The 71,404-nt window shown below is 38.8% G+C and overlaps 5 protein-coding genes across 8 annotated transcripts; 2 read left to right on the forward strand and 3 right to left on the reverse strand.

Annotated features, from left to right (window-relative positions):
* Positions 1 to 223: 223 nt before the first annotated feature.
* Positions 224 to 6,298, forward strand: LOC104437445 (ADP-ribosylation factor 1). The gene is made up of 8 exons (XM_010050385.3): positions 224 to 744; positions 861 to 899; positions 996 to 1,058; positions 2,897 to 2,915; positions 3,582 to 3,693; positions 4,789 to 4,836; positions 5,060 to 5,190; positions 5,937 to 6,298. The coding sequence occupies exons 1-8, from the start codon at positions 642 to 644 to the stop codon at positions 5,968 to 5,970; spliced, it is 549 nt and encodes a 182-aa protein (XP_010048687.1). The 5' UTR covers positions 224 to 641; the 3' UTR covers positions 5,971 to 6,298.
* Positions 6,299 to 10,153: 3,855 nt separating this feature from the next.
* LOC104437446 (zinc finger protein CONSTANS-LIKE 5-like) lies at positions 10,154 to 11,784 on the forward strand (the record flags this gene model as incomplete). The annotated part of the gene is made up of 2 exons (XM_039309611.1): positions 10,154 to 11,095; positions 11,177 to 11,784. Coding segments are annotated over 2 exons (1,305 nt in total), but the record flags the coding sequence as incomplete, so codon positions are not given.
* Positions 11,785 to 13,342: 1,558 nt separating this feature from the next.
* Positions 13,343 to 16,726, reverse strand: LOC104437447 (probable receptor-like serine/threonine-protein kinase At5g57670). The gene is made up of 10 exons (XM_010050386.3): positions 16,514 to 16,726; positions 16,222 to 16,337; positions 16,012 to 16,130; positions 15,815 to 15,933; positions 15,339 to 15,728; positions 14,923 to 15,168; positions 14,479 to 14,636; positions 14,178 to 14,393; positions 13,888 to 14,037; positions 13,343 to 13,805 (listed from the first exon to the last, which is right to left on the reverse strand). The coding sequence occupies exons 1-10, from the start codon at positions 16,644 to 16,646 to the stop codon at positions 13,659 to 13,661; spliced, it is 1,794 nt and encodes a 597-aa protein (XP_010048688.2). The 5' UTR covers positions 16,647 to 16,726; the 3' UTR covers positions 13,343 to 13,658.
* A 1,670-nt stretch (positions 16,727 to 18,396) lies between these two features.
* Positions 18,397 to 20,893, reverse strand: LOC104437448. Of its 4 annotated transcripts, none has more exons than XM_010050387.3 (6): positions 20,834 to 20,893; positions 19,981 to 20,066; positions 19,761 to 19,862; positions 19,346 to 19,416; positions 19,185 to 19,247; positions 18,397 to 19,099 (listed from the first exon to the last, which is right to left on the reverse strand). In XM_010050387.3, the coding sequence occupies exons 2-6, from the start codon at positions 20,042 to 20,044 to the stop codon at positions 19,055 to 19,057; spliced, it is 345 nt and encodes a 114-aa protein (XP_010048689.2). In that variant the 5' UTR covers positions 20,045 to 20,066; positions 20,834 to 20,893; the 3' UTR covers positions 18,397 to 19,054. The 4 variants fall into 4 exon arrangements, with proteins under 4 accessions (XP_010048689.2, XP_010048690.2, XP_039164244.1 ...); XM_010050388.3 differs by having other exon boundaries at positions 19,981 to 20,104; positions 20,834 to 20,879; XM_039308310.1 differs by lacking the exon at positions 20,834 to 20,893 and adding an exon at positions 20,666 to 20,822.
* A 35,823-nt stretch (positions 20,894 to 56,716) lies between these two features.
* On the reverse strand, positions 56,717 to 59,354 carry LOC104439679 (PTI1-like tyrosine-protein kinase At3g15890). The gene is made up of 4 exons (XM_010052705.2): positions 59,308 to 59,354; positions 59,051 to 59,201; positions 58,133 to 58,395; positions 56,717 to 57,418 (listed from the first exon to the last, which is right to left on the reverse strand). The coding sequence occupies exons 1-4, from the start codon at positions 59,352 to 59,354 to the stop codon at positions 56,722 to 56,724; spliced, it is 1,158 nt and encodes a 385-aa protein (XP_010051007.2). The 3' UTR covers positions 56,717 to 56,721.
* Between the last annotated feature and the right edge of the window lie 12,050 nt (positions 59,355 to 71,404).

A 71,404-nucleotide genomic window follows, 5' to 3' on the forward strand; every position in this document is an offset into this window, starting at 1 on the left:
AATACAGGATCCGAGGAATCCAAAGATTTAAGGCCAACCTAGTACTCTTGAGAACCGGACCAGGACTGGGATTGGCCGAAGAAGGCCATTCCGGGATCGGTCCCAAGAATCTGTACCGATGCTCACCTCTACACATAGATTGACCCGAGGACAAAAAGAAAAAGAAAAAAGACAATACGGAAAGAACAAAAAAAATTACATGGAAAACACGACAACCGGAAAAGAAAAATTATCGAGCGACGTTAAAGAATTTCGCACGCCTCCCTCCGCCCACAGTGGCTCCTCGCTCCCCACCGTCCACGGCCGTCCCGTCGCGGAAGAAGGGGGAGAATCCACCCGGAAGAAGAAGAAGAAGAAGAAGAAGATACAGAGAGGGTCCATCCGCCCCTCTTGCAATCGCGGCCGACCTCGGACGCTTGAGCAGTCCCTCTCCTTGAATCTTCAGGCGACTACCCAATTCGCAGATCACGGCAATTGCGGTCGCAGAAAGTCGCGTGCGCTTGCCTGCCGAGATTCGACTTCACGGCGCTTGGTTTCTTTTGGCAGGGAGGAACGGGGGGGCGCTGCTCTTTTGTTCGCAGATCTGGTGTTCTGATCCCGTCTCGTTTTTTTGACTCGTGGGGGGCGGGCCGGAGCTAAGGATGGGGATCCTGTTCTCGCGGATGTTCTCGTCTCTGTTCGGCAACAAGGAAGCTCGGATCCTCGTGCTCGGGCTCGACAATGCCGGGAAGACCACGATCCTCTGTAGGTTCCTCCTGGTTCTCGCGGTTACCCTTTTCCTGTTTCGTGGTTTCGAGTGGTGGGTCGGTGTCGGAATTTGTTGATCGTTTCTGATGTGGTGATTTGGGTTGTTGCTTCAGATCGGTTGCAGATGGGTGAAGTTGTTTCCACTATTCCAAGTGGGTATCCCTTGTCTTTGCCGTATCTTTCTTTGTGTGGGTTTGTCGTATGTGTGGGCGCTAAGAGATGTGTTTGTGATCTTGTATCTGATGCAGCGATCGGATTCAATGTGGAAACAGTCCAGTATAACAATATCAAGTTTCAAGTCTGGGATCTCGGTACGATACTTTCTTTTATCATTTTAGATAATTTTTCCTATCTTTACTTTTCCAGGATCATATGCTTGTCATTGCTGATAGAATCAAATGATAGAGCAAAGATATTATGTTGAATTGAATTAGCTGAGAGACATTGTTTAGTGGTTGGATCCATCTTGGTTACGCTGCAACTTTATCAATCTTTTGAACTTGTCTGGGAATTGCTAGAAGAACTGTATTTTCATTTTCTTACTCCTCTTTGTGCATTTTATGGTTTCTTTCTGATCATATACTCTGAACCCTCGATGCCATATCAGTGTCTTGTCTGTGGATAAATAGTAAAGCTATCTTTATGACACAGAATGTTGAATTTGATAGTGAACTTACCAATTCGGATTGGGTAGTGTTATGTTAGTTAAGATGAGAGAAACATACTGGATGTAAATATACTTCTCCATTCAATACCATGAAATGATGAGCTTATTTTTACTCAATCATTCCTTCTGTGAAAGGACTAAGTTTGAAATGTATCTTGGAGGCCTATGTTGTGTTTAGGAACTAGATTTGCTTATATTTATCTGATGCATAGTCTTTCTTTCATAGTGTTGCACATAAAAGCAATAGCAAGTAAGTGACATAAGGGATTGTGAGATTGCTGAAATAATCATGTTCCATCAACCATTTCATCTTTATGGTTACTGTCCACATCATAAACATGGCTAGGTCATTCAAATAAAAGGGAGGGTTTGGTCAATAATGTTTTCCTAGTGCACAGTATAATTTGTGGACTACAAATCTTTGTCCAATTGAAGGGAGAGGGAAAGTAGGCAAGAGAACTGCTCTGTATCAATCTATATTTTCTTTCTATGGACTGGTAGTTAGCATCTGTTAGTACAAATCTGTTCACTTTGCAAAAGAGAAACATGTGTTTGGAAGAGTATGAGAAGTGAGAGTACTCAGAAACAGATTAGGAAATGTTTTACATAGTTATCGAAAATTTTGGATTGCAGTGCATGTGCATTTCCATTCACACTTACTTAGATGTTTTATGCTGTTAATGGTATCGAAACCTCTTTGTAGATCCCAAGGAAAACCAACATGCACAAGCATGTGATTCCTTGACAAGAACATTGGGAAAGAAAGTAAACTGTGTATCGAGTTGCCACAACTGTTGCTATTCCTCATCTCTTTCTGGAGTCTAGGCTATCTATTGACATTAACTTCTTATGGTTACTGGATAACAGGTTTTGATATTTGAATCGGGTTTAGAAATATGATTATTAGAACAAGGAATGGAAGTTTAAGAGTCTTATACTGTCTACAGACCAAAAATAAAACCAAAAAGGAAAGACTTGAAGCATATTTCTATTTAATTTTGAATTGCATAGACAGAAGTTTTATTTTTCATTGACCTTGTATGAGCACACAAAAAGATAATATGTTCCTTGTTTATTTGTCAGGATATGACATGATAACATGCTGTCAACTCTACTGGATATTGTGAGAGGTTGTGTGTTTGTGTCTAGTGTCCCTCTCACCTTATCAGTTTTTTTTTTATCTCCTTAGATCTTTCGCCTATGGTCTTCAGTGCTCTTCAAATGAATGATGTGGCTAGTGCTTTTCTTAAATTCTAGACTTCTCTGGTTCAGTTTCTATGCTTCCTCTCCTTATGCTTCCCTAGCCAAAAAGAGAAAGGACCATGAGAACCATCAATACATCATTGGGGGTGATTACTTTGTTAATGATGATTTTGTGCTTTTAGTATATATCATGCTTTATATTGAGAAACATTTGCTGAAAGGTTTCTATGAGTGAGTTAAACTTTATGCTGATGGTACTGTTTTTGTGTATTGATGCAGGTGGGCAAACAAGTATCAGGTAATTGCTGCATTTGTAGGGTTACTATTTCTTAAGCTGATTGAAATTTTGGGAGATTATGAATTTTATTCTTGTTATTCTGCTGTTTTGTTTGGAAGTTTCCCTTACTTTTCAATGTAGAAGGTCTGTGCTGATCCCTAATCTTACAGAAGCATGATTTATTAATGTTAGATAATAGATAGTGCCTTGTCTGGATGGCACTTTCATGTGCATGATCCATTATTTGTAAGATGATCTGGCTGGCAACAACAAAGTGTGGTTGAGTAGGTTTTGGACTAGAACTCCTGGTTGTGGAACTATAAAATATAATACATGAAGATGTACATTTTAATTAAACAGGGGAAGTGAAAGCTCTGCTTTTTTAATGAGTACTATAGTTACTGGATAAAAGAAAGGAAAGATTATCCATTTGTCATTTGCCGATTTAAGGTTTCACTGCATTGAACAAATAAAATTACTATGGCTTTTACAGACATTGAACTTGTTTAACTGTTAGATATTACAATGTCTGTGTTTTCACTCCTCAGATTGAAATAGGCCAAAACCATGTCATTATATTCTTAATGTCTCTAGCTTTTGTGATTTCGTCAATACTTGTTTAAGAATTGTGTGGTATATCATGTTATCAATTCTCTTTATAAACACCCAAAATTATGACCTGTCCAGGCCATATTGGAGATGCTATTTCCCTAACACTCAAGCCATCATCTATGTGGTTGATTCAAGTGACACTGATAGGCTTGTGATAGCAAAAGAAGAATTTCATGCTATCTTGGAGGTATCCCCTCTTCATTTTTCAGGATAAATGCATGGAAAGTACGTGCCTTGTTGAGTTAACTTCCTTTTGAGTTTGTTGGAATTTCCCAATTAGGTACATCAATTGTTAAATATGTTAGTCATGAGTTAATTCAATGTATGAAAATGTTTACATGGATGGACATCAACAATATATATTGTCACATCATGTTTGATTAAGTTCCCAAACTAGAGTTTTTGAAAGTTCATCTATTCATACACAATTACCATTAACTATGAGAAAAATTAGAGGTAAGAAAAATCTGAAGTCGCTTACAGTATGATGCAAAAAAGAAAAAGACAGCATATAGGTTTGCATCCATCTGCATGAAGAGGGGGGGTAAATAGAGAGAGCTCTCATTCTAACAAAAGTTGAGTGATGTAACTGATTGTTCTTCTTTACAGGGATTTTTGGTGCATAATAAGACGTGTTCAAAGTTGAAGTGCAATGACCTTATTTTCTGCTGTCTCCTTAGGGTTAGGAATGGCTATGGACCTTTCCAAGAATTCTTTATAATTTTCGCTTTACCATTTTGGAGGAAATTACAGCCAATTGCATAAATTTTGTAATTTAAACCTTAGTAATCAGTCAAACATGACACAAGGACCTTTGTGGTCAATGTTATCCATGTCAGCATTTCTAGTCTATCGTCACTATGGTTTGTTAGTTCATTGAACAGTATTTGGAAAAACTTGAGTCTCAGGTTCTAGGATGGAAATCTCAAAAGTACATGCACTTGTCTCTTGTTTTTCTATGACAGTCAGGAATCACAAGGATCATTTATGGAGCCTTTTTGTATTTTCAGCCTACGATAATTCAAAACATGGCAAATCTAGCTTATAGTTAGTCCTCTTATATTTTAACAGCTTAGCAGTGGCCCGAGGTCTTAGAAGTTTTTATTACCAAGTGTGCAAAGTTTGCCACTGAAAAGTTGTAGACGTCAGAACAGTGAATCTCAATTATCCAAGGCCATTTTATTTTCATCCATATTGTTGAAATTGATGACTCCTCAAGTACCAATCTTTAGGATCTTACCAACTTCTTGCATCTCTTCTAACAGTTCTTGTGTTTTGGCAGGAAGAAGAGTTAAAAGGGGCTGTTGTCCTGATTTTTGCTAACAAGCAGGTACTTACTTTGGCTATCTTCTAGCGAATTGTGATTGTGAATAATATTTGTACTGATATCATGTGATTTCAGCACTCATCAACATCTAAAGCTTTTTCTTATTCATGAACTGGAGTTTACATAATGAATCGCTCTGTTTCACATTGCTTGAAATTTCTTTTTGTACGTCTTCCTCTTTCTTTTGCCCCTGGGATTCTTTTGATATTCACTTTGGTCTTCCCAGGACCTTCCTGGAGCGCTTGATGATGCTGCAATAACTGAAGCATTGGAATTGCATAAGATTAAAAGTCGCCAATGGGCTATCTTTAAAACTTCTGCTATTAAAGGGGAGGGCCTTTTTGAGGGCCTCGACTGGTAAGCCACTGTAGCCAAATTGATATTTTGGTTTGCAAGCTTGGTTTGCTGAGTAATCTAAGCTTGATGTTTTCATATATGTTTTAAATACATGGGAAAGCTGGATGCTTTCCTAGAAGATTTATCAATGTGTTATGATGTACTGCCAACCAGTCGACCACAGTCCAACCAATTCCTAGCAGACCTCACATCTCCCATGTCTTGAGTTGAGATTTCCCATGTAGGACTCAAGGAAAAACTTTTCCACAGTTACAAGCGATCCCATTATAGCTACTCAGCAATCAGCACATATCCTGGTCACGTGAATATGTATCTAATTTTAGGGTGAATTGTATCAGCCATGGCCAACTTGTCCTTCGTCAGTTTTCTCGTGCAGCGTCAAGAGGAAACTTTCTTTATGACGTTTTCTTCATCAGTATCACGTTTTCTCTCTGGAATAGAACATACTTTGATTTGTGACTGCTGTGTGTATGTTTGTGTGAGGGGTCTGGATTTTCCAAAAGCTATCCCATGGTCAGCCTTCAGATTTGATTGTGCCAAACCCAATCTCCCTAAGTCTACAAGCCTCATGAGACACTTCATATCCTGTGGGGTTGGTCTTTGATAAATGTTTGATGTTTTTTTTGTGGCTATCATCTACCTTCTTAAGTATTTTAGTATTGAATGCTGCTTTGTCTTGCTTTTACTTAAGGAGCAATAGCAGTTCTCTGAGGGCTAATGCTGATATTTGCTTTGCTCGTGTGCAGGTTGAGTAATACGCTGAAATCAGGAGGAGGCTAAGCTCAATTATGGGTTTTTGGGAGATGAAAATTCAGCCAGTGTCGAGCATGAGATAGAAAGGGTCTAGTCTTTACTTGGTTAAACTTGGTGATTGAGTTTGACATTCATCCACTCGTATGATAATATCTGATGTACTGATTTTTAGGAATTTTTGGGTGACTTACTTTCAAGAATTGTGAACTTTTTATCAAGCACATGAACAAATGGTTCTTACTTTTCACTTGTTACTTCTTTCCTTTATAATGTGTGTAATCTCATCAATTTTTTTGGTCCGTTGCCTCTTTGTAAGACATTTTCTTCTGAATGCTTTGTTCTTCAGACTTTCGCATTTTTAAGCCCAGGGTCAAATGCACTAATGGTCACTCAATTTTCAACCTTTCTTTCATCAGCCCGCACAACTTTTTCCTAGTTGAAAGTTTGAGGTGGTGGTCTATGTGGTTTATTTTACTATTGTTTTAGTCTTAATTGATGTGGCATATTAAGCGTGCAGTGATAATGTTGAAATATAAAGAATGCTGAATAGAGCCTAAACTATCTAAAGCTGTGTGACCTACGAAATTCATAAAGTCGAGTGCTTACAAGTAAGTTTAATTATATTTGCACACATCTCCTGGTAATTTTGCAGTGCGCAATATATTAAAGTAGGTCCTGTTAGCTGCTACATTAGATTGTGGACATAATTTTGGTTGGCCCGGTGGTCTGGTTTTGTCGAGATTGACTTGATCGAAAGTCTAAGCGAATTAGAGTAACACATCCGTTTGAATTGAGAAACTAGTCTGCACATCATGTTTAAAGCTGAGTAACCTGAGTAAGTTTCTTTCTACCCCACATTGGTCAAGTTTGCTGTTGGGAAAGGAAGAGATTCTGGGTTTGATTCCAACGGTTTCCCTTCTCCTTACCTACTAAGAAGATGACATCCTCCAAAGGTTGAGGTGTCGAACATAACTTGTGCAGAACAAATCTCCAGGAGTACAATTGGTAGAAAGAGGATGTGGAGTTTAAAAACAGACAAAAAATGTGAGGAAGACAAGAAGAGAGACCAAGAAGATCAGCTCAAGTTTTGTTCTTCAACGTTCAGTCATGATCATAAAAAAGCAGCATTTACCCGTAATTTCTTGATCTACAAGACCTAAAGAAAGACTCAGCAAATTAGGCGAGAGTGCCAGTAAAATCCCTATCCTGCATTCTCATGGTCTCCATGCACTTCTGCCAAATTCCCAGGAGACTTCACTTCCAGTTCTAAGTTGTGAAAGAAAAACTTAACGAGGTGGAGTTTGAAGGGCGGAAACGGTGCGAGAAGGGGTGACGGTGGGCTAACGACGATGGTTGCGGAATAGGGTGTGGAGTTTTACATAGGACGTCGCCGTGAAATGGATAGTTCGAAGAAAACCGTTGTTTTAGGAACTCCACAAGGATGGCGTGATTGAATGCGGCATCAAAATCAGGTATTCAAATGCTATCAGTTACGTGCAAACTATTTTGACTGGGGATACTTGTACAGCTCAAAGTTTTGAATTCAGTCGATTGATGGAGTTTGCAGGGTGTTTTCAGAGATCTGGTGCTTGTGCTCAATAGAAAAGAGGGTGTAGTGATAGGACTGCATTCATTGTGCTGGTGGCAAAAGTAAATGGCATTGAGATTGGGATTAGTCTTTGGCTTGGCGGTAGTGGAGTTTGTTGTGAAGGGAACGCGATTGCGACAATGGCTTTGTAGAAATGTTGCTAGTGGTGGTGGCGAAAGAGACTGGAGTTTTGAATGATGATCATGGTGAGGGCCACCTTGCTTGTCATAATAGAAAAAAAAAGAAATACAAATTTATAATTATTTTTAAAATTTTGTAAAAATTGACTATGTCTTGCAGGCCATGCCATATTAGACAACCTTCGTTCACATTAACAATTTCCTATCAAAATTGGTTGAAAGAACTATATTAGTAAATCGTTAAAATGTTTAAAATTAAATCGATCAAATTAAAATGTTTATAACTTAATTGACTTATGTATAATGGATTAAGAATTTTTTGTTAGGATTAATGTATTCGATAGGTGTATTATAACAAAAGATGGAACACAGAATGAAGAAAGAACGCGAGTCTCTATTGTCCTACTCTTAAGCATTCAAATGCCATTGCATTTCAAAGCTTGTTTTCCTAAAGTTGAGTTAAATTTCGACCAACCAATTGAAAAGGTGTTATCTACAGATTCTACACTAATTGCCCCCTAAAGAAAAAAAAAGTGGTGAGGCATTACAATAAGAAAAAAATTAGACGCTTTGAGATTTAGTAATCTATACTCTCTCAGTGGGAAAATCACCAAAAAAAAAAAAAAATCCCAAATCTATTATATTTTTGTAAATTTAGCCTTAAATATTTTAATTTTGTCTAATTAAGTTCTAAACCATTTTTACGTTTTGTCAATTGAGTCATTAAGTTAATTTTGGTTAGGAATCGCTGATATTAACGTAGACATGGCATGGCTAGCATTGAAGTAGACGATTTTTTTAAACTTTTTTTAAAATTCCTTTGGTTTGTTTTCTTCATTTCCTTAATTATTATTATTATTATTATTATTATTATTATTATTATTATTATTATGGTCAACAAGGATCATGACGTTTGCCTAACTAGGCTGGCCTCACCTAAATCTAGATAAGGTGGCCTTGTTTGTGGCCACAATGGCCTCACTCGTGGTTGTGATGGCCTTGCCAAGATCTAGGCAAAGCCAAACAAGGGTCGTGATCTCATTGGCTACAGTAAAAAGAAGTAAAGAAGGAAAACAGAAGAAAGAAAAGGAACAAGAAAAGAAAATAATAACTAAATTAAAAAAAAAAAAAATCTAAAAATCATCTACGTTAGTGTTGGCTGTGCCATATAGAATGATTGGCATTAATGTCAACAATTTCTAATTAAAATTGATTGGATGTATTTAATTAGTAAAACATGAAACGATTTAAAATTTAATTGACACATTTGAAAGGTTTAAAGCTAAAAATGGTAATAACGTAATAGGTTTAGGACTTTTTCACATTTAATGCAAGTGAAAAATCTCTTTGGACAACACGTGTCATAGATCAATAATTAGATCGCAAACTTGGGACACTCACGTTTGGATTTCACTTATTTGGTCTAAGTAAACCTTATTTGCTGTTATTCACAATCTCACATTCAAAGAATATAATTCAAGAGAGAGAGTATTTAGAGAGAAGCTCCAATAAAAGCCTAAATTGTTCAAATTCTTGGTTGGATATGAATGAGAGGGAGGACACCACATATTTATATTTCTCTTTATAACTATAGATTTACAATCAAATCTGATAATTGAGATTATTGGGAAGCTTTTAGAATACAAATATAACTTCTTACACTACCACCATGAATGTTCCCTATATCCCCTAAAAAGCCTTAAATGCAAGAAGGTTTTAGGTTCCACGATTCACTTGGCCAACTCATAATTATCCTGTCTCATTTCCTTGGTACCTGAGATCAATTTTGATCTTTTCTAAATGTATGTGTTTGTAATGTTTCCTTGATCACAACAACGGTGGGTGAGACAATTTACAGCTGATCATGTCTTGAATGCAATAAAAACAAAGACATGGAGAACGAAATGGATGAGCCCAATGACTTCCTCTTTGTGACACATGTGGCTTCTCACTCTACTTTTGGAAACATGCTTGGGTGTACTTGGCACATGCGTGTAGGTGTGTGCATGAGGATTGGCCCGACCCCGAATCGAATAATTTGATTTTGGATGGTTTTTGATTCCAAATGTTTTGGACTTGAGAATAATTGGTATTGTTCCCAATTCCATGTGTAGAACTGTACTGCTCCCAACCAATCGAACCGATACGTAAAGAAAAAGAAACTTATCAAAAACCAAACTAGATCGATTCAAGCCGGGAGCTAAACAATGACTGACCTGTCTAATTTAGATTTTTGACGCTTATCACACATTGGAATAGATCATTGCACATTGAAATCGATCACTCCTACAATAGAACCGTACTACCTCAACCAATTGATCCGATACATAAAGAAAAAGAAACTTATCAAAAACCAAATTGGATCGATTCAATCCGGGAGCTAAACAATGACTGACCTGTCTCATTTAGACTTTTGACACTTATCGCACATTGGAATCAATTACCGCACATTAGAATCGATCACTGACTCTGCCGATCTTATCTTCCTCGTGCTCCAGCTCAGTACGGACCACGCGACAGCTCCTTGGAAAGAGAACACCCTCGTCCCATAATCCATTCAAGTGGCCCGGAATCGCCCACGTTTCCTTATCTTCCTCGCTTCTATACATCCATCCAAGTTCTCATTCTGAAGCACCGAAAATATCAAAACCCCAGAAACTGTTCACGGTTCAGTGATTCAAGCAGGAGGCAGAGTCATTTGGCAACAGCTGACGATGGATTTCCAGGAACTGCGGCGGCCAGGAGCTTCGGCGGAGGGCGGCGGGCCGGCGGCGCCAGGCCCTGCGACAACTGCGGGTCCGCGGCGGCGGCCAAGGTGTTCTGCGCGGCCGACGCGGCCTTCCTCTGCCTGGCCTGCGACGCCGGCGTCCACGGCGCCAACGCGCTCGCCTCCCGCCACGAGCGCTCCTGGGTGTGCGAGGCGTGCGAGCGCGCGCCGGCCGCCTTCGCGTGCAGGGCCGACGCCGCCGCCCTGTGCGCCGCGTGCGACGCGGACGTGCACTCCGCCAACCCCCTCGCCGGCCGCCACGTGCGGATCCCCCTGGAGCCCTTCCGCGACGCGGCCGCGGCCGCCGAGGGGCCCTTCGGGACGGGCTCCGTCCCCGACTTCCCCGCCGCGCCCGCAGTCGGCGACCGCTGCTGCGGCGCGTGGGGAGGGCGGGAGGAGGAGGAGGACGAGGAGGAGGAGGCGAGGTCTTGGCTCTTGCCGAACGCGACGAAGATCGCGAAAGGTGCCGGAGCGGAAGCCGGAGATGCGTTCTGGAGTGAAGTCAACCCGTTCCTCAAATTCGAGTGCGGCGGCTCGACGGCGATCCGCAGAATCGACGGCGAGTGTCTCGTGCCGGTTCGGTACCCTCATCAGTCCGGCGAGTGCTTCGACGTCGACTTCAGCACTTCCGGCGACCTCTCGCCCTCGAGCCAAAGCGTAAGCCTCCTTAACGAAACGTTTGATCACGCAACGTTCGAATGATTCCATCGATCCAACTGGGTTTCGTCGCTCTTCCAGGTATCGACGTCGGTCGATTTCGGAGTAGTCCCCGACGAGAGCCCCGCGCCGCCGGAGACGCCGTGCTCCTCCGGCCGGGCGGCTCACCAGCTGAGCGGACCGGATCGGGAGGCGAGGGTGCTGAGGTACCGCGAGAAGAGGAGGAGCCGGCGGTTCGAGAAGACGATACGCTACGCCTCGAGAAAAGCCTACGCCGAGGTGAGGCCGAGGATCAAGGGCCGGTTCGCGAAGAGGGATCGGGTGCTCGAGACGGAGGACGAGAGCGCCGCCGCCGCCGCCGCCGCCGCCGCCGGCGTCTATGGGATCGCGGCAGATGCCGAGCACGGCGTCGTCCCCACGTTTTCGCATGTGCCGATGAATTAAGCTAACGATGCATGTGAGGTAGTTTGACCGATGACGCCGGAACATTCAATACTTCATGTGAGCTTGTCGTTATTCCTTTTTTTGTTTTTTTCTTTTTCTTTCTTATGAAAATGTTCTAATTAGTCTTCGAATTTTGTTTTTTTTGAATTTGTCATTTTGTTGTAATATATATGAATGGGGTGCTGACGTCGAATTTCGCATTAGGTCCACGTCTTCTCTAAGTGGATAGATAGTTATAATGTCAACTTTTTTTTTCCTGATGAGATCGTAGGCCCAAGGCGATACTTTAAAACCTTCACACAATTAATTAGACTGCCCCGTTTGGTTCAGCTTTGGGAATGGGCTTTGGGACTCTAAAGTCCCTTGGCCAAATGCAAATGCGTTTGGTTCGTACTTTTGCGCGACTTTGCCAAGATGCACTTGCATCTCCAAAGGAGTCTAAAGGCCCTTAGCCCAATGGAGCTCTTGAGGTGCATTGGCAAGGTGCATCATGGGAATGCGGTTACTGTTCATCTTCTCCAACCTCTCCAAGCTGCTGATCGGAGGCCGACGACCACCGGCGAAGGGATGGCGCGCGCCGGCGACCGCCGCCCGAGGGTCTCCCGACCCCCGGCGACCGTCGCCCGACCTCGGCGACGCCGGATCTCGCGACCGGGCGTCGGCCGCCGGATCGCGCGACCCCGCGGCCGCCCGAGGTCGGGCGACCCCGAGCGACGGTCGCCGGGTCGGGCGATCCCGTGCGACGGCCGCCCGAGGTCACGGGCCGCCGGGTCGCGCGCGCGGCCGCGCTGTCGCTGGGTCGCGCGACCCGGTGCGACGGCCGCCCGAGGTCGCGCGACCCGGCAATGGTCGCCCGGGTCGCGCGCCCGTCGCTGTCGCCCGGGTCGCGCGACCCGCGTGGCCGTCGCCCGAGGTCGCGCGACCTCGCGGCGGCGATCCGCCATCCGCCACCCGCCGCGACCCCGCGACCGTCACCTGGGGTCGCGCGACCCAGCGGCCGAGATCCGGCCATCCGGCCACGGATCCGATGGTCCTGGCGCCGGATCCGACGGCCCGCCGCCGGATCCGGCGGTCCTATGGCTCGGACTTCAAAAAGAAAATAGATTTTTTTTTGTTTTTTTAATTTAATAAAAGTCATTTGCAAATGCAAATTTTACCAAACGGCATTTTGGCCAAAGTTGCATTTCAAAGCAAATTTTACCAAACGATATTTGTATTTCGGAAAACCTCCTTCACCCAAAGGTATTTGCATTTTGGCAAATGCATTCCCCAAAAGCCGAACCAAACAGACCTTTCTGCAGCATACATCTGAATTTCTCATGAATTTCAAGATTCCAGGAGTGGTCAGAACATGCTTTGATTCTAAGCCATGAGGTTATGATCGTTTTCATCTATCCTGTGATGTAAATAACCAAGAAAGCTTGAAACGGTTCTTGTCTGAGTCTGTTAGATCCTTTCTAGAACAGAACACATTATGTCTGAGTTGACTTCATTGATTTCTATACTGGGGACAGCAGTGCTAACTTTGCTAGTTAAGCCGGTCTGCATTGAACATGAAGTCATCAATCTGTCCCAAGTCCAGTAATTAAGCTGAGTCGTTCAAAACGCGAAGAGATGCTTCCTCCTCAGCTTGGGGTTTCTTTTAAGAAAATGGGCACAAAAGACATTTGTAATTTGAATTGAGAAGCACATGCACTGTCTTTTAATTCACACGAGCGGAATCATATGGCCTTCTCAGTTACTGCAAGCAGCACTAGTCACTAAATTGGCTATTGGCATGGCGTACTGCTAGAGGAGGATGTCTGTAAGAACATGACTACTATATTTCTTGGTGCACTTTCATAATCTTGACAACTAAGCTAATGTATATGTAAACGAGCAAACAAGTAACAACCTGTCACTTTCCTGGCAGTCAAGCTAGAGACACCCTCTGTGTTTCAGTACCTTGTTCGATAAAAGATTTACATAACTGAAGTCACAAATGAACCAAAAAAAAGGAGTCACAGATGAAGGAGCTTGGTGTAAACGCAACTGCATTATGTTGAATATGCTTCAATCTTGTAAACAAAGAATTCTGATGACATCTAGAACATAATGAATTGCCAATGCGATCGCCTATTCACATGGAATCCTCCAAGGAAATATCGGTTGGAACCTCGTACCCAAATACCATGGAGTAGTCATCCATCTCATCAGAAAAGAATTTGGGTATCCTCCAGCTTTTTGCTACGTCGGAGTCAAGGCCATTATTCAGGAGCTCTAACACCTAGTTCATGAGATTATTCATTCAGACAGTGCAAACTTTATATAGTGACATGCTTTTGCCTAAGCTAAAAGGTTTCATGTACCTCGCTCATCGTCGGTCGCAATATCGAGGATTGTCTCACGCAATAGGAAGCAATTAACACCACTCTGCTCAATTGATCAGAGTCGTACTTTCCCTCCATTTTCGGATCAGCCAGTTCCGCAATGTTTCCAGATTCCATGAGAGGCATTGCCTACAATGTTAATTAGCAAAACAGATACAGGCGAGAGTGAAAAGGGGATTGAGGAATAGATTATTTTTCTTATTGTTGTGGTTCGAATCACTGCAGTGGCCTCTTTGACTGATAGAAATGCAAAAATGAAGATAATGTACCCAGAGGAGAATGTTCTGCTTTGATGAATCGACAGGCCTACGGCCAGTCACTATTTCCAACAGCAGCACACCAAATGCAAACACATCTGTCTTTTCGTCCACAATCCCATGCATGAAATACTCCGGTGCAAGATAACCAAAAGTGCCCTCGATTGGAAGCACAGCGTGATGAGTCCACTTGTTTGGTAGCCACTTTGCTAGACCAAAGTCAGTAATCTACAGAGTAAACACTGACGTTCATTCAGAATGGTTGAAAAATTGCTATGCAGCTTGAAACTGCAAAAGTATGATCATTGTCTACCTGTGGTTCGTAGTCAGGCCCGAGAAGGATATTTGACGCTTTTATGTCTCGATGTATGATGCGATGCTTGCAGCATTTGTGAAGATAGTGCAAACCTCTCGTGATGCCCACGGCAATTCTGTAACGTATGGGCCACTCAAGTGACTTGGTTGCTTTACCTGAAAGAGAGAGAACTTTAATACCACTGAAACATGGAAATTTTCAACTGAAAGAACTATACCACTTCATAAACGATGCTTTTGGACAAATAATTCCCAGATTCTTGCTTACCCTGATCTTTTACTTTCGTTTTATCCTTCTTTCTTATCTTTCTCAGCTTCTTAACTATGATGAGGATTAGGCTTGACCTTCCTCTTGCTCTCTACAGAATGATTAAAGTTCCTGACTTTTTTTCAGCAGTTTATGGGTATGACAGTTACTTTGGCCAAGGGAAGTAATACTCACCATGTAACGCAGAAGCTAAATTTCCATTCTCAGAGAAGTGGAAAACCAGGTAGAGCCCATTTTCAATACAGTAACCAACTAAGCTGGCGGTATTGGGATGACTGACATGTCCTATTGTGCCCAATTCCATCAGAAACTCTCCTTCCTTGTTCTTATCATTGGCCAACCTCTTCACCGCTATTACTTGTCCATTAGAAAGATCGCCTCGGTATACCTCTGAAAACCCACCTTGTCCCACTATTCTATCTGCAGGATGAATTGAAAATGGAAATACAAATTAATACACAAATTTCCAATCTCGTACAGTGTTTTTTTTTTTTTTTCAATGTCATATATCTTCATTGGTTAGCTAACACGCATACATGGAGAAAAACCAAAGATATTGAGTATTTGGTCACTTCTAGTTGGAAGTTTACCTGGATGGAAATTATTTGTAGCATTCAGGATTTCCTCGTGGCTGAAGCACCGCAGTGGAGGCTGACGACTCTCTGTTTTAGTATTTCTTTTTCTAAATGACGAAATAAATAAAGAGTATAGGAATTTGCAGAGAGATGCACATTTCCTTCTGTTTGATCGTGCCTTAATATTTTGAGGCTGAGGAGGGGTTGCTGCCACAATAGAGTCTCGGAAGCTGGAGGTATATTCATCTGTGGTTGTCCAAGAATCCTTTTCAAGAACATCAAGAACTGTTGTCGGTGAAAAGGTTTTACTCTTTGTTTCTAGATCGGTAAACATAATGTGGGATCGTTCTCTGCCATTACAGATTGTCTGATTTGGCCATGTTGAACTTAGTTGATGAGTTTGAACTGTCAGAAGCAAACACAGATACTTTCAGCCGACAATGATTTCCATCGGAACATTAAAAGTAAAAAAAAAAATTTCTAGCACCAACCTTTTGATTGCTCGGAAGGTATATAAGTCTGTTGTTTCGTGGTACATTTCCCCACCGAGACGACCGCACAGTCTTGAGGTGCATTCTTAAAACAATACCTTAGAATCCCATGTGAGTATCTGATTTGAATCAAAGGAAAAGGAAAAAGAATCAGATATTGCAGGTCATAAAGCAGATTTTCGCAAGAAAACCGTTACCTAGCAGATTCTCCTCTTGATCCCCGAAGAAGGAGATATTCTGCTGAAATAGATTTTGCTTCTTTAACCAGACCTCTCCCAACACTTGTGCTGAATCCTACTCTGGCTTCCAAGTTTATCTGAAAGTAAAACGACAATCACCTCTGAGAAACAGAGACTCAAAATCGATTAAGTGGATACAGTTCCATAAAGAATTTCAAGATAGTGCACCTGGTGTGACTGGCAGGTCTTAGCGAATTCGCCTAGCACAGATATAACGTATGCTTTGGCTTTGCGGATTTTGGACAAACGCTTCCGGGTGATTTGTCCCTTCTTCATGTATCCACCTACAGTTGTTTACAAGGAAGTGCAGTATATATGATTAGATCAAAGATTACCGGTTGAGGACCTGCATATGTCAATAGGGAAATGAAAGCACCAACGTCCCTGTTGGCAATTGCAGTGCACATATTTTGTCAACTACTCACATATTCTACTCAAAAGAACAACTGTGTAAACTGACCCAGAACATGGAGGGCAACGATGTTGTCGCAAGGACGAGCTAAAGCAGTGACTGCCCATGAGAGAAGATCTCTGCTTTCAGATGGGTCTGAAGAGATGCCTACTAGTATGTTAGCAGGACACACAGGCCTCATTTTTTTGCTGACAGAGGAATCTGCTGAGGGACTTCACTTGCTTATGTCGCTATCTTGGCCATAGGAACACTCCAATCCAAGCTTATAAATGAACGGGGAATCACTACATAATGATTGAGGTCAGTCAGATCCCTCATTTCATCATTCTTGTTTAAGAAGCATGAAAATCCTCTTTTGCTGTGTCAGACAGTTGAAAAAAGTGATTACTCTCTCTCTCTCTCTATGGGATCCACAGTACAGTGAAAAAGAAGAAAGATGAGAGATGCAGACTAGTAGAATGTGGTTGGTTTATGCCCAATAAATCCAGTTTCTGCAGTACTTACTCTTTCTTCTGTGCCTGCGCCTGCGTTCTTTCTCTCTAATTGGTTATGGTGAACTTTTTGGGATATACAATTAATTGCAACGGTTGGGTGCTTTGGAGGATAAGCAAAGGTGGGTTGGCTGGATACATTTGATTTTTCTTGCTATGGAAGCCAAGAGGGGAGGCCTCGAGCCCTCCAAAAGGGGTCAGATAAAGGCACTGTTATTGGGGTTTGGTGGGAGAGGGGGGGTCTGAGAAGAGCCCGCCTATAAAGGCCTCTTCTTTCCATGATGATTGGGAAACTTGGAGATGTTATCTATTCACTGATTTCTTGCCATTTCAGTTTTGTGCATGAGATCGCCACATCATCCTTACCATAATTGTATACAACCAGCATAATAACAACAAATTGTTATTTGCTTAATGTATAATGCGGTCCATAAACTTTAAATTTTATTAATATGATCATGAACTTTTAGTATATGTTCAATTTAGTCCATGAATTATATGAAAATATTCAATATTATTATTCTATTAATTTATGTTCAATGATAACATTTTCATATAATTCATGGATTAAATTGAGTATGAACCAAAAATTCAAAAACCACATAGAATTAGGATCAAATTGAATAAATTAAAAGTTTAGGGAACACATTATACATTTAATCAAAGTTCAAGGACCTTTTGTGTCATTTTTCCTATTCTATAGAGTATACAATGCTTGAGAGAGAGGAAGAGAGGAGAGAGAGAGAGAGAGAGTATGGCTTCATGGTTTTCCCAATCGCACGTGCTAACGGTACGTGTCCTCATGAAATGTTGGTGAGAGAGTATGGCTTCAAGGCTTTCCCAATCACACGTGCTAATGATACATGTCCTCATTCTCCTTTCCCGCTGGAATTATGTTTCAATAGCTCAAAAAAATTATGGGGATGGACAAGCAGGGTGCTTCAATGTCGAGTTTGGAGGGAAGCATAATATGACTCTAAATTGAGAGACATCGGAGTTGATATTTACATTTCACATTCTCTTTAATCAAATCTTGCAGCTCGCTCACTTTGGCATTTGTTAAATTCAAAGCACTTGAAATGTTCACAAATGCAAATGCCAACCCCTACATTTTCTACTTTAGTTTGGTATTTTGAATTTGGCAAAAGAGTAGAATTTTTACTTTTAGCTAAGCTTAAACAAACAGCCCCCTTAGACTTGGTTTGGCCACATGAAGCTGGTTCTACTTGCATTGCAAGTATGACTGATGATTCCATTTGATAATTTTCCTTCTCATCCTAGCAATTCTTTGCAATGTGATGCACCATATTGCCATTCTTATATCTGTCTCATCACCAGTCAAATATTATGAATTCTATGCATTGACATCTGCCTGAGCTGCATCTGTATGGCTTTATGAGTCATTTGCTGGCAGATTCGAAGAATAAGTACAGAGCGAAATAAGAACTTTGCTTGCATACCATTAAAGTAGCTCTTCAATATCGTGAACATGGATAGAAAAAAAGGGTCAAGAAAGAGGCAATGTTACACAAGTGTAACCTATTCCCAAAAATTTCATCCATGCTGAAAAGGAAGAAAAGAACTACTAACAAGCAAAAGCAAGATCGATCAGACAATAGCAACATCTTTGTTGCTACCAAAATCGGACACACGGCTGACCTTTTTTCGTTTGGGTGGCAGTGGAAATCTCCAGCAAATGACAACATTCCTAGCACATTGCCCTTGGGTTTGATTTCCATTAAAGCACTAAGCAGTGAAATTTAGAAACTCCTGCCTTTGCACTTATCATATTACCTTATACAATAACAAAACGATGCACAGAATCAAGACAACTCGACAATCTCAGGCTTCTTTTGCGGTTGCTTTTTTGACCGTTTCCTTCCTATTGATCCGTGTGAATCTTCTTTGCCATTTTCAGATCTTGCATGCTTTACAGGAAGGCCTGCTTGGCTAGTACCGCAATCATCATCACCATCCTCACTGCCATCATTGCTGTCATCATCATCATCATCGGTAGTGTCTTCTGAATCCATTTCACCAATGCTGGCAGCTAAAGGATTCAGAGGATGATGACTTGCAACTGCAGATTCTGCAGCAGCTACTGCCTCGGGGTATGAAGATCAGCAATCCCCAGCATCAAGTCCTGTTTTTGTAAGGTCCAAAGCATCAGGTGACCATTCCATAAACCAAAATCATACCAGGGAAGTTCATAAGCAGCAGAAAGATACCATTTCTATTATTTCTGACTCATTCCCGTCAAGAACTTCAATGTCATGTCTTTTGGGATTGTCCTATACAAACCAAGAATTGTGCATGGTAGGTCACAATGAGACAGAGCAATTGTACTGAAAAAGGCAAAGTCACAAAGGACTGTGATGATTTCACAAACCTTGACTTCAACCTGCAGTTTTTTGTTAGCCTCAGACAGGACTCCAAGAAAATCTTTCACTTTTCCAAGAACTGAGCAAAGCCAAAAGATGAAAATTATTAATTTTTCCCCTTTTCGGGAATAGAAATTCCAATTAAAAGCTTAAGTTGCTAGGTGGAGCAAGGCTACATGTAGACATGGCACATAACCCATAGACAAGCAAACAAGCTACTGAGACCAAGCTAACACATTACACAACCATATCAAATCAATCAGAATATTTTGAAAGTCCTCTGTCAGCAAAAATATCCACTGAAGCCCATAATATTATTCTAAAAGAAATTAATTTGACTAAACAACAACTTGCATAAATTATTAAGAAATGCATAAAACATGTATTATCCTGATCAAAAAATTAGACAGGCAAATTCAATACCTTGGCTAGAAGGAACTGAACTTGTTAATGGCCTTCCATTGTGGAGTGGCTGTTTTCTTTTAGAGTCTGAATCCTTTTCTTTACATATGAACAAGGTGGACTCTGCATATTAAAACACGTAATCAAGAAATTAAAAAGAATGGCAACATTAGACACGCGTATTTGACCCATGCGTAAAGAAGCCAGCGTTACTGCCCAAAGATCAAGGTAAGAGCCATACCTAGCGATGGGGAAGAGAAACTCTTATTCTCTAATTTCAGAAGCTCCTGACTAGTAGTCTCCATCTCTGCTGGCTATGCACAAGTACTACAGCAAAGAGTGAAGTTGAGGGATTGAAGTTGTCGCTGAATGTAGAACAGGATCAGATCATAATCATTTGGACAAAGAAGGTACTTAATATCCTCCTAACTTATAAGGCCTCGGTAATTAAACAACTCGCAGCAAGAATTAACAAAAGTTTGTCCTAGTTGCCTATGATGTCAATCACGTCTCACAAATAATACCGCAAGGACATAAAAGCAATCGCGCAAATACAACTCATCCTAATACAGAACAATTCTAACTTCAAAGTTGTCCCGCCGCTCTCGTTTCAAGCACTTCGTCTTCAATCCTCTTCGAACCAAGGCTTAGTATTTCACATGAACATCCAAACCCCATTACTTTTTGGCAAAGAAAAAGAGGAGCCTTGGACGGCTAACGACCAGTTAACCGCAAAATCACCTCTTCAGCACCTAAACTAGCTAAACAAAGACAGCCAGGAAAGAAGAAAGAAAAGGTTCCCACAGTGCTGTTTCCCACATTGCTGTTTTGCAATGAACACAACAACATGAGTCCGAATTGACATCAGCAAGGATTACCCATAACTAGCTCACTAGAAGTCAAAAGCATGCACCAAAAGGAAGTACCCAAGCTAGTTCAAAACTTAAACTTCTCGATTCCTTGAAGGCATGAGCCACCCATTTCAACTGGGGTGTCAAAAAAGAACTGATCTTGACGAGGCGATTTCTCGGCACTCAAAAGGGGTGAAAGGAAAGAGACAGGAAAACTAGAGAGAGAGAGAGAGAGAGAGAGACCTGTCGGTGCCTTAGCAGCCAGCGCTCGGTGGTGGCGGGCGGGTTCTTCTGGTGTCTCAGAGAGGTGGACGATGAAGATGATGATATTCGAGTTGGGCCGGGTTGCGGTTCGGGTCGGCCCATTATTCTTCTTCTCTTGTCATTGTTGCAATGCGTGGGCCCAATATTAGGGACTCATCATGAATTACTAAGACTGGATTTACTGCTCTTCCCATCTTATATAGGTTTTCACATCAATGACTCCATATATAAAAAGCAATGCAATTGCGTAGTATGCCATTTCATTTAGTATAGTAATTTTGTCGATTAGTTTTAAGACAACTATACATTTTACGGACCAACCTTAATTTTACTAACCAGGTAGCAGCTTGTCATATCATTAGACAAGCTGAAACATTCTTGACACATTGGCATTAGAGAGCAAATTGTGGGTTCATTTAGTATAGTGATTTTATAGATCAGTCTTAAAACAACTATAAATTTTACGGACCAACCTTAATTTTACTAACCAGGTAGCAGCTTGTCATACCATTAGACAAGCTGAAACATTCTTGATACACTAGCATTAGACGACAATTACATTGATACTGTTGGGGAAAATCAGGGCAACAACTTATCAAACACTAAACCCAATCTGAGATCAGTATCTTCCCAAAAACTAAACCAACCGAAATCGACTTAACTCTAGAAACAACCAGCACAATACAACCTTGCAATAAGTACATATAACGCTGAAATCATAAAGAAACAAAAGTAGCAACAATACCAAAATTTTACATGGAAATCTAGGGCGCGCATGATAAATTTTCTACTTCTCTATTTCTCTGTTTCTCTGTTCCACGGAATAGATTTGGAACAGAAATCCGTTTGGTAACACAATTTTGATTTTTCTATTTCTAATACAAATTTATATTACAAAAATAGATTTGAAGAAGAAATCAGAAACTAAAATTTTTAACTTCTCAATTTCTAGTCAAAAATCAATTTTTGTTCAAGAAATTTTGTCAAGTGCAACCCTAACGTGTGGGAAAAACTGTAAATTGCCAAAAAACTTTCAATACTCATCAAGAATAGTAAGATACATAAAGTGTTTCTCTAGTTACACATTAGAAGCTCAACATTAACAATACATTAGTATTTCATCACCACTAAGGTGGATTACCATAAATAAAGCAAGAAAACCCCAATTGCAATTGGAGAATTAAAAATGGTTCTCAGTGAATGAAACCTATTGACTCAGAACCATTGGTCTCACAAACAACATATTCAAATTTGAGCTAATTTTGACAATGTTTAGCTTTCGAACCGAGACTAGAAGCCTCTGCCTTTTTCCTCTTCTCCCCTGCATGCTCTCTCTCGGTGGAACACTGTCTCTCCTCTCTTGAGCTCTCTCTCTATCTTGCCCGAAGCAACCCCACCTTTTATTCTTTTTACTTTTCGACTTCCTTTTTTTCTTTGTTTTATATGTCAGCCGGCCCCACAAATGAGGTGGACCCAGCCAACATATAGTTCTTAATCTTCTCAAAATTCTCGAAGAGATCACTTTACCTCGTATAGAACTCTCAAAACCTCTCTCAGTGTGTTTGAAATGGCTAACTTCATATGGCTAAATATAATTTATATATGGAACAAGAAAACATTCTTGTTGCAGAAGTCCATTATCATTGTGGTCCTAGATGTGGCTTTGATCACTCATTCGAACTTATTCATGACTCAAGAAAAGTCGACCACCTGAGTTTAAGAGCTCCAAACATAGTTTCAATTTTGCCTTGCATATTTAACTTTTGAGTTCTACTGAATCCATATACTAAACCGGATGGGGGTCCTCTGGTCCTAAGTCTCCTACATTGCATTGTCCTTTTTATGTATGTGAAACTAGGTTAGGCCTCAATACCACAAACTAAGACGCGGTTACCACGTATAACAAAAAAGGTAAATGCGAAGGAAATTATGACTGAATAATATGCAAGTGATTGAATGGAAAAAAATGTATATAAGGAACGTCACTTAAATCATTGCGGATTCAGGAGAAATTTCTCAATAATTCAAGTAATAAATGATTCAATCATCGTGTTCTAAAATACGGAAATCATTGACTAATTTTCGATAAAAAGCGTATAAAATCGATAAATTTTACCTTAAATGGAAAAATGAAGAGATATATGTAAGCCTATCATGGATTCTATTGTATTCAACCAGAGTAGAGGAAGGAGAGAGGGTGGATAAAGCAGGAATAATATTTAGCTCTTTTTCATTGTAGATCATAAGATTTGGACAACTTCTTGCAAAGGTCAGTCAATTTCTCTCCTTTTCGCGTTTGATTTTATGAGTCCTGGATTGTGAATTTTTGTTTACAGGGAAATTTGTGATTCTGTTGAACGATTCCAGAGTTCTACAAGTAAGTGCTCAGAAATTTTCACGCGGTTTTCACCCGATCGTTTTCAGTACAATCGAGGACGATATGTACATGTGCTGGCGCTTGTGTTTTCCTTTCGCCTTCTCTTCTGGGGCAATCTAGGGAGGGGGAACTTTTTATTTCGTTAGGTTATTACCATTAGATTCAACGGACTTTTACCTGATGCTACAGGTCGTCCTTAAAAAAACTTTATCTTGTGAGGCAATTTTGATATCCGGTTCAAATCCTCACATTTTCCACCCTTCCAACTTGGAAGGGATTGGGGTGGAGATGATTTCATTTTCAGGAGATTGGGGTGGGGATGATTTCATTTTGATCTCACGCCCTGCAAAGAGGCAGGGCAAAAGTCTGAGAGTGAGTATTAGAGTAGAACCGACCAAAAAAAAATTTGATATCCGTCGGTGGCTGATGTGAATGACGATTTGTGATGTGGTTGTCATGTCACTGCACATTATTACATTGGATTTATTCCGGCCTGCGAGAAAAATTGACAAACAACGATTGTGGATCTAGGTTTAAATTTAAGGGAAAATTGTAACGACTATAAGGCTCTTTCTCTCAATCTCACCCCGCTTGTGCCCACTATCATTTTAAGCGATCTTTTCTTTTGCCATCATCGTGATTTGGAATGTTAGCATCAGCAATTTGGTACCAATGGTCGGCGGCGAGGTTATCGCCCGAGTGCTATGTATGGTTTGACCTCTTATCTCTTTCAATGGTGGTAATCTATGTGGCTGTTTGTTTGGATGTGTGGAGCGTGGAATTATTATTTGTTCATGTAAGAATGAGGTAGCTTATCTTATTTCTTCAATCTTGAATTTACGCGGTATATGTTCTTTTCATTTTCTTGAAACAATAGATTGTTCATTTATATTAAAAATGGAAAAAGAAAAAGAACTCTTTTGTGTTTGTGCAAGTTAGGATCATGTTTACTTCTCCATGCATCATTGCACCTTTTCAAGAAACAAAAATTGTCGGAAGTAATCAATGAAGAGGTAACAGTAGTGTAGAAGGATACATAGGAAGAGGGAATCGCAAGAAGAAGTCGGAGATAAAACGAGAATCATTAAAGGTGAGATGATCTATCTTATAGATCACATCCGTTTCACGTAGGGCAAGAGAAGATTTCATGGAGTGTTGAGACCCGAGTACAATTTTGTCATGGCAAAATGGACACGCACTTCATTTCATCTTCAGGGAGTGAGTTTATGATGTCTGAGAATATTGTCCCACTGGCAATGCAAGATTTGAAACACTATGTGGGCTTGTATTTTTCAGGATGAGAAAGAGAAAGCGGAACGATATCGCATGGCAGTATTGCAGTCTGGTTGATGGCAACGTCGGGCGTGTCCGTTGCAATTTCTGTGGACACGTGATGTGGGGAGGCGTGACTCGGCTTAAGCATCATCTGGCAAGTATCAAAGGCAACGTGATCCCCTGCAGGAGCTGCCCTACCGAAGTAATGGCGCAGATTAAGGAATATCTTGGCCAGGGCTCGCAAAAGAACGAAGAAAACATTGACGGCGGTGGGGAGCAAGTGAATGACTTGAGAGGTGGAGGAAATGAAGAGCAATTTCAGCAGGACAACGAATATTGGCAAAATTTCATCGGTCAGGCTCAAGTATATCTCGCTCCTTGCTTGCAAGAGAACGAAGAAAACATAAATGTTGGTAGCGAGCAAATGATTGACATGAGAGGTGGAGGCAATGAAGAGCAACCACAGCCGGTGCAAGAATGTTGGCAAGAGTTATCCGATGACATTTATAAATTTGTTAGCGAGGGTTTCAAAGAGAACGAAGAAAACATAGATGGTGGTAGCGAGCAAGTGAATGACATGAGATGGGGAAGAAATGAAGAGCAATTCCAGCAGAAGCGAGAATGTTGGGAAAAGAGTGACGATGACAATATGTTCGAATATTTTTTCCTAGTATTGTCTTGCCATGGTCAGGAAGCTAGAAATCTAGACATGGAATTGAAAGCGAAGAATGATGAGTATGAGCGTGTGCTTGAGACTGTGAAACGTGTCCGTGAGCTTAATTTCTGGGCGGACGGAATCTGGCGTGGCGAAAGTTGTAGCGGAACCAAACCTCTGCTTGCTTCCTGGGAGGATGGAATCTGGCGTGGCGAAAGTTGTAGCGGAACCAAACCTCTGCTTGCTTCCTGGGACGATGGAATCTGGCGTGGCGAAGGTTGTAGCGGAACCAAACCTCTGCTTGCTTCCTGGGACGATGGAATCTGGCGTGGCGAAGGTTGTAGCGGAACCAAACCTCTGCTTGCTTCCTGGGACGATGGAATCTGGCGTGGCGAAAGTTGTAGCGGAACCAAACCTCTGCTTGCTTCCTGGGACGATGGAATCTGGGGTGGCGAAGGTTGTAGCGGAACCAAACCTGTGCCATCTTTCCAAGAGTATGGCATGGCCGGTAATGATTCAGATGATAGCTGTCAGCTGGGGTTGTAAGCCCGGATCCATGTGTGCCTTTAAAAGAGAGAACCATCAAGTTATGTCTTTTCTGTTTCTTTTATACATTGGCGTCTTATCTAACTTTGGCATGCTCTGTGCCTATGCAATTTAATTTGGGACAAAGTGACTGTTTATTGTAGTGTTGTTGGTGATGTAGCGTGCTGGAGTTGACAGGTGCATGGTGGTATGGTTTAGCTCATTGTTTTGAAACTTTTCTGATATGTGATTTGCCGACTCCAAAATCATTTTGAAACATTTATGTGCAACATTGCGATATTTGCAATATGTCAAGGTCTTGAAATCTGATATATGATGATTGATTCAGGTGGATGGTGATGATGAGTATTAGATACTTAGTATTTAAAAGTACTCAAGAAGTGTGGATCATGCTGGTGTAGATATGTAATAGATGGGCAATTTTTTTTTTTCTTTTAGGATTCAACACTTTGGGATGGATTAAATTCTTAGAGATTCAATAGATTTTAGATTATTCAACTATCATTGTGTGCTCCTAGCTAGGTAATCCCTCATTCGGATATAAATTCAATGTGACGTTGAATTAGGAACATGATTGGAGGCATCTACGTCAAAGATGTGATATAGATTGTGCGCGGATAACTCTAAATCCATCTATATCTTTGAATTCAATTAGCTCATTGAGTAAATCCAGTAGACTCTATAAGATCAGATGATAAGATGTACTCGAGACATGCCCCCCATGGTCTGTGGCAACTTCTTGTCTTATAGGATGGTCATGATTTACCCATGAAACCAGATCATTTGCCGATCAAACAAGGAATGGAACCAAAGAGAAAGTGACAACGTGATATATGACTTCTAGTAGGCATCTAAGATGGTGAATTGGGTAAAAATAAACTGGTTCACCCGTGACACGCAGAAATATTGTCGCACGATATTATTGTATGATATGAACAGGGAGCAAGTGCTTTAATGATGGAGCGTATAACAATCCAATTCTCAAATTGGATGTAAGAGAAATTATGATGTTGTTCATGAGTGAAGACTCCAGTGGATATCACTTGAGTACTTCTTTTGGAGGGCTTAAAGCCTGTGGAGGAGGCAGGGTTTTGTTACCTCAGACTGAGTTATGGCGACAACAGTGCAGTCTAAGGCGACCAAACATCAAATCTGTCGCCTTATTGCTACCCTACGGTGACAAATTCTTAGTTTGTGATATTACGAGAGCTCTGAGATATTAGATTCTTCTTTCATTTTAAATTTGGATACTCTCTGTTGAAAGTATCCTTTCTTATGACCCTGGCTTGGTCCTTGATTTGGATTTCGATCTATCATGTCCCATTTCATATTATATCTCGTTATTTTTAGCTCGAGCAATCAACTCGTTAGCTTAATCTTTACAACCAGATACCCTTTTCTTCCACTCACATGAATTTATAGGTGTCTTAACATTCTCCGGTCGAGATTGTTCCTCTACCATACGACGAGATATCAATCAAGTGCTCATTGAATGGAATGAACATAAAACTATGCTTTAAGCCTCAGTCATAAATTTGGAGATCTCTTCAAATCGCGGACAATCTTCTTGAACTCACTTAGGCGATTCTTAACCAGCGCATCCAGTATCAACTCATTCTTATCCATTTTCAGAGCTGGAGGCAATTCATCCTCCTCTTCCACATACCTCGTGTCATTGGCATTCCATGCATCTTGATCCACCCCACACCAGGTCTCATCCAACTTCGCCAATTCAAATCCTGTCATTTGTTCACGAACTTGACTTCGGTACAAAAAATTATGGACCTAGGACTGGAAATTAAGGACACATTTGGTAACCATTTTGTTCCGGGGAATAATTTCTGATAAGAAATGATTCTCTTTTATTTTGTTCTCGGGAATAATTTCTAAGCAAAAGAATGCGTTCTGTAACTGCACAAAATTTCTGATTCTGGAATAGAAAAAGAATAAAAATGCGTTTGATAACTACATAAAATTTCTATTCCAATTCTTTTTCAATTACCTTTTTAGATGAGTGTAAATTTGATATTAAATTCTCATGGACCACTCACCAATATAATTATCTTCTTATGAGTGAATAAATCATATTATATTTTATTATATTTTCAATTTCAAAAGAATTCAAATTTAGAATTATATTTCATTCTAAAATTTTATCAAATCATAGAAATTCTATCGATTAATTATATTTATACTAAGTAATAAAAATATTAACTAATCAAAAATTTTTTTTTGGTAAAAAGTAATAATTTAATTGAGGGGAAGCCAAATGTACACAAGATCATGGCACCAAAACTTGCACTCAAGATGAACAATCATAAAGAGTGAAAGGATGCCGTGATGTAGAAGGAAGACAGTGCCTTAAAAAGACGCACAAACAACTAAAAAGGCACATCATGAACAACTGGCAAGATACAAACCTTCAGCGAAGGAAGAAAGACGTCGGCTCCACAGCAACTCTATTCCTTGAAGCGACGATCAAATCCAAGGTCGATCACGGGTCACCCAAGAAGATAATGGGATCGATGCCCCAACTCCTTTGCAATCTTCTGTTCCTGAAGTTGTCTTCGACATTTCTGAAAGTGCTAGCCCTATCCCTAACCACTTTAAGAAGGTGATTCCGTAGAAAATTATTCACATGAATAATTAATTAATCGAGAAGAATCGGATCCATATATGATTGTAAAACACCGAGAACAATAAACACAACGGAATTAAAGCATACTTGTTTGAGCCATTGCTTTACTTGAAGTAAATAGATCAATCTGATAACCAGTGATCTATCGGAATGACAGATCTTCATTTTTATGACCTATTTCAGTATAACAACTTTCGATGGGATTAAAGCAATTGATAGGTATAACCTACCTTTTTATATGCTAGAGAGGGGGCCTAGTAAACCCTAATCAACAGTATGTTAACTGGGCCCTTCCCATTATGGGCTTCAGTTAAACACAATTGCCTACACTTTGCTGCTTAATTAGGCCCGTTATCAATAAATGCCAATAGCCAATTCAATCAGATCACTTTTGGGTTCAACAAATATTGAAATATCCATTAACCGGATTATTTAAAATAGAAAACTAATTAATTAATGTAAGCCCATATTATAGGAAATTTCCAACATTCTCCCACTTGGGCTACATTAATTAACTTATTTTATTTTAAAAAATATTTTATATTGAAAACGACACTATCGGGTTAATAACTGAAAATTTTGTTTTATGTGGCCACAACTTTTAAAAAATAATATTTCAATAACGGCATCTCAAAACCAATCCAATCCTATATAACCTTAGTATAAGACTATGGAGATCAATGTGTTAAGAAAATACCACAACACATGATTTTCCATAATCACATATAATAAGCATTATATTTTCATGGATCATGGACCTAGTAGTGTAGTAAGAAATAGTGCCAACATGTGATCAAAATATTCACTATTTCTTATCGGTCCTCAATGCAATTTCTCAACGACATGAAACTAAATAATATGAAATTACACAACTATGTCGCAATCTAACATGAGATCTCATAATCAGTGACATCCAGTCATTTTTAAACTAAAATTTGTTTAAAGATACTGTTTTATACTTCAATTTCTCAGTAAATAGGAGAAAGAATAACAATAGAATCAATAATGACAATCATTGAAAATAAATACTTTAATAGACACCATAAAAGCATTATCAGTTTGTATATAACTATAATATCCAGAAATACAAATTATATAACTCCCACTAACAAAAGAAATCAAAAGAATCTAAGACACCCATATTCTTTACATATTCTTTAAACAAAATGAGTCGTAAGCCTTTTGTTAGAGGATCAGCCAACATGGACTCAGTTCTAATATTCTCAATCACAATGTCTCCCCTTTTTTACCAAGTCTTAACAGTATAATATTTGATCCAATTAACATTTCAATCGTGGCATTGTTGTTTATAGTAAAGATAACTGTTTGTCATATATAATGTAATAAGATTAATTATGGGCAATAAGCAATTCAGCAAAAATAATTAGTACATTATAAACTCCCCTTTGGGTAGAGTGTACAATGCACTATTATTTTCCAAAGCATGAAGTTTTTAAAGCAACAATAAGAAGAATTACATATAATTGTTAATGATCCATCTCTTTTGGGCAGACAAATCATTTAAATTATACATCTCCATGATATCAATATATAGAGACGATAAAGGAGAATTATATATAATCTTCAAGGATTAATCCCCTTTGGGTAGACAAATCCTTTCAATTATATATCTCCATTATCTCAACATAAATGAGAATTACACATAACTCTAAAACATTTATCCCATTTAGGCAGATAAATCTTTTGAGTCATACATCCCTATCATTCATCTCTAATATATCAATATAGAAGGGAATTACATATAACTTTAACAAATTTATCCCATTTGGGCAGATAAATCTTTTGAGTCATACATCCCCATCTTTTAATTTTGGAATTTATCTTCATGCAATTTTCAAATTAATATACACAATAACCCCATTTGGGCAGGTAATTGTATATATTAATTTTTATCAATAAGGAACTTCAACAATTTACAAACTTTAACAATTTGTAAATAATGTTCCATTTAATCAATGCCCAAAACTTCATCAAACAATATGAAGTACTTTATAACATGTGGTTCCCAAGTCATATTGCATTTATCAAGCAACAATTTTTGCCACAATTTTTTTAAATTTATTATTTTATTACTATTTTAATATTTCTGACTCATGGCAAATCAAGAATGGATACGAGTGGTTACTAGAATTATAAGGAGCCAAAAATTTCGTAACTATCGGTAATCATTACATCAAAAAGTCATGAGGACAATCTTTATCTCACACTTCCTCACTATCAACCCTTGGTTGGCATGTTTAAATTTGGCATCTTTTAAATTTGGGAAATTTCGTAGTCATGCAATAACTCAATCTCCACCTATTTGACACAATCATATCATCTGAATTTAGAAGTATCCTTTATGCATGTGTCACAGGTTGAAAGAAAGCATGTCCAAGAGGTTTCTTGAACACGGGCGTGACACATTAAAGACCCTCGGCTTATACCCCCGAGACTTAGAGTATTCTCCTGGGGGTGGGTGATACTGTATTTGTACGCATAGGTTATAAATGCGAGTAGTTGGTAGTTGTGTAATTAACGCTGGTAGTTGGTAGATGGGGAGGTGCAATCTCTACCGTTAGATCTAAGGGAGATTTACGGATATGGTTTGCTTTATACTTGTATATAAAGGGGTCTCCTCCCTCATTGTATTCTCATTCACAAGCAATACAGAAACCAGAGCTTCTCTCTCTACATACGAGTCTTATGAGTCGAGTGTGAAAGGCTGCTTAGGGGTAAAATTTTAAGGCCGCACGGGTGAATCAAGGAGTGATCGAGAGTTGATCGATCGCCCGTGAAAAGTGGTATCAGAGCTGATTTGTGATCTAAGTGCAAGTGCAATGGCTGATTCACGATTTGATGAGGTGCTGGCCATGGGTGGTGACTACACTGATCGTGGGCGGAACGCCGAGAAAGGTGGTGCCAAAGGGAAGAAGAACCATGGTGGTTCGAGTTCTAGGGATCCAATGGGAGATCTTGCACAACGGATGGCAAAGCTGGAGTTGTTCGTCACCGATGTCCAAGGATCGGTCGATGACCTGACCCAGACCGTGGACGGAGTTGACGCCGGAAGAGAGGAGCTGGTTGCGAATGTGCAAGAGCTCAAGACCGGCATGGGAGAGCTTCGCCATGAGTTGCTAGGGACCCTGCAGGAGGAACTCACACAACGGTGTGAACCCTTGGAGGCCATGATGGTGGCCATGCGCGCGGAGATAGCAGAGCTTACGAGTAAGCTTGGTAAAGCACAAGCTGCACGTGTGAACGGGGTAATCATGGTGCAAGGTCCATGAGTGGACACGCCGAAGCCAAAGGAGTTCTAGGGCTCACGAGTGGCTAAGGACGTGGACAACTTTCTATGGTACATGGAGCGGTATTTCCATGCCATGGGAATCAACGACGACCAAACGCGGGTAAACACTGCATCGATGTATTTAGTTGATAGTGCATTATTGTGGTGGCGTCGTCGGTCAGATGTTAGGTGTGGGAACCCTATCGTGACTTGGGGTGGTTTTGTCGAGGAGTTCAGACAGAACTACTTTCCTGCTTATGCGGAGGAGGAAGCTCATGACGAGCTAAAGCGTCTTGAGCAGAAAGGTGGTGTGCGCGATTACATCAAGCAGTTTTTGGAGTTGCTGCTCCAAATCCCCTCGATGAACGAAGTTGAAGCGTTTCACCAGTTCATGGGCGGTTTCAAGCCATGGACGAAGCAAGAGTTAAAGCGGTACAACGTGGGAGATCTCACTACGGCCATGACCGTAGCCGAGTTGCTTGTGGAGTACAAAGCGTCACCTTCAACATCCTGATCGGACACTCGTCCAAGGGACAAAGCCACTAGTGGGGGAGATCGAGGGAGATTCAACCGCCCGACCGGGGGTAGACCACCGGCTAACCAACACAAAGCTCATGCGGGGCCAAGTGGGGGAGGAGAAAGGAAGGTACGCTCGTATAGCTGTTTCTTTTGTGATGGTCCGCACATGGCGCGGGATTGCCCGAACAAGGCCAAGTTGGCCGCTCTTTGCAAAGAGGATGAGCCTAGGGAGGAAGCGCAGTTGGGATCGTTGCGACTCCTTAGCACGATCAAGAAGGCGAATGAGTCCAAAGGCTTGATGTTTGTAGACGTGAAGATCGGAGTGATCATGAAGAGTGCGCTCGTGGACACAGGAGCATCTGACATCTTCATATCGGAGGAAGCTATGAAGAAACTTAACCTACGGGTTGAGAAGGGAGCCAACTGGCTCAAGACGGTGAACTCGAAAGAAGTCCCTGCGATCGGTGTTGCAAGGGACGTGGAACTACAACTTGGGTCATGGAAAGGCAAAGAAACTCTAGAGGTAATTCCACTTGATGACTATGATATTGTCATTGGAATCAAATTCCTAGATAGAATCCATGTGGTTGTAGTCCCGTTTGCTGAGTGCATATGCGTGTTGGACAAGAATAACCAATGCGTGATTATAGTCCACGAGTTACTTTCATACACAAAAGAAGTTGAGTCCGAAACAAGCTCGAAGGTAGGATTTTCTTGCTAATTTCGACTACGCATTGGAGTATAAGCTAGGGAAGACCAACTCCGTGGTAGACGCGTTGAGTCGAAGAACGGAGCTTATGAGCCACACGGTGAGTCGACTAAGTTGCCCATGGATCAACCGCATCAAGGAGGGGTTGACGCATGATCCAAGAGCTCAAGCCCTCATCGGGTATGCCAAGGAGGGCAAGACCCGACAATTTTGGTGGGAGGACGAGCTCCTCTACACCAAGGGAATGCGGCTATACGTGCCTTTTCATGGGAAGCTGATGAGGGAAATCTTGCGCGAGTACCGCGACTCGAAGTGGGTGGGTCATCTAGGGATCCACTGCACGTTGGCCCTCGTCGAAGATCGCTACTATTGACCTCAACTACAGAACGACGTGGAGGCGTATGTGAAGACTTGTCTGGTTTGCTAACAAGACAAGCTGGAGCAACGGTTGTCGCTGGGTTTGCTGGAGCCAATTCCCGTTCCAACTCGTCCATGGGAAAGCATTTCCATGGACTTCATCGTCAACCTGCTGAAGTCTGAAGGGTGTCGGACTCTAATGGTGGTGGTTGACCGGTTCTCCAAGTATACAACCTTTGTGCCTGCGACAAAGGATTGCTCGGCCGAGGAGGCGGCCAAACTTTTCATGAAGCATGTGGTGAAATATTGGGGAGTGCCACAAACGATCGTGAGCGATTGAGACCCTCGCTTCACGGGATGTTTCTGGTCTGAGTTGTTCAAGCTGCTGGGGTCGGAGCTGAACATGTAAACGAGTTTGCATCCCAAAATCGACCGTTAGACGGAGCGGGTCAATGCTCTCTTGGAGATCTATCTCTGGCACTATGTGAGCACAATGCAAGCGAATTAGGCAAAGTTGATCGACGTAGCCCAGTTCTTTTACAACTTGTAGTGGAGTGAGTCGATCGGCTAGAGTCCGTTCGAGATTGCAACTGGGCAGCAACCGAACACCCTGAGCACTATCGCTTCGGGTTATCAGGGGAGTAGTCCACCTGTGTACAAGTTCGCCAAGAATATGCAAGAACAGGCGGACTTGGCACGGACATGTCTACATAAAGCCTCCAAGCGCATGAAGAAATGGGCGGACAAGAAGCGACGGCACGTGGAATTCCAAGTGGGAGACCAAGTGTTGGCCAAGCTACATGCGGTCCTTCGCTACAAGGACGTGCATAAGGGGTTGATCTGTCGCTACGAGAGACCATTTTGTGTGCTACAACGGGTCGGGAAGGTCGCATACAAGCTGGAGCTACCACTAAAACTCAAGGTGCATCCGGTGTTCCACGCAATTATGCTTAAACCTTTCCAAGTTGATGAGGAAGATCCGGATCGTGGGGAGTCTCATCGGGTGCCACTCAGGGCAAAAACCTCATATGATCGAGAGGTCGAGAACATCTTGGCAGATCGAGTCATATTGCGCGCCCAAACGAGAATATTTGATCCGATGGAAGGGTCTTCCGGAGAGCGAAGCCAGTTGGGAGCCCGAGGAGAGTCTTTGGCAGTTCAAGAAAGAGATCAAAGCCTTTCATGCTGAAGACGCGACGAGGGCATCGCCTAATTAGGTGGGGGAGAATATCACGGCCCGAAAGAAAGCATGTCCAAGAGGTTTCTCGAACATGGGCGTGACACATTAAAGACCCTCGGCTTATATCCCCGAGACTTAGAGTATTCTCCTAGGGGCGGGCGATACTGTATTTGTACGCATATGCTATAAATGCGAGTAGCTGGTAGTTGTGTAATTAATGCTGGTAGTTGGTAGATGGGGGGTGTAATCTTCACTGTTAGATCTAAGGGAGATCTACGGATACCGTTTGCCTTGTACTTGTATATAAAGGGATCTCCTCTCTCATTGTATTCTCATTCACAAGCAATACAAAAACCAGAGCTTTTCTCTCTACATACGAGTCTTGTGAGTCGAGTGTGAAAGGCTGCTTAGGGGTAAAACCTTAAGGCTGCACGGGTGAATCGAGAAGTGATCGAGAGTTGATTGATCAGCCCGTGACACATGTTAGCATGAAACCCAAAAGAGATCAAGTAGAATCTCTATAAAGAGAACTTCCAAACCTCAATCCTGTTAAGCCAGTCCACTCCGATGACTCGTGGTAAAATCACACAAGAAGACATGAATGGTCCATTTGGTTCACCAGAATTTTCACTAATGTTAAATAATTCGTATTTTGACGCTATAGTCTTCCGCTAGTCACCGGTCCAAATCTGAAAAAAAATATTGTAACCTCGAACAAAGCCAACATTCAAATTTTCTATGGTCCTTTTGCTCTTCTACTTCATAAAAATTCTCTAAAAGTGTTACGAGATTCACCAACCCTATTAATCAAACCGCATCTCCTTTTTTTTCTTTAGTGTAAATCACTTATTTGCTTAATTGTACCCATCAAGTTAAAAGGGAGACAAAACTTCGAAATTCCTGAAATTATTATTAGAAGGATAGCATCTATCTAAAACCCAAAAATTTCATAACCTCCAATTGACAATTCATAGCTTGTCCAGTGGGATTATGGGCTGGCAAACAAGTAGAAAAAGAGGTCAAAACCAGTATGTCGCAAATTCAGCGACATGACAAAAAACAAGCTCATCTCTCAAAGATGCTAAAGAGTTCCCAAAGATCAAACCGTTTCAATACCATGTTATCAATTCTCGAAGCACTCCACATTTCAATACCATGTTCTCAATTCCCGAAGCACTCCACATTCAAAAATCCCGAATATCAAACCTTTTAAGAAGGAAATTCTCGAAAATTGAAGCATACATACAATCAGCAACATCAAGATCACAAGGTCATGACACGACGAGGATCAAGCATTTCGAATTTGCATGATCCCAACCAAGAACGACCTCAAACCACGCGAATTACAGCGAAGGAAGAAAAGAAAAAAAAAAGAAACAGCATTCTTTTTTCCCTCACATGAACTTCACGAGTCCACAATTCATCCTATGGATCCTCTTCCATGTATGCATCGAAACGAGACGGACAATCGAGCAACAACCACGGAAAGAACTACACGCAATGCATGTAGACTAATCTACTAACATGAATCGTATCAAAACCCTAGAGATCAAGTTAGCAAAATCGGCCGAAACCCTAATCGCTCATCCAAAAGGGAAACAAACAATCTCCAAACCAATCGTTGTTACCGTTGAATTGAAAAGAAAAAAAAAACAAAGGTAACACTAGGATGTAACTTAAAATTCTAGGACATTTTCTATATATAAACCCTAGAATTTCAAATTTAAAATTCTCACTCAATTCTCTACGAAACCATACAAATTATATATGGTTGAAAAGATCTCAACATGTAGGTTTCAAGATCAATTGAGCAAAAAATCCACACAAAAAAATAATGCACATATTCAGCTTAAAGAGGAAACTTTAGAATTTTTCCATAAAAAAAATTGAGTTTTTACAATCATATATGATTAGCTCTGATACCACATGTAGAAAATTTTATTCACATTAATAATTAATTAATTGAGAAGAATCGGATCCATATATGATTGTAAAACATCGAAAACAATAAACACAGCGGAATTAAAGCGTATTTACAGCGGAATTAAACCGTACTTATTTGAGCCATTGCTTTACTTAAAGTAAATAGATCAATCTGATAACTAGTGATTTATTGGAATGCCAGATCTTCCTCTCTATGACCTATTTCAGTATAGCAGCTTCCAATGGGATTAAAGAAATTGATACGTATAACCTACCATTTTATAAGTTTGAGAGGGGATCTAGCAAACCCTAATCAACAGCATGTCAACTAGGCCATTCCCATTATGGGCTTCAGTTAAACACAATTGCCTATACTTTGCTGCTTAACCAGGCCCGTTATCAGTAGATGCCAATACCCAATTCAATCGAATCACTTTGGGGTTCAACAAATATTGGAATATCCATTAACCTGGTTATTTAAAATAGAAAACTAATTAATTAATTTAAGCTCATATTATAGGAAATTTCCAACAAATTCTTCATAGCCGAGACGGTAATGGGTTGATCTCTAAAAAGTATGCTATTCCTATTCTTCCAGATATTGTGGCAAAGAGCCCCAAAGGAAAAGCGGGCAATGCATTTAAGGAAGTCATTACCCTTCAAGAAGGAGGTAGCCTAGCGGAGATTCTCTCCCCAAGACCTGTTCCGCTAAGGCAAATTTCATAAACTATAGCATAAACTATAGATATAAATACTAAATAATAAATTAAAATACAAAATTAAATATGTATTCTATATATAACAAAATTTCAATTCCTACTTCAAATCATTTTTTTCTTTATTTTTTAAATAATTTTTTTCCTTTATTTCTCCCATTCTTCTTCTTCTTCAAGGTGGCCAGGTCGTTGGCCTTGGGATGATCGGCGATCGCCGACGAGGACCAACGACCTCACCGGAGCGTCGCCGGCCCTCGGTGAGGCCATGCCTTGTCGACTGAGCCTCGCTGACAGTTGGGTGAGGCTCGACCAAACTCGCCTGGCTAGGTGAGACTCACAAGTGGTCAAGGAGGCCCGGGCGAGGCCTACCTGGCTACCGGCGAGGCTGAACCTCGTCGGCGACTGGGTGAGCTCACTGGCGACCAGTGGCGGTGGGCGACGAATGACAGTGTTCGATGGGGGGCTGCGGTGGTGGCAGACAACAATGGTGGCGGCAGCAGCACTTGAAGAACAAGAGAGAGCGAAGAAGAACAAGTAAAAAAAAGGAGGAAAAAGAAAAAATAGGTAGACTTGATTCTAAAATTGTTTATGGGAATAAATAATCAATTTTTTTTCTTGATTCTACTCAAAATCTATTTCCGAGAATAAAAATTTTACCAAACGCGATTTTGTTTTAAAACTACTTCCAGGAACAAAAGAATAAAAATAAACATTGTTTGGTTGGTTACCAAACAGTCCCTAAATACTCGACATTTCATTGGTTTGGTCAATTTTACTGACATTCACAACGAAATTAGGAAGCCCCAACAAAAATCAGATCCTTCGTGCGGGCAAGAGTCTCACAAGCCTCTCTCAATGTATTATCGGTGGCTAACGTCATATCATTAAAAGCAATATATATATATATATATGGAACAAGAAAAACATTCTTGCTACAAAAGTTCATTATCACCGCAGTTCTAGATGGGGGAGGCTTTGGTCACTCATTCAAATCCATTCATAACTCTAAAAGACTCGACCATCTAAGTTTGAAAACTCCAAACATGGATTCAGTTTTGGGTGCACATGTGACTTCGCATCATGCTGAAACCATAGCCTCTTTTCGGATGGGGGTCCTGTGGCCTCAAACCCCCTACATTGAATTGTCCTTTCTTCAGGCATGTGAAACCGTGTTAGGCTTAAATAACGACTTTTGTATCTAGGTTTATATTTAACTAGAAAAGGTAACGATAATGTTGTGACTTTTCCTGAAGTGAACAATCAAAGGAAAAACTAATGGATTATTTAAGCCAAAGACTTTGCACGGATTTTCCAAACCCAACCAATCACAATTTGGTAATCAATTTAGCATGTAATTTTGTTTTCTTTTGGAGCCGCTACTAATCAGTTAAGGCCAATTAGACACCCAATAAAGTATGGGAAAATACTTTATTTCTACAAACCAAAAATTCATTAGATTCGGATATTTGGTTATGTTAAATTAATCCAACGCTCTTTCAATAAATTTTCTCTTTATTTTGAAAAATATTTTGCAAATGATTTTGGTTGATTTTAAGCCCAAGCCTCTAACATATAAGAATAATCCTGTGGATATGCAATCAATATTTAACACCCCATAAACCAAAGCAATAAATAATTTGCTAGAAAAGGGCAAGAACTTAAATACCTGAAGCAAAGTAGAGCATAAATTCACTTATGCCTCAATATCTGCAAGATTTTTTTTTTTAAATGCATTCCTAACGAAAACATGGTTTCTAAATAATTAAGCGATTGTAACTAATTCTTCTTCTTCTTCTTCTTTTTTGGGTTTTCTTGTTTATGAAAACTAAACTATATTCTTTGCTAATCTAAATTTAACATGCATGAATTACTAGACTAATGACATGTGACATGACCTAATTTTAATAACGAGCAAAAAGAAATGCAGTAATCTAACATGAAATGCAATTTAATTCATATAATCCTAAACAGGCAATCACCAAATAACACGAAAAAAAGACATGGAAATATGGTGACATGGCAACAATGATGACGTGGCAATGACATGGAAACAATGATGACTTAGCAACTAATTCTATATGATGCATGCGCATTATTTTGTGATTTTCTTTTAAAATTAAGGTAAGGAACTCCCTAAATATGTAATTACCTAATTCAAACTAGGAAATAATTTAAATCTCATCCTATTTTAAAATTAAGAAATTTCCTAAATTACCATATCTTTCCTAAACGAGCAATTCTAACTAGGAAACTCATCTATTCTAAGATGCCATGTAATTTTAATATTCTTCTAAATAGGAAAATTTACCAAGTAGGGGAAAGTATATAAAATCGAACCGGAAATTGCCCCAACCAGATCCAATCGACCAGTTTTGGATGGTTTGAGGGGACCCTGCTCGGGTTCCCATTTCCATAAAGTTTGGAATCTATGATTTTTGACATAGTTCTTGATTCCAGTGTGGCAACAAAATTGATTGGGCGACTTTATATATATATATATATATTTTTTTTTAAAAGTAAAATGTAAATCTAAATCCTAGTCTCCTTTCTCGCCTCGCTTATTCCAAATGATGAAGCAAACTTGCTCCTTTTGTCTTTTGCTTTGTTTTTTATTTTTTATTTATTTTACTTTCTTGTTTTTCTAATTTTACCTCTCTCGCTTACTTGCACATTCCTTAAATTGCACATTCCTTAAATTTGTGAGTCCATCATTTATAGAAAAGAATCCACCGCATCCTCCTTTTTTCGAGTGTGCCCCTTCCATCATGGTCTCATAATCTCTCAGTATCCTTTGCAAATCTTGGAGGAAATCCTAGTTTGCAACATGGATTAGCAATTCAATTAATTCAAAACTTTCGGTTAAGATATGTGAATCCATTGGTTCTAATGGATCGCCCGAGAATCGGTCAGTCTGGTGCGGCCCCTTGTTCTAGAAATGGGGAACTAGGATCACCCCTAAGTAAAGACATGAAACATAATAAACGCACAATGAAATATTCATCAAACTCGAAATAGGAAAAAACCATTATCGGTCCAATCTTAAACCTTAAAGATCAAAACCATGATATCATGCAAGACTCAAAACACTAAAATGTCTTAATTGGATAATGCCTAAAAATATCAAAAAAATCAAGTTTGAATTGATAAACTGTAATTTTGGTAACGGATTAATTGAATTGAATTCGGTTTCATAATTACCTAAATTGGAAATTTTAGTTCCAAATGGGACAGGGGGCGCTTGGCGAGCAAAGACCGGCAGGCTAGGGTTCGATGACGAGGGGCACAAGGATGACGGCCAGCAAGGGTCAAAGAATTCGGGGTGGTCGTGCTGACGTCGTGGACTGAGCTGGAGTTTTGCTGAGCGTCCCGGCGGGGATGTCGTGGCAGGTGAGCAACGTCGGGGTTTCGCTGGGCTTTCCGTCTGTGCTCCTCGGACTAGACTTGCTATAGATCAGCTGCTGGCTGAGGAGTTTCGCAGCAGACCTGGAAGAAAAGGCAAGGACAACGACCTGGACAGGGGCGTTGGGCAGGCAGCAGCAGCATCGGGTGGTGCTGAAATTAGCGTCGCTACTAGTGGATTGACTGGGTGCTGCGGTTGCCGGATGTGCAGCAAGCAAAGGCGTGAGACTCCAGCGAGCTGCTGCTGGACGGCGATGATGGACGAGATCCGCGACTAATCTGGAAAACCTGTGGAAGACGCCTGGGTTGGACCAGTTGCCAGTGCTGCTACAGGGGCAGCAGAAAACCTACAAGATAATTCAAACATGGCTGCAGGTGGGGCGTCTTGAACTAAGTCGGTGAGGGGCTGTCACTAAAAAACTGAGACGTGGGGGAGCTTGCCGGTGTGAGAGTTGGTGCTCGTAATATATAGTGAACGTCCTCCCCTAATTGTGATTCAATGCATTATAGGTAAAGTCTAGGGTTTTTATTTCCTAGTCATGACATTCAACTTGGGCAGTTTTCTGATTATTTCCTCTAGTTGAATGTTCATAAAATAATTTGAATTGTCCTCCAAGTATTCTATTTAATAATTCAATTATTTCAACTTGGCTTTAATAATGCAAATTCCTGTCGTATATGGCTGTAATTGGTAACGTTTTTGTTCAAAATTATTCCTGGGAAATTATTTTTGTTTCAGAAAACAATTTTTGAATAGAAGAACACGTTTGGTAACTGCGCAAAATTTATGTTCCTGGAATAGAAAAAGAACAAAAACACGTTTGGTAAACTTGTATAATTTTTTTTTTGTTTCTTTTAATTTTTTAATTTTTCTCTTTCTTTTTTCTTCTTTCTTCCTTTTGGCCGGTCGCCAGCCTTGGCCATAGTCGGCGACCGGCCGATGAGGGCCGACGGCCTCGCCTTGGCTAGGCAAGCTTGGCCTCGCCGGATCTAGGCAAGCTTGAGCTCACCTAGCCAAGGCAAGGCCGAGCCTCGGCGACCGGTGTGAGGTCGGCCTCGCCAGGGACTAGCAACGCTCCGGCAAGGTTGCCGGCCATGGCCGAGGCCGGGACTGACCAAAGAAAAAAGAAGAAGAAAAAGGATAAAAAAAAGAAGAAGTGTTTTTTGGAATTGTTCCCAAGAACAAGAAACAAGTTTTTTCTACTTCTTGTTTCTGTTTCAAATCTGTTCTTGGGAACAAAAATATATATTTTTTGTTCTCGGGAATAAAAGTGTAACAAACGCGTTTTTGTTCTTTTTTTGTTCCCAAGAATAAAAGAACAGAAATTTTTGTTCCTAGGGACGGAAACACAATTAAACAAACAAGGCCTATATGTTCCACAGGCTTGACCAAAATTTAATGCTCTTATAGACTTAGTCTACTTTATTAATATTAAAACTATTTAAAAAAGTCTACCCTCCACCGATTCAATACAAATATAAAGGTTTAATTAAAATGCTCATAATATATATTTTTTTGATGCCGAGGATCTGGCCTAGCTTACCTTACGAGAGCACATCATTGATTATACCTCGGAGGAGACTAGCCCAGCAACCCACTAATTTTTCTATGTAATAGATATTTATATGAACTCCCAAAATTTAAATGTTAACAACTGTCATTTTTTGATTGGGATGTCACAGAATTTTCATTGAAAGATAAAATGATACCCATATTTGATTATACAAATCTAGTACAATGAAAATAAATATTTTTTGTTTGGATATATATTTTAATGAGTCCACACCCATTTTTAAAATGCAATGAAAGTGCAAGTATTAATGCAAATATAGAATACGTATTACCAGGAAGTCCGGGAAAAAAATTTGGGCACAAGCGAATTTATATGGACTTGACATACATCTGGACGTTCGACAGAGATCTGACAAGTTTAGAAGTGATGGAGAGAGTAAGATTCCTATGAAAAATCTTCAAGATCCTGGGTATCCGACATGTTCTGAAAATCTCAAAGAAAAAGTACTCTTGTCTCCTTAAGCACACCCAAAAGTGATGAAATAAATATTTTTGTCTCTTCAGGCAAACTAAAGTCGACAAATTATGGTCGAATTAGAGTCGACCAAAGGTGACCAAAACCTAATTTTGTTGCTTTAGCGTCGACCTCAAGGCAACAATTTTTTTGGTTTATTGCCTTAGGGTAGATCAGAGGGGCCATACCTAAACATTTGTTGATGAAACACTAATTTTGTTGACTTATATCATAAATTTATTTGAAAATATAGATAAATTATTACATGAGATAAAACTATTACAGCTTAAGCCTCATTAATGAATTTAGACATCTATTTCATGAAATCAATAACAATCTTCTTGAACTCGTTTAGGTGATTTTTAACATGCATGTCTATCTCATTTCGTGAAATACAACGAGCCATTATCAACTCATTCTTCTCCTTTCCCAGAGTTGCAAGCAATTCATCCCTCTCTTCCACTGCCAGGGCCTTCCACAAACCTCGTGTCCTTAGCATTGCGTACATCTTGATCCGCGTGTCCCTAGCATTGTGTGCATCTTAATCCGCCATACACTACCTCATAATGAACTTCTCCATTTCAAGTTTTGTCATTGTAATTCATGTAGTTGGCTTCGAACCAAAAATAATGGACGTAGGAGTGAACAACCAATACACGGCATTTGCATGGTTTAGTATATTTTACTTACATTCACAACAAGAGTAGAAAGCCCCAACAAAATTTACTAGGACTCCATGTCTCTTTGTATTATATAAACAACAATTACATTGATAAATTTTTAACCTTCTCAAAATCCTTGAAGAGATCACTTTACTTCATATAGAACATCCCAAAAAAAAGGCGTGGCCCCGAGTTTTCACTGATAGGTTCACTTAGGTCAAAACTCAAGATTTGAGATCCTCGATCACGACCTAGCCCATTTTTTGACCCAAAAAAAAAAATCAGTTTTGTGTCTTTAGAGTTCCATTTTCATATAGTAACTAAAAGCATTCCATTTTATTAGCAATTGGGTGTCGTTTCTTAATAATTCAAAGGTTGACTTTTTGTTCAAACTTAAAAAGTCAATTCTAGGTCAACATTCAATAATATTTGTGAAAAACACAATTGATGTCTATTTGATCTTAACATGCATCATTAGGCTTAAATATTTCAGATTTTCATAAGAAGGATTGAGGACTGACTTTTTCATCAAATTGAAAACATTGACCATCTATTAGAAATTCTGAAATTCATTTAATTTCATTAATTTGATTAATCTTTTTCATAATATGATAATGTAACCCTCTTCTTAATTTAAATCGGCCAAAACCTTAATCACTCTCTATCGGCAGCCCTAATCTTTGAAGTTGAGAGCTTGCTTTGTTTTGCTTTGCTTTCCTTTTCTAGGCTTTGATTTTTTTTTTCTCTCCTGATCTAATAGGGGAATCTTTCTTCGCCTCATTTGGTGCATTCTTTAACTTGTTATTGTTACTTCTCTTCGCTCGTTGTGGTTACTAAATGTACTTGCAGATGAAAACTTTATGAGAGCATTGTCACCAGTTCAGCTAGTAAGATGCTCAAGATGTGGTTCCATGACTTCTCTGAAATTAGATGGAAGCTCTCTTCTACTGATTTTGGTCTACATCTAAATTTGGGAGCTTTTCTCTTCTGACCTAGATCTAGATTCAAGAGTTTCTTAGACATGTTCAATTTATGGTGGTTCAACATGTTGCTATTTTCTTCATATAGCAATATTGTTGAGGATTTGCAAGCCATTATTTGATCTTGAGGTGCCATACATTCTACTCCTAATCCTAATTATTAAGTGTGCCGTGTCATCTATTTCAATCGTGTGACGAAGAAAGAGCCAATCAGATCAACCCTTGCCCATCAAAGAAAGGATGGAAGCCATTGTGAGATCTTGAGGTGAGTTATTTGGCTAAGATTAGCTCTTAAAATTGATTTTCGCTCCAAAGATTACTATGGCCGAACCCCTTTGAGATAACAATTGAGCTTGAATTTGAGAATTAAGCTCTCTCTCTCTCTCTCTCAAAAAAAAAAAAAAAAAAAAAAAAAAAAAATCAAATTCTTTCTCTTTCCCCTTTCCTCCCTCCCGTAGGTGTGAACTCTATTGTCGGTTCCAAGTACGGTGAATTCCTGAGGCTGTCTAGCCAAGCTCTTCATGCAGCCAATATCCTCGATGAGTCCTCGAGCAAATTAAGCCAAGTGTCGCCCATCCTTGTCACGGGAGGTGCCACAATTTTGTTAGTGTTCTTAGCCACTTGCCGAGTTCACTTCAAAGGTAGGTTATAGTAATCTTTGAATGCAAATTTCATATAATTATCCTAGGACCCATTTACGATAGTTAAAAATTGAAATGATATTGCCAATCTACAATTGAAATTGAGATGGAATTGCCTATAGATTTTGGTATATTTGATGACACTGAATGTCATTCCATTTTTAGACAACCTTAGAGCCTTCAAGTGCATGTGACCAAAACATCCTGTAAGAAAATTGATGAGGATGTTGGATAATTGATTTTTAATTCAAGATAGATGTTACATGTTTAAGTATAATTAGTTGATAATCCTTAGGAATTCAACCTAGATCAATGCATGACCAGTTATAAACATCGCAGATTGTTGGCTATTTTGTTCCTAAATGGGTGAATAGAGATTGTGGGTGGATTAAACAGAGAATCGAGATTATTTGAATGGATGGCTAGGGATAAAATATTGAAATCGTGGAAGGGAATTTAGGGTTTTGGTATGACAAAAAATGAGGATTTGGGGATTTATGATTTAGGGATGGATAGGTTTTTAGGGTAACTATTACCATATAGATAGAGAAGAGCTCCCACAAAGGAGAGAAAACAGCTCTCGCAAAGGAGAGAAAACAACTCCCACAAAAAATGAGGATTTGGTGATTTATGATCACTTTCGAATTTGAGTAGTAATTAGCCTTAAATTGATGATTAATGTTCATATGTTTGATTGAGAACAATTTCTATTGAATTTTTAATAATTACTTAGGAAGTTATGGTTCAATTTATTCATGATGATGAACAACGGATGTTTAAAGTAGTATGAATGTCCAATTAACTGAGTTGAATGTAGTTTAAACTTAGTTGAATGATGAGGTTCATGTATTAGGTAGTTTGAATGCTTGAAGTTTGCTGGAAAATTTGAATATGTTTCTCACCTCTTTGTCTTCATGATTTTTTTTTTTATATATATGGAAAAATTGACTTAGGGAAACTGATCTTCTAATGAATCGAAGTTAACATCCACGACTTTAATTTGAAATAAGTTACATAAAATTTTAAGAACAATAAGACAGTGAAATTTAGTTTGTAATCACCGATTTTCTTGAGAGTCAGATATGGAAAATTGAATTGCAAGTTGATTAATTTGTTGTGTAAATCAAAACTAGCTGAAGGACTAATTAGCAAAAGTGAAAAACACGTGAATTGAAGGGGAGCTCTTGAAATTTAATTACCCATAATGTCATCAAAATTCACCTAAGATTGGTCAGTCAATTTAATTGAACAATGTCAAAGTCAAAATTGACCTTCAAAATCGGTACAAAGTGAGTCCTTTGAATAGATCGTGTGATTCCATATAATTGGAGGGCTAGTTTTTAAAAATTACAAAAAATCAAAGTTATTAAGCATGTGATGAGATGTTTAAATATTAAATTTGGCGTCATTTAGTGGTTGTTTGATATTTTTCCCAAATATTTTATTAAAAAAAGGGTCATAATAGGGTAAAACTAGGAGTAGTTTGGCTTAAATGAATATTTCTTACCAATTAGACCATAATTAGAAAAAGTGATTTGAATAAAAGTTGTAGAATACATCATATGTTTAATTGGAATCACTCAATTTGAAATGCAATAAGGCCTTCAATTGAATTAAACACTAAATGGTTAGAAATATAGGTAAAACTAAGAAGTTGACATTTTGGTAAATTAATTGATTTCATGAATGTTAATGTTGATTAGTCTCAAAGTATGTCTAATTGACCTTGTTTGTCATTGAATTGATGTATGATGTAACCAATTTTGATCAGTTATGCATAATACCATTGGCAAGTAGTTAGAAATGAGTGATTAGATCTTAATTAGGTATTAAGTGACCGAGCCCGCCACTTGAAGAATTTGCAAGTAGGTTTTAATTGTCATTTGACATTAATTAATTAAATCTCTAGTTGATTATGAGGTGGATGAGTAATCGAATTGCATATCAACATCCAGATCTTGAATCCAACCATTTTTTTTTTTTTTTTTTTTTTGGTCATCGAATGATTGGATGTACTTTCTAATTGGTGAATTGAGTGATTGTATGCATGAACGGATGGAATATTGATGACTACCAAAGGTCGGCAATTGAGAATCCTTGGAAGTGGGGGTTCATGGCGGCTTAGGCTTGTAATATTAGTCTAAATTAGAATTAATTAGGATAAGCCTAGTCCTTAGCCCAATAAATCTAAAACATAGGGTTAGATTGGCATTTCCTAGGCTTAATTTCATTCACAATAGTTTAGATAATATCACATGAAAAAGAAAAGAAAAAAAAATGATAGTTGATAGCTTAGTCTAAACTAGGATAATTTCTAATGAATAAATAGGTGCAGGAAATGACATAATGAAGGAGAATTGGAAAGAACTAAGGAGTGCTATTATCCTAAATTGGATTGAGGCATCAGCTAGGATAATGTATGCATCCACATAGAATTGCAAGCCTCTATGTCATTATTGAGCATCCGCATGTCTCAATCTAAGATAAGCTAGTTCTTAAACTCAAGCTTACAGGGTTCATGTCCCGAGGTTTAAAATAAGGTAATGTAATATTCTTTGCCCAACTTAGTATTGGGTCAAGCTCATGAGGAATTGTGTCTCGGAGAATAAAAGACAAAGCCATGCAACATTCTCTACTTGACGAGTGTTGGGTTTTCATTTTTGCACATTTACTTTAAGTCTTTCAAAAGTTAAGTATTTATCGATGAACTTTTTCTTACATGGGTTGTTCTTTTCCTTTTTAAAACGGTTAGGACAAACCTTGTGATCATAATAGAACCCCTAAAAACCATTGGATGAACACTTAGCTACTTAAATAACCTTTGGGACTCATAATTGGTAAACGATACTGTGATCACCCAGCCGAACATTTAATCAAGTTAGAGATACCAAAAGACCACTAATAAAAACTATTAGTGTAATCAAGTTCCCAGACCTAAGAAAATTCTGGTTATATAGGAAGTGAGCTATCCTCGGATGCCTCACTTGATTTTTAACCAAGCTTAATAGGCCAGTAACTACTCCCAATTCATATAGAATCTTTTTGGATTAATTGGAACTCAAAATAACCCCCAAAATGTGTGAGGTAAGTGCTTGGGAGAGGCTTGCCTAATCGAGTGTTGTCGTCCCACCTTTTGGCGTCATATTTAAACTCCTCTCCCTGACCGTGTTGGGAAGGGTCGCGACAAATGTCAGATGGCTATATACAATTTACATACGGAACAAGGAAAGCATTCTTGCTGTAAAATTCAATATCATCGTGGTTCTAGATGTGGGTCAAGAGGATCCGGTTGCTCCTTCGAACCCATTCATAACTTGGAAAAAGTCGACTGAGTCTGAATAATGCAAAGAAGGATTCAGTTTTGCCTGCATATGTGACTTCACATTTTACTGAACCCATATCCTCAATCAGATGAGGTTCTGTATCCCTAAATCCCCTACTTTTTTTTTTTTTTGGTCGGAACTGATAGATACTTTCATTTCATAATAAGCAAGACTTACAAGAGGATAATAGGTGATAATCCGAAAATAAGATCTCCGAAAGTGCTGCAGGAGGGGAGGCCCTCCAATTTTGAGGCAATAGCTTCTTACTATGCGTCTTCGCTAGTAGATCGGCAGCTGCGTTAGTGCTCCGGGAGCAGTAGCTAAGTTTCGTAAGTGGTAAATGAGCAAGCAGACCGGTACATTGGTCTATTATGGGCTTCACCTGCCATGGCATCTCAGCCTAGCCCAAGATGCTTTGATATGCGGTCAAACAGTCAGTTTGAAGCTCCACTTCAGTTTGTTGTACTTGCCTGAGTTCTATCTCTCCCACGTGCAGGCTCGGTCAAAGTTGCAGCATCTTCAAACCTTGCAAAATCGCTAGGGTTTCCACCTGAATCGGCGATGAAGCTTGTACCGTCCGCGCGAACCCGTCAATCACCTGTCCGGCGTGATCCCGCAAGATTCCAGCAATTGATCCGGTTTGTTCCCCCTATTTCCAAGACCCATCAACGTTCATCTTCAGTTTTCCTTCCTCCGGTGGCCTCCACTGGTTCGGTAAGTGCATATTTGCTTTTTTCTTCCCTTCGTTTGGTTGCCATCTGCTGTAATTTCGGAGGTGGGCTTCCGCCAAGTCGACTATGGTGTGCGGTTGCAGTTGTTGCCCTCTGAAGATCGAATTGTTGCGTGCTTTCCAGAGAAACCAGAGGATCATCGCGAGCAACCCTTTCTCAGGTGGGTTTTTCTGTTCTTCGAAGCTTTCCAGTAGCCATTTATCAAAGCGGGATATTCTGTTTAGGTCGCGTTTGATTCTCACCCGTGGATCCTTCCATATCTCTTTTGTCCATTTGCAGAGAAGGAACAAGTGCTCGGTTGTCTCCACTTGATTGTTGCACAACGAGCAAAGGGGATTAGGTAAGATCTTTCTCTTGTGTAGGTTCTCCTTTGTTGGGATTGCGTTCTGGCAAATGTTCCATGTGAAGATGCGAATTTTTGGGGGGATAGATAATTTCCAGATCTCTGTCCATAGGGTGCGAGGGGTTGTGAATGAGGTTGACGCTCTGTTCTGATCTGTTGTTGTGGTGTCTGCATTTATCTTGTTGTATCCGCTTTTCACCGTATACCTTCCCAACTTGTTACCTCGCCAAACTAGGGAATCTTCTTCCGGGATGGGACTTAGCGGGATAGATAAAATTTCATTGGCTGTTCTGTTTTCAAAGAGGTTCTGGACTTCTACTTCCTTCCAGCTTCTGTTTGTTTCGTTTATTAGTTCAGCTACTATTGTGGGTTCATCTCTGTTAGCTGGACCTCCTATCACCCCAGATTCCAGCCATTTATCCTCTTGAATGTTGATTTGCTTCCCATCGCCTACCCGCCATTGGATCTCCTTTTCAATGGTTTCTCTCCCCACCATTATGCTCTGCCATCCCTAAGAAGGACGCTGCCCTTTACCTACCTTCCATATATCGCCATTTGGATAGTAAATCCCTTTAAGTATTCTGCTCCATAATGCTGTAGTTGATTGAGATAATCTCTAGGCCTGTTTTGCCAGCAATGCTTTGTTGAAGTTTACTAGATCTCCAAATCCGAGACCTCCTTCATCTTTTCTCTTTTTCAGAGCTTCCCACTTCTTCCAGTGTAACCCACTACTTGTTTCTTTTTGCTTCCACCAGAAGTTTGCAATTTTCCTTTCAATCGATCTGCATATAGAGATAGGAACTTTAAATATCGACATCGCGTATTGAGGGAGTGCTTGAACTACACTTTTTATCAGTGTTTCTTTCCCTGCTTTGGACAAAAATTTCTCTTTCCACCCTACCATCTTCATATTTACTCTGGCTAAGATCCAGGAGAACATTTCTTTCTTTGTTTTTCCCCAATCCGTTGGTATGCCAAGGTAGTTCCTCGTCTTTTCTATAATCGGGACTCTTAGTTATTGAGCCAAATTCCTTTGTAGAATTAGAGGACAGCCGCTGCTGAAACTCACCCTTGATTTGTTGAGATTGACTGTTTGACCCGTGGCAAAACAATACTGGTTTAAGATTGCTGCGAGGTTCTGACATTCTACTAAAGTCCCATCCAAAAAGAAGATCAAGTCATCAGCAAATAGTAAATGTGATAGTGTAGGGCAGTGTGAGTTCAGTGTAATCCCTTTTATACTCCCGTCTGAAATAGCTTTGTGCATTAGCCATGAGAGCACGTTTGACACAAGAACAAACATATAAGGGGATAATGGGTCTCCTTGCCGTATTCCCCTTGTTGGTGAGAAATATTTCATGGGCTCCCCATTGACTTTCACACTTAAAGTCGCTGTTGAAACACAATGCATAATCATACTCACCCATTTTGTGTGAAAGCCCATTTTCAGCAAACATGCTTTTAGAAAATCCCACTCCACTTTATCGTACACTTTTTGCATATTTAACTTCAAAATGGCTTGAAATCTCTTCTTCCTCTTCTTGATTCTGAGTTGATGGATAACCTCTTGTACAATGAATATATTGTCTTGAATCTGTCTCCCGTGTATAAAAGCGCTTTGTTCAGGGGTTATGATATGAGGAAGCCATCTCTTCAATCTATTCGCCATCACTTTAGCTATCATTTTATAGCTAAAATTGCATAGACTTATGGGTCTGAACTGGGTAATGCTCTCTGGGTGTGTTACTTTCGGGATTAGAGCTATATGTGTTTAGTTTATGGTATGATCAAAAGTACCTGTTTCGAAGAAATTCTGAACTAAATGGAAAACTACATGCTGGAGCTCCTCCCAAAAGTGTTGGTAAAAATGTCCGTTTAACCCGTTGGGTCCCGGAGCTTTAAAGGCCCCCAATTGGAAAACCGCTTCTTTAACTTCTTCCATCGTCACATTCTCCAGCAGTTGTTTGTTCATTTCCTCATTTACGGGGCTTTGGCATTGGTCTAGAATCGGATTAAAATTCCTTGGACCCACTGTTTCATAAAGTTTTTGGTAGAATTCCAGAATTTTTTGCTTGAGCAGATTCTGCTTTCTGCACCATGTATCATCATTGATCTTCAGTATGGTTATCCTGTTCCTCTGTCTTCTCTGGACTGTGGTAGCATGAAAATACTTCGTGTTTTGGTCTCCCCATTTCAGCCAGTTTATTCGTGCCCTAATTCCCCAATACCTTTCCTCCTGACGCCATAACCTCTCAATTTGCTCCACCACCTTTTGTTGTTCTTGTTTGCTAGATTTGTCGGGATGTTGATTTGTTAGGGCTGTGAGTTGCTGCTTTAGCTCTTTAATACGTTTGCTGGCATTTGGGAACTTCTTCTGACTCCATTTTTCAAGATGGTTGGCCACATGATGCACTTTGTCTGTGAAACTGTATCCGCTTAAGAAACTTTCAGCCCATATTTGCTCGATGATTTCTCTACATTCAATTTCTTCCGTCCAGTATGCTTCGAACCTGAATTGTTTCTTCTTTTTCGGGTGTTCAAGATGGAGCACAAGAAGGATTGGGTTGTGATTAGAGCCAATGGCTGGTAACGCATAAACCTCAGCATTCGGGAAGAGCACTCACCATTCCATGGTACACAAAGCCCGATCTAACCATTTTTTAACCATTTCCTCTCCTTCTCTATTATTGGCCCATGTGTATGCGCATCCTTTGCTCTCGATATCCATTAGGTAGCAGTCATTCAATAGGTCTTGGAAGGCTGCCATGCGATAATAATCTGCTGCCCTTTTTCCCACCTTCTCCCATGCATATAAGATTTCGTTAAAGTCTCCCAAACAAACCCATGGAAGTGTATTTTGTACCTGGATCTCCCGTAATTGTTGCCATATAGTAAGTCTTTCCCCATAATTTGTAGGGGCATAAGTGAAAGTGATGTGCATCCTTCTTCCTCTATTCAGATCATAACAGTCCACATCAATGAGATTGTTGTTGCTAGAAAGCACTTGTATCTCTACTTCGTCATTCCACATTAACACCAAGCCTCTTGCTCGCCCTTCTGGATTTATTACAAGCTTGTTTGCAAATTGTAAACGCTTAACCACCTTCTCCACCATTACCTCCCTGTTTTTTGTTTCCATTAAAAAGACTAAATCGGGCCTTTCGAGAGCTACTAAGGCTCTCAACTCCTGGAATGTCAGGGGGTTGCCCAGCCCCTGACAATTCCAGCTTATGATCTTCATGATGTCTTCGGTGGCTTATTAGGGCTAGCCACCAAAGCCCAGTCTTTCCCTTCCTTCACAATCTGAACTAGGGTTTCTAAGAGCTCCATGTCATCAACTAGTAACAGAGCATTGTCTTATGATTGCCTCTGTTTTTTAGATTTCTGAGCCTTCAGAATTCTCTTTTTATTGCTGTTTGCTGGCTGGAATTTTGCTGTGGATAGTCTATACACATTATCTGCTTCCCTTTGTCTTTGTTTCTGTGGTCTATAACCTCATCTTCTTGAGTATAATCAGGGGAATGACAATCATTTCTTTTCTTGTTGCGAATAACAGCACCCCGTAACTCCCGATCACCTCTCACTCCTCTTTCCATTTCATTTGCTGTTGCGGGCGTTTCCGGAATGATTTCATCAGCCTCTGAATGCGCTGTTAATTGACCATAGAAAGCTTCCCAATGAGGGCTATGGTCACGAACCTCCGCTTTTAACCAAGGTCCGTATTTCCCTTTCTTATTCTCTGCCCATTCAGTTTGTTCATAAGGAATTTCCTCGCAATTAGTAGCATAGTGGCCAATTTTCCCACATGAGTAGCAAAAATGTGGAAGTCTTTCGTACTTAAATTCCACCCATAGTTTTTTAGTTCCGATATCCAGAATTGCTCCTGTTTTCAGAGAAAGATTCAAGTCCAATTCCACTTTCACCTTCCCTGCTCTGTATGGACCGTTCCCTTTAGCTTCCATCTGTATTTCTACAATTCGACCCAATCTTTCAGCCAATTCAACAACCACATCCTCTCTAAACCACCCTGGTGGTATTCCTTCTATATGAACCCAGAAGGCACAACAAGAATAGTCATACTAAATCCCCTACTTTGAGTTGTCCTTTCTTCATTCATGTGAAACTGTCTTAAGCTCAATACTACAAACCAAGCCACGGTTACCGTATTTAGTAAAAGAAGGTGAAAGAGAGGGAAATTACACTATACAAGTGATTGAATGGAAAATATGTATATAAGGAATGTCACTAAAATCATTGCGAATCCAGGAGAAAATTCTTAACATATTAACATAATAAATGATTAAATTGTCGTGTTCTAGAATACAGAAGTCATTGACTAATTGTCGATAAAAAGCGGATAAAATTGATAAGTTTTACCTTAAATGGACAATCGAAAAGATATAGTTTAGCCTACATGGATTCATTTACTAAACAAGAGTAGAAGAAGGAGAGAGGGTGGATAAAGCAGGAAAAATATCTAGCTCTTTTTCATCTTAGATCATAAGATTTGAACAACTTCTTGCAAAGGTCAGTCAATTTCTCTCTTTTTCTCGTTTGATTTTGTGACTCCTGGATTGTGAATCTTTGTTTACAGAGAAGTTTGTTATTCTGTAGAACGATTCAAGAGTTCTAGAAGTAACTGCTCGGAGATTTCATGCAATTTTGATTCGATCGTTTCCAATACAATTGACGACGTTAAGTACATGTGCTCGCGTTTGTGTTTTTCCTTTCGCCTTCTCTTCAAGGGCAATCTAGGTGGGGAAACTTTTTATTTTGCTAGGTTATCGCCATTAGATTCAACGTACTTTTCCCTGATGCTACAGGCCCGTCTTTAGAAAAGCTTTATCTCGTGGGACAATTTTGACATCGGTTGGCGGCTGATGCGAATGACGATTTGTGACCTGGTTGTCATGTCACTGCACATTATTACATGGATTTATTCCGGCCCTTGAGAAAAATTGACAAATGACAACTGTTGGATCTAGGTTCAAATTTAAGTAAAAAATGCAATGACGATAATACTCTTTCTCTCAATCTTACCGCCACTGTCGCCACTATCATTTTAAACGATCTTTCCTTTTGCCATAATCGTGATTTGGAATGTTAGTATCAACAATTTGGTACCAATGGTTGGTGGCGAGGTATTGCCCGAGTGCTATGTATGGTTTGACCTTTTATCTCTGTCAATGGTGGTAATTTATACGACCGTTTGATTGGATGTGTGGAACGTGGAATCATTATTTGTTCATGTATGAATGATGTAGCTTATCGTATTTCTTCAATCTTGAATTTATGTGGTATTTCTTCTTTTCATTTTCTTGAAACAATAAATTGTTCAGAAGATGATCCATCTCATGTAGGGCAAGAGAAGATTTCATGGGGTGTTGAGACTCGAATACAATTTTATCTCAGCAAATTGGACATGCGCTTCATTTCATCTTCAGGCAATCAGTTTATGTCTAAGCATATTGTCACATTGTCAATGAAAGATTTGATACATTATGTGGACTTGTATTTCAGGATGAGAAAGAGAAAGCGGCATGAAATCGCATGGCAGTATTGCACTGTGGTTGACGATAACGTCGGGCGTGTCCGTTGCAATTTCTGTGGACATGCGATGTGGGGAGGCGTGACTCGACTTAAGCAGCATCTGGCATGTATCAAAGGCAACGTGATCCCCTGCAGGTGCTGCCCTCCCGAAGTAACGGCGCAGATTCAGGAATATCTTGGCAACAGCTCGCAGGAGAACGAAGAAAACATTAACGGCGGTAGGGAGCAAGTGAATGACATGATAGAGGGAGAAAATGAAGAGCAATCACAGCCGGATCAAGAACATTGGCAAAAGTTTGTCGGTGAGAGTAAAGAAAAGCTCCCCCATAGCTTGCAAAATGATGAAGCGAACATGGACGGCGTTAGCGAGCAAGTGAATAACATGAGAGGTGAAGGAAATGAAGAGCAATTACAGCCGAAGCAAGAATGTTGGCAAAAGAGCGTCAGTGATGACATGTTTGCATATTTGTGCGAAGCAGCGTTCGACTATGGTTGGGAAGCCAGATATCCAGAGTATGAGATGGACTTTACACCAAAGAATGATGACTATGATCCTGCAGTCGAGAATGCGCAACATGAAAGCAAGCTTGCTTTCTGGGGGACCAAACCGGCGTGGCGAAGGTTGTAGCGGAACGAAACCTGTGCCATCTTGCCAGGAGTATCGCATGACCAGCAATGATTCAGATGATGGTAGTGAGCTAGGGTTCTAAGCCCTGATCCATGAGTGCTTTAAGAGAGGGAACCATCAAGTTAGGTCTCTTCTGTTTCTTTTATATAATAACAGCTTAGCCAGCTTTGGGATGCTTGCGCCGATGCAATTCAATTTGGGACAAAGTGAATATGTTTGTTATGATGCTGGTGGTGATGTAGCGTGCTTGCGTTAACATGCGCATGGCAGTAGGTTTAGCTCATTGTTTTGACATTTTGCTATGCAATTTACAGATACCGGAACGATTTTGAAATACTTATGGCCACTATTCGCATCTAATGTGACTTCACTATGGTTAGACACTTGTTAGGTGACAATCGAGACTTCTAGAGGTTTTTGGTGCAAAGAAAGTATGAAATCTAGGTCCACCCGAATCAATAACTATCAAGTGTCAAGTTAATGAATTTGGTATATGATGATTGACTTAGGTGGATGGTGATGATGTATTTAAGGAGTATTAAATACTTGTCTAAGTATTTCGAAATACATAAGAAGTGTGGATCATATTGGTGGAGATATGCAATGGATGGGTAATTTTTTTTTTTTTTTTTTTGTCGGGACTTAAATCCAACTTAGGGATGAATGAATTCCTTGCGGGATTTTTAGATTTTAGATTATTCAACGATCATTTTGTGCTCCTAGGTAGGGACTCCAGTTATTCGGGTTCATGTTCCATGTGATGTTGAATTATGAAGTTGATTGGAGGCGTCTCTGAATCCATCTGTATCTTTGAGTGTAGTCATTTCCACTGAGTACATAAAGTTGAATGATGCAGGTGTACTTGAGACATGCTCCCCCACGGTCTGTGATAACTTCATGTCCTATAGAGTGGTCATGAATTGCTAACAAGGCCGAAAAGTATTTGATGCCTCTTCGCGCAGGTTTCCAAGATAAATGGGATTTTTCGTAGGCTCGAGATTTACCTACTTTAAGGTATCTTCACAAACATTCTAACCATAGACAAAACCACTTGACTAATGAGGTAATGAAATGGTTGTGTGACCCTCCCATACATTTCATGACGATTATCGGGAGAGCATAAAAGTGTTATGACCATGACAGATGGGGAGAGAGGAGATGATGATAACGAAGGCAAATGGCAAGGCAAGAATTACACAATACTTCGTTTTCATACATTGGGAAAAGAACAAATCGAACAACCGTGTTCTTCGGCAAGAACAACAACAATCGGATCCTAATGTCCTGGCATTTCCAAGATCACAGAAACATAAATCACTACATGGATATGTGTATGTATACATGATTAAATATACGAGGCCAGCCAAACTTTCCCTTGGCATGGAAGAAAACGATGGTGTCAACTGGCTCTCCTATTGTTGCCAAACCTTTGATAAGGGTCTTGCATCTTTTGCACCTCTATTGCACTAAAAATCCCATATGCATCACTTTCATCGCCATCCCCTTTTTGGTGGTGATCGTCGTCGTCATCGGTTTGATCTTGCGCTATCAAGTCCTCACCATACTTGACGCTCCCTATCCTCATCTGCATCACTTCGGCCTTGGGCTCCTGGCCCTTCAAGATGCTCACCACCTCCTTCATGGTGGGCCTCCTCTCGCCCTCGCTCTGCACGCACAGGGCCGCCACGTTGATCGCCCGCTTCAACTGGGCCTCGTCGAAGATCCCTCGGAGCTTCGGGTCTGCGAGGTCCCGGAACCTCCCCTTCACGATGTATGGCTCTGCCCACTCGGTTATCGTCCTCCTGATCCCCCCCGGGAGCTTCTCAATGGGCTTCCTCCCCGTGACGATCTCGAGGAGGAGGATCCCGAAGCTATACACATCGCAGCTCTCCGAGACCTTCCCCCACATGGCGTACTCGGGCGCCAGGTACCCCAGTGTGCCCTTGACGCGAGTGGTCATGTGGCTCACGCCCTCCGGGATGAGCTTCGCGAAGCCGAAATCAGCTACAAGCGGTTCAAAGTCCGAGTCTAGAAGTACATTGCTTGCCTTTATGTCCCTGTGGATTATGTGAGGTGTTACCTCATGATGCAAGTACCTGCAAAAGAATATTCAAACTGGGTTTATCAGATATCACAGACCAATTGATGCCCTTAGCTAGGCAAGCACTTCTGGGGAATGCTAGGGATCTTCTTAATATAAGAGAAGCAAATTGAGTCAATTTGTCCTCCTAACAGGAAACTAAGAAAGGAATAATCAATACGCCAAAAAAATAGAAGTATAGAAATTACTTGTTACTAAAGAGCTAGACAAGTCAATGAAAATGCCTGTAGTCATTTAGAAATGAGAAACTGTTCCGTGAACTCCTATAAAATAAATCAGTGGCATATCAATAAATAATGAGATTCAGAGTCTCAAAAGTCCAAATTCTTATAAAGTTTTTGTATTGTGATTGACTCCGTCTATCATATCATTCCCAAATGACATCTTCTCTTTATATCCAATCTAGAAGAGACTTCTTTAAGGAAAAAGGCATTCAATGCCGTCTTATACATATAATTAATTCGAAGTATCGGCAATTGGTCTGAAGAAGTATCTAAAAATATCCAAGTTAGATACTTGTCATGAATACCATTTCTCATGATTATCTTATAAGTTTGATAGGTTCTTTGTTCAACACTGTCTAATAGTTCATTTTCTTTTTGTTTTTCAATCAATTTATTTGTTCTACAATGTCTCATATATAGAATAGAAATCAAACAGAAACTGATAAATTTAAAGAAAAGAAAAAGCCCAGGCGACTGATGCTTACACCAAGCCTTCGGCCGACCCGATTGCAATGTTCATCCTCCTTTTCCAGTCCAAGTGAGCGTCACTCGCAAACTGGCCGTGCAAGTGAGAGAGCAGACTCAGATTCGGCATGTAATCGTACACGATCAGCCGCTGATCCGTCCCGACGCAGTACCCTCGCAGGCCCAACAAGTTTTTATGCCGGACTCTGCCGAGGACCTCGACCTCCACCGCAAATTCCATCTCGGCCTTCAAGTTCATCGCCTTCAACTTCTTCACAGCTATCTGGAACCAACAGTCGCATCAACATTGCTCAGCTTCCACCATAACGTCAAGAAATGTGATCTATACATAAAACGCGCTAGAGAAACAATTGAAACAGCTGGTTGTTTAACATGGTATCGGAGTTGGTACTATTTTGCTCAAGTTTTCTAAGAACAAATGGTCGTCTAGCATGATTACTTAAATTGACGGAAGTTTCTGTGTAGTTAATGTTCCAGTACATTTTACCTACTAAGTACTAACTAATTGAAGTTCGATAAAGAGTGAGATCAAATTGAACAAGAAAATACTTGTCTGCACTTATTCTACACCAAATTCTGTTTATCGCATTATAGGCATGAAAAAAGGAGTTGTGGTTCATCTGGCCTTCTGTGGCCTTCCGCTGCTTTGCTTTTCCTTTCGCCATTGTTTTGGCTGTTTCTGCTTCCTCAGGCTTCTCTTGCGGTCCTCTTTTGCATTCGGCTCCCTTCCACTCACTCTGACTTGTTATCTTGTTAAGTGCAAGTTTTGTGGTGTTGGATCTTTTACAATTGTTGATTAAAGCTATATATTCTTACCCTTAACCAAAAAAAAAAGGAGTCTTTGAAACAAAATCATGTCTTCTCATTGGGATAATATTCGAATAGGGTTCCAAGTAAAGGGAAACTGATCGATTCACCTGAAGACCATCTGAAGTTTTGCCCCAATAGACACTCCCGAACCCTCCCTCTCCAAGCTTGTTGTCATCACTGAAACCATTCGTGGCCGCATGTAGCTCCTTGTATGTGAATATCCTCCATGAATTATTGCCTCCACCTATTCCACTGAACCTAACAATCCGCCAACAAAGAAAAAGAATAAACAGAACATAAGAGCTATACAGTGGTTGATAAAGTTAGACGAAGGAATCGATCAACGACTTCAATTCGAGCTCACCCTTGGTCGACATTCTCTGAACCACAGCAACTGAGAGATGATCCCATAGCTTCTTACTATGGGATATACGAAGTTTCAGCTTGTTTATAGCCTTTTCTATTTGTCAATGGAGTTTCTTCTTTAAAAATGGGCTGGCGCCCCTTCTGTCGCTTTCTCGCCTAATGCCAGCCGACCCTGGCCGGCTTTCTTTTAGTTTTTTTTTTCCTTTTCTTTATATGAGTAAGAGATTATCATGTTTTATATTCATTTCCTTTTTTTTCCTTGACCGGGCAGAATTTCTTATGAAACTCCAATGTCAAATTTTGACACTTTACTCAGTGATGAGAACAGTGATGAGCTCGATACAGTCCAAGAAAGAAACTAAGTTAAACATGCATGGAACCATCCGCCAAGTGGGGTTTTCAGACATCTTCCCATAGATTAAATTGTTTTTTTTTTCTATATTTTACACCAGCTTCGATATTATACACGGTCCGCCAGTGATTTTTGCAATCATCTTGGATGATAGTGGATTGATTAGAGCGTTTATAATAATAATGGCGCTAGAGTGTTAGATTGGCATTGTCTGAACTTTTCCCATTTGGGATGGGTGTTAACTTGTGTCTTGTAGGGATGCGTATGGTTGCAGAATAGAACCTGAAACCTAGAATGTTAGACAGAGAATCGGATCAGTGGGTTTTCAGACATCTTCCCATAGACTAAATTGTTGTTTTTTTTTTCCCTCTATTTTTAGACCAGCCGTCGATGTTATACATGATCCGCTAGTGATTTTTATGATTGTCCTGGATGATGGTGGATTGATAAGAGCATTCATAATAAAATTGGCACTAGAGTGTTAGAATGGCATCGTCTAAGCTTTGCTTATTTGGGATGGATGTTAACTGTGTCTTTTAGGGGTGTGCATGGTTTCAGGGTAGAATCTAGAACCTGAAATCAACAAGTTGGATAGGAACCAAATTGATGAGAACCCGTCCAATTCCAAATTCCAAGGTATACAAAGTAAGTTCCAAGTTTCAAAAATTAAAAACCTATTTTAACAAGTGGATTCTAGATTCTAAGTGAAACTTGAAAGGTTTTCATATTTTTCTTGTTTGTGTTTTTGTGCAATCCTACAATATTTTATATCATTCAATGATGAGTATAAAATCTAAAATCACTAGTTTAAATTTCTTTTTATGACTGAAACTTTTATTTTATTAATGTTTTATATTTTTTGCATATCTAAATATAAGTTGTGATTAGTTGATTATAGAAGCAAGTGATAGTAATAAAAGGTGATGCTTAGCTGCAGTTGTTCTGCTAATAATATGGGGAAAACCTGAGTAGACCCTAAAACTTGTGATAGGGTAGATTCCAAATTTTAGGGTATGTAGGATAAGTTCTAAATTTTAAAAAATGAGAAACTTGTTCCACTTGGAACTTGAAACTACTTATCTCTAATGTCATGTACAGTCCGATCTATTTCTATTCCATCCCCAAATTAGAATCCACTAGTGAGTTGCATTTTGCTCAATCTCTTTGTCCAAGCAATCACTCTCTCTCCGCTCTCATTAGAAGTTCATGCTATGATGTCATCTTAAGAAACCTCACTTGTTTCATGGGAGCCAAAATCTTAAAAAATAAAATAAAATAAATTCATTGAGTGATCATATTGGGTGGTGGCTACTTGTGGTAGTTCTTATTATTAATCACTTAGTAGGGGGCATCTCTCCTTTAACGTGGGATTTTAATATAAGTTATTCACATATCATTCCAATACAAGAAAGAAATCTAATAATGAGTGAGGTAAGTCCCAATCCCTTCCAATCTCTTTGACTAAGTTTGGTCATTTGGATTTCTAGCCAGCATAAAATTGAATCAGATGGAATATGTAATCCAAAATTTTTTGCTATATCCTATTCAATATTTGGTGAATTACAGTAATAGAACTGGATATTTTCACATCCTATTATATTCATTATTTGATATGAATGTCACATTAGTATAAATGAACCTAAAAATTGCACAAATGGAGATGGTAAGAGCCTTCACAACTCATTTACCTACTTTTTTTATTTGAGTATTTTTTTTATTAATTTTCGCTCTTTTTATTTCTTTATATTTTTTTATTTCTTTTTTTCCCCTTCTATCACACTCTAATAAAATTTTATTAAATAGTAAACTACACTAATATACCTAAAATACTAAATACCTAAAATATGTAATAAATATAAATACTAAGTATATATTAAATTTATATTATAAGATATAAATCAATTTGAAATTTAAATTTTTGAATACAAAATTTTTGTTATTTTTTGATTTTGATTTTTATATTATAATTAAAATATTATTTTAATTTTATTAAATTTAAAAATTTTGTTATTCAAGAAAAATAATTTATATATTATGAATATTAGAAATTCTATTCACGTTTATCCCATCTCCCCTAAGTTTATCCGGGCTATTTCCCTCTTTTATCCTCTTTATCTTGTCTTGTGTAGGAACTAAAATAAGATAAATTTTATCTTAGCTTGAATGTCTTGACTACCAAACGTAAATAGTCATATAGAAGTCATTTTGTCAGAAATTGCCTATATTGCAACCAGAAAATTTCTTCCAAGACAGCTTTATATATTTTTAGAAATCAAAGAAGTGATGGTTGAAAGGTTTGATTGCATTTTTTTTTTTTTTAAAAAGTTTAGGAATTAGTTACATTAATTGAAAGTTCTTACACTCAATTGCTCTTTCCCCACAAATACTTAAGACTTTTGTCTATCTTACTATAGAAACACGGCCACATAAGAACGGAATTGAAGTTAAACCTATTCCTATATCAAGCATTGGCCTGAAAATTCTACCTCAATCGGTCAAAATTACGTACATATGAACTATTTTTGCCTGCTACTCTTATTTACGACATTAATCTTGTCCAATCCCTCTCTCCGCGAAGCACAAGAATGGAAGCCATTGAATATGTTGACTTCAAAATGAGCAAACAAAAAAAAAAAAAGAAAATATGATAGTTTATATTAGGGGCTAAATTGGTTTGTTTACTTAAATTTTCCAAATTTTATAGAACGGAAAAAAAAAAAAAGTTTGTTGTGTGACTACACTGGGCGGTGACTATTTGGTAGTGGTTCTTACTTATTAATCACTTAGTAGGGCTTCTCCCCTCTAACGTGGGATTTTAATATATTACATAGCTATTGAAGAATCACTCCAATACAAAAAAAGAAAATCTCTCCACTGTCGAACTAATCAATGTTGCTATTGGAATCAGCAAGGTTGCCAATTGGCATAATTATTTTTTCTTTATGATATAGGATGTCCAAAATATTTGACTGGTCTAATAATCCAAATGGCTGCACATAAATCCACTTGTCCGTGGACGTTCTGTCTATAAGGTGGCTTATGTGGATCCGAAATCACTATGAGCTAGAGACATCATCATTGGCTATAGAATCTTTAGCATCTTTCGATAACTGCTTGACTGCTCAACCAACTATTAAAGAGTTGCCAGTTGCCGACTATTCCAGTCAACAAGATAGCACTACAAATTTATGGCACTAAAGTTTCATTGCAAGTTTTGAACCTTTTGTTCATAATATAAACCGTTTATCTTGTATAACTCATTTTTAGATCTATTCAAAAAGAGTGATAGAGTCATTATGTTAATACCAATTAGGCAGTTGGTCAAGTGGTCCAAGATTTGATCTGCAAGGCGAAGGTCACAAGTTCGATTCCCCAATATGTCCTTGACCTCGAGAAACCTTAGTCTACAAAGGATGAAGGTGTATCCCCGATTTGAGTAAATTCTTCCTTGGGTCTTACACTAAACATTCCAATAGAGACTGGCCAATATCTTCATATCATGCAAAAATCATTCTGTCATAAATTGCCCATATTGCAATAAGAAATTGCTTCTAAGATAGCTTCATATATTAACATGTACTAGAAAATCAAAGAAGTGATAGGCAAAAATTTGATTGCATTTTTAAGAAAAAATTTAGGAATTAACTACTTCAATCGAAAATTCTTACACTTGATTGTGCTTCCTACACAGACACTTAGGAATTTTGTTCTACTTTTTTTCCAATTTCAAACCTATCTTGCCATAAAAACACAACTACATAAGAATGGAATTGAAGTTAAACTTATTCCTATATCAAGCATTGGCCAATAAGTCAAAATTACAAACATATAATATATTTCTAACTCCTACTCTTATATATGACATTAATCTTGTCCAATATTCTCTCCGCAAAGCAAAAGAATGGAAGCCATTGAAGAAGTTGACTTCAAAATAAGCAAACAAAAGGGGAAAACAATGAAAATAAGATAGTTTATATTAGGGGCTAACTTGGTTAGTTTACTTAGAATTTCCCTAATTAAATACGACAGGAAAGCAAAGTTTCAACACGAATTGCTCAATTCTTATAGAGCGACGGACGATGCCTAGTCAAAATCATGGCCAACCACATTGCGTTCGAAACTTGAATGGTCAAAGGCTTCCTACAAGTGATGACAATTGACTAGGTGAACAGGGCAGATCAGAGCATTAAACTTGTATGAACGCACGATACAGAGCCACATGGACGCATTGCAACGCCATAGACTTTTTCGGTCAATACAAGAATAGGCAAAAATCGTCCGTTCGTCCAAATGCGAAACGACAACTTCAAATGTCAGATCACAAATCCAGGTTTGCGTGTTTTAAAGATGAAATTTGTCTTTTTTAATCTCCAGGATTTTGGAGGGCTTGTAATAAAATAACTAGAAGCTAGAGGTAATCATTGGGCAAGTCTGACTAGGCTTAGGCCCTTAGATTGGGACCTTATGTGCTGCCTGAGCTTGCCCATCATAATAAATTCATGCGTAAACTTTCATCCGGGCTGAACCAGCCCCAGGTCAAAGAAGAGCGGGCTGGGCTTTCTCATGTAAGAGCATTGCCCAAGCCCGTCCATTTAATTCTCTAGCTTGGGCGGGCAGGGCAGGTCGCCCACTCTCAGATCACCCAGCAAAATTAGCCCCAAAAAGAATGTTATGGGTACATTTATTTCGTGAAAAATATCGATCTTCAAAATATTTCACTAAAAAATAATAGCTTCCATCCATTGCAGATATAAAATTAACAAAAAATATGCTCATCATCAATAAAAATATTTAGATATAAATTTTTGTTAATAATAAGAATATTTTTCATTGACTAATTTTTCTAAATGATACAAGTAATTGTTTTTGAAAATATGTTTAGTTTTGTTCTACTCTCTATCTGTGACTATTAAAACTTATTTTCTTAATCTTGATTATTATTATTAATTATTATTATTATTAAATTTCATTATTATCTTCCCTTTTTTTTTTGGTAAGTTGCACCACTCGTTATTATGCTTCATATAAATATCAAAATGAAAGGGGCAGCTTTGCAAACATTTATCACAAGTTGGGTCACTTTTTGAAGTCATATTGAATACAACTGATCAACATAAGAATATAAAGAGGGGCGTCGGCCCCCAACACAATAGCCCATCTCTGAAAAAGGCCGGTGATATTGAAGCCTCATTTTCTAATTTCACTGCCAGTCATGCATCGCCAGTATTCTTTCTCTAATCAACTTCAATTTACTATGCATTTCATACAATATGGTCATCTCCTCGTAAATTATTTAAATGTAAGTTCATCCATCCGATCTTATCTCGTGCAATTTTTTGTGCAGGGATCAAGATTCAAGTGATTTCATAGCTTCTCTATTGATTGAAGTTCCAGTTAACTAGATGATATGTTTCGTGGGGTGAAAGAATATGATATGGATTATCTTTTTATATATAGTTTATTAAGGTATGAAGAATTTCTGCTGAAACTTATAATGTGTTTGTTTGAGGGGAAACAAATTTTCACAAATTATTTTTATGGACTTTCATATGTTTTGGTTTGCCGAAAATGATCAGTTAACAAAAATCATTTATGATTAAAAAAATATGCATATCTAAAATTAGATAAATGAATTTTCTAACCTATACAGGGGAAAACATTTTATTGGAAAGTGATTTTCGAAAAGTATTTTCCATTATGATGAAATTTGTCTCGAAACACATAAACCCTAATTGAAAGGAAGGGGGCAAGTTTACATTATATCTTGGAACCAGTGATGTACATGGATACATCATTACCTTGAACAGATCCTAGAGATTAATGCTAGGAATCATAATGAGATTTGAAGACTATGATTTATTAGAAGAGGTGATGTTATTGGAATGATTTAGGGAAGTCAAGTGACACAAACTTTGATTTAATATATAATGTCATTCTTGAACTTTTAATTTATTTAATATGATCCTTAAACTATTTCTAAATATTTAATCTTGTTCTTAAACTTTCGATTTGTCTAATTTACTCCATCAACCATCCCTAGAAAAGTCAAGAGTCTCATAATTACACTTTTGTCCGGACTTTAGAATATTTTTTTCAATCGAATTCTTAAATTAACAAAAAATATGGCTATAGTTTTATTACTTTTTTTTTTTAAAACATTTATGGTCTTTATAGATGTTAAAATATTTTTATTTAAGTATATTTTAACCTATGATTTGTATAATAGTAAAAGTAGAACTTCATTTCGAGTAGTATTTGGTTGATATTCATGCTATTTTAATCTCCTACTTTATAGATTTAACTAAATTCAATCAATTAAACACGAACTAGAAAAAAAAAGTTATCTATCTAAAGAAATAGCAACAAGAATTAGCTTAATTTAAGCATGAGAAATCTATAGATAAATTAATATGGTTATGAAATATTCTTATGAAACAGTTTTTTTTTTTTTAAATAAAAAGAATATAAATCCAATAGAACTCTAAATGCTGTTATATTTTGAATATTATACAGATCAGAAGTTAAAATATACTTAAATAGAACTATATTAATATTTATAAAAAAAAAAGAAAAGTTAATAAAAGATCTTTTGTTGTGGATTTAGGAAATGGATTGAAATGAAAAGATATTTCCAAAATATGGGCAATAGGGTAATTATACAAACTTGTGAATGGTAGCAAAGAGTGATTTGGCTTTTTGTAGGAAGTTAGGATTAAATTGAACAAATTAAGAGTTTAAAGACCATATTGAACATTTTGAAATAGTTTAAGGATCATATTAAACGATAAAAAGTTCAATGATAACATTGTATATTAAGTTTGACGTTAGGGACTATTTGTTGGGGTTACACAATAAAAGCTCAACACTTTTATCCCCCGAGATCGGCAAAAGAGAATTCAAGTCCCAATTTTTTAACGCGTCTAGTTGGACCCAGTTTTACTCAAAAACTTCAACCATTAAGTTATGGATCAACTTCTCAACAACAAACCAATTTCTTCGATGGGGAAGTTTTTCTAACATAATTCGCATATGTATTTCAACAAATGTTAGGTCCGTTCTCCCTTAATTCAAGTATCCTTCTGCATCAAGATGTGTGAACCCGAATCTCCAATGTCTACCTTTATCTCTAGTCACCTTCTCCAAACTAAATCGAGAAGACTGTGCCCAAAAGACATGTAGGTCAAATCTCTTTATTGTGATATTCACAAAACACCAGTACACATTAGGAGTGGGTTGTTGTGATCCACTAATTAACCATGGGCTCTAATACTATTGATTGGGGATGTGCAATAGAAACTCGATACTATTATTTAAGGAGATCGCCAAGAAGGAGCTCAAATTAGAATCCGTCAACATATCTTGGTAGACTCACATTCCTTTAGAAGATTAAGTCAATGCTTCATTTTATATAATGATGTGAAAGGTGGACTTATTTATTACATAACCTTTTACCATTCTATAGAGTGATTATACTCAATTTGTGAATTTTCTCTTCATCGATAGTGTGGACGAGACACCTCATCTTTCCACTCGAAAGTTGGATTCATAAAAGATGATGATATGTAACTCATGGAATATCATCATCTTATCAATTCATATACTTCTCGATAGTTGCCTTTGTAGATTTTATTTTGCAACCCTAACATCCATTTGGCACTTGAGAGCTTTTATAATTTTCATGGAAATATGTTTCGATGATAGAAAACTATTTCCAAGTATAAGTTGGGTAAACAGTCTTAATTTTAAAAATCATAAAAGCAAAGACAATTAATTTTCCTTCTCATATTTTCAAGAGAAAATGCAAATATGGGTTTCAACAAATGAAGATATTGTTCAAAAGCAAAAAGCATGTTTTGAGTGACTTTTAGTTGTTACTTTTTAATTAATCTAAGTCTTGCAGTTTATACATGTTAACTTTTTAAAAACTAAATTTTTAAAACTTTTGGAACACTCAAATATTTAAATGTAGATTCAGAGATGGATCTAGAATTTTATTCCGAGGGGCCAAAAGACATGATAGCAGTTTGGGTCAGTAAATTGCCAAAAAGCTCTACTTTCATTGTGAAATCCAAAATTGATCCCGGATTATTTTCTGCATTCAAATATTATATTTGCATGTGGAGATATTTTATCTAAAAACAATTCCAATTTCATGGCATTCAATTGCATATCTAATAATCTAATAAGAGTACAAAACATTCATAAACAAAAAATTGAATATCCGACTTGAATCTTTTAATCCGAAGTCTAAATTAATAGGTTTGCATGAGAAAAATATATTGATAGAAAAGAAGTTTTTCACAATAAGAAATGAACACAAAATATTAGATCAATATTATGGAAAGAAGTATCTTGAATTTTTTTAAAGTACAATTAATTGTTACATATAGCTTGGAAAGTGGCTCAAGATACATATGATCAATAAGCATGTCAAAAAATCAGTTGCATCATCTTATCATCCGACAGTTTGATCCATAAAAATATTACGTTTGAGAAAAATCAAACACTTTAATAAGGGCATAGTTATCAAGGGTATACAAAATTATAAAACCAAATATAAAAGAGAGATCAATTGATTAGCGGCTCGTGAGCCCAACCCTTGTATTTAATTGCAATAGTTGAGTTTGAAACCCTGAATTAATTGCTGGTGATAAGCTGGAGGAAGGTGAGGATGAATTTAAGCCATCATGATGCTCATGACCTAGGCAACACACGTGCTGTAATGGCCAAGACAAAGAATTGTGATTCAATGAAGGTGAACTAACTTCAAAAACCCATTCAATTTAAATTGCAGCCTATAACTCATCTGCGTGAATTAGAATTATCAGTAATTGCCAGTTAGCTATATGAAATTGACTTCTTTCCCAGGCCTTGTACACTACCCATCACACTGTCGAAGATGATCATACACAAAAACATGGCCTTAACCTCAATGAGGGGGATGGGGGATGCTGAAGGCAGGCCTAATAATGGAATGAAGTCATAATGAGGTAGTCATACTGGTTATAGAAGCAAGGCTGTGATTAGAAGATTGACTCGCGGGGCACAAATTCACTCTTCCCTTCCATATTTGTCTCAAACAACCCATCATTTGAGTGATTTTAGAAACTTGGCCCCTCCAGTCAACCCGTCCCTTCCCCCCCAAAAAAAGACAACCCATCCCTGTGTAGATGCGCATAATTTATTTTCTCATAATTTTCTGAAATTTGATTGAATTTTAAGTTTTGGCAGGAATTTAAAATTACTTTTTTACTTATTTTTACAGGGGTAAAAGTCTTGCTTATATTTGCTTCTTCTTCTTCTTCTTTTTTTCTTCTTGTACATAGGAAATGAGACTCCATTTTTTTACTGCTAATTTCTAAGCCTTGGAGGTGGAAAATTCGTCCACCTGGTTTTATCATTTTGCAAACAAACAAAGAATAAATTGATTCAAACATGTACTTTTTACCAAACATATGTCAAAGTTTGGAAACCTAATTTCTATCTTTATATACGTTAAAATTTGCCCCAAACCATTGATTATCATTTTACATGAGATAAAATGAAGAAACTAGACACTGTCTATTTCAAGATTAATATCACAAAAAAACCTAAACTGATACATATATAACAAATTTACAAAAAATTAATTTTTTAATTATAAAAAATAAAAAACTGGTACACTTATGATAAATTTACCATAAACTAATTTTTTTATCACTAAAAACCTCAAACAAGTATATTTGCTATAATTTTAGTCTCCGTTAGTTTCCATTAAATTGAATTAATATACTGAAAACCACAAACTAGCACACTTATGACAAATAAAGAGTAAAACTTAAAACCGGTATACTTATCAACTATCATGTGATATCTAACTCAACAATTTGATGATAAAATTTAATGAAAACTAACGGAGTATAAACTTGTTATTGATGTATCGGTTTAAAAATTTTCATAATATTAGCCAATTATTTTGTTATTAACTAGAAATTGAGAACAGCATGTGTGTTAAAGGTTTTTTCAAATTAATTTAATGTATATAATTTAAAACAAATAACATGATTATATATGGTTTAGTTTAGCAAAAAACTAATAATAATACTGTTGTTGATGAGGTAGAAATAGGAAATGCAATAGAAGTCTATATAAATAAAAGGGAAAATTATAAACAAGGGCTTGAAGTGGCTAGGTTAGTATCAAATAAGGGCCTGAACTTGTTTTCTTGCCAAATCTTTGCTGGACCGCTTTTTCGGCAAGGAGGGTGTGGGCAATTTTGTCTAAAAAAATTCAGCTAGGTAAAAATCCTACTTACAATCCTTGAATAGACAAAAATCCCAAATTGAAATTCTCATTAGTTTTCTCTGTGAAATACAAAAATCCCAAATTGAATTCTCATTAGTTTTCTCTGTGAAATTGTCAAGTCTTCAAGTCTGTTGTGTTGCCCAACAGCAAATCGATCCTTCCCTTGAAAGTCTCCATTATTAGCCGGAGGAGCAGGAATGTCAATGCCATCTAATGAGTTTAGAGGGGCTTGGGTTCATTGATTCTAGCTCAAGTTTTTTATCCACACCAAATACCTCCTCGCCCCATGGTCACGATTTCTCTCCTCATTAGTAAGTGTATCCATTCCATAGCATCAAAGACAAGAAGAAAACACGGTATAGTAGAGAATCAATGGACTTAGCGTCACATCTCGAATCCTGAGCGCGCAAACATCCCACAGCATCGATTAAATTGAGATGTCTCATGATGTGTCACTGACCAATTTTTATTTTTATTTTTAATCTTTCGATTAAATGCATGCGTAATTACTTAATATAAACACCCAATTAACCAACAAATAACAAGGATAGTAAACACATCAAACATTTCCAAAAACACAATTTTATTTATCCACTTGTTAGCCCTAGGAAGTTTACTAAGTACAAGCCCTTATACCGGCAATTTTCAACCAACAAACAAAAAATAACAGTGGGTTAGGGTTGACCTAAACTTCACTAACGTCAGGCCAATCTCTTATCTCCAAAGAACTTCGAACTGAACATGACAGTTCTCCATATTACGGGCCTAAAAATAATAAGTAACATTGGGGGTGAGATATGAATCTCAATGAGTTAATAGCCTAAGTCTCGATTAGGATGCTAATTCGTCTTGGAAGTAGCCTAAATATGCACGGTACACAAACTTACCTCGCCTTGGTATATCCTTGCACATTAAGACATCAAATATGACAATATCAATGCAATAACTATGAATAATAATCAGAACATAATTCATAATAAGTAGGTGCACTGTCAAACATACGTGTTTCAATTATTATGATTTCTCGACCACGGCCAACATAAGTTAGTGGTCTTTTGACAGAAGCGGGCGTTGTCCTGCCCCATCGAATACGGTATTATTTAGATACCCACCTAGACAGCATTTCATAAAGGAGTATTGGTTTGGCCTCAATCGTGACTTGGTGTCTAGACCCTCGCGGGCATCCAACACACACCGAGCATCGTCCCCAACCTCCCATTTGGCGACAAATTCTTTTAAGTGACCAATCAATCATGTCAACATCCGTTAATTAACCCAATATAACAGAATTTGTGCTCGAATAACAAACTTTGGCAAATTTTCAACACTTAAAATTCCGGTGAAATATTCATACGTGGTCATGTACTTAAAATCAACTAGTCAAATTTTGCACGCTTTTATTTCAAAACCTCATTGCCCCATTTAACATGTAAAACACAACGTCCAAACCCGACACCTC

The sequence above is a fragment of the Eucalyptus grandis genome, chromosome 3, assembly GCF_016545825.1.
Source record: "Eucalyptus grandis isolate ANBG69807.140 chromosome 3, ASM1654582v1, whole genome shotgun sequence".
NCBI classification, from domain to species: Eukaryota; Viridiplantae; Streptophyta; class Magnoliopsida; order Myrtales; family Myrtaceae; genus Eucalyptus; species Eucalyptus grandis.

Excerpts from the sequence above, each read along its gene's own strand:
- LOC104437447 (XM_010050386.3), bottom strand. The coding sequence starts at position 16,646 with ATGAGGCCTGTGTGTCCTGCTAACATACTAGTAGGCATCTCTTCAGAC. Across the intron at positions 14,038-14,177 it reads AGCAGAACATTCTCCTCTGG|GCAATGCCTCTCATGGAATC; the intron begins GTACATTATCTT and ends TTAACATTGTAG. Across the intron at positions 13,806-13,887 it reads TGCGACCGACGATGAGCGAG|GTGTTAGAGCTCCTGAATAA; the intron begins GTACATGAAACC and ends CTCATGAACTAG.
- LOC104437448 (XM_010050387.3), bottom strand. The coding sequence starts at position 20,044 with ATGGAGACTACTAGTCAGGAGCTTCTGAAATTAGAGAATAAGAGTTTC. Across the intron at positions 19,863-19,980 it reads TTTCTCTTCCCCATCGCTAG|AGTCCACCTTGTTCATATGT; the intron begins GTATGGCTCTTA and ends TTTAATATGCAG. Across the intron at positions 19,100-19,184 it reads AGTCAGAAATAATAGAAATG|GACTTGATGCTGGGGATTGC; the intron begins GTATCTTTCTGC and ends TTACAAAAACAG.
- LOC104439679 (XM_010052705.2), bottom strand. The coding sequence starts at position 59,354 with ATGGGATCATCTCTCAGTTGCTGTGGTTCAGAGAATGTCGACCAAGG. Across the intron at positions 59,202-59,307 it reads TCAGAGAATGTCGACCAAGG|GTTCAGTGGAATAGGTGGAG; the intron begins GTGAGCTCGAAT and ends GCGGATTGTTAG. Across the intron at positions 57,419-58,132 it reads GGGTCGGCCGAAGGCTTGGT|GTACTTGCATCATGAGGTAA; the intron begins GTAAGCATCAGT and ends ATTCTTTTGCAG.
- LOC104437445 (XM_010050385.3), top strand. The coding sequence starts at position 642 with ATGGGGATCCTGTTCTCGCGGATGTTCTCGTCTCTGTTCGGCAACAAG. Across the intron at positions 3,694-4,788 it reads AATTTCATGCTATCTTGGAG|GAAGAAGAGTTAAAAGGGGC; the intron begins GTATCCCCTCTT and ends GTGTTTTGGCAG. Across the intron at positions 5,191-5,936 it reads CTTTTTGAGGGCCTCGACTG|GTTGAGTAATACGCTGAAAT; the intron begins GTAAGCCACTGT and ends GCTCGTGTGCAG.